General features: G+C 41.4%; 1 protein-coding gene across 1 annotated transcript; it reads right to left on the bottom strand.

Moving 5' to 3' along the window:
* Positions 1 to 5,990: 5,990 nt before the first annotated feature.
* POLK (polymerase (DNA directed) kappa) lies at positions 5,991 to 39,261 on the bottom strand. Its single transcript, XM_015420365.1, has 14 exons — positions 39,127 to 39,261; positions 37,591 to 37,710; positions 35,894 to 36,046; positions 33,682 to 33,813; positions 32,257 to 32,410; positions 30,813 to 31,052; positions 21,649 to 21,773; positions 18,093 to 18,259; positions 16,707 to 16,739; positions 15,153 to 15,246; positions 10,316 to 10,487; positions 7,259 to 8,134; positions 6,194 to 6,245; positions 5,991 to 6,075 (listed from the first exon to the last, which is right to left on the bottom strand). The coding sequence occupies exons 1-14, from the start codon at positions 39,259 to 39,261 to the stop codon at positions 5,991 to 5,993; spliced, it is 2,538 nt and encodes an 845-aa protein (XP_015275851.1).
* Positions 39,262 to 53,300: the final 14,039 nt, after the last annotated feature.

The raw sequence follows: 53,300 nt of genomic DNA, 5'->3' as shown, positions 1-53,300 counted from the left end.
CTTCTCTGATATGACGAGACATGTAAGGAAGAAACTGAAAGGAAAAGTAGAAAGGGTCAAAACCATTGGGGAAGCTTGGAGACTATTTAAAAATACAATCCTAGAGGCTCAGAAAAAATATATACTGCAGGTTAGGAAAGGCACAAATAGGTATAGGAAAAAGCCTGCATGGTTAACTAACAAAGTAATGGAAGCTGTAAAAGGTAAGAAGGATTCCTTTAAGCGGTGGAAAGTTAGTCTCAGTGAGTTTGATAAAAGGGAACACAGGATGTGGCAAATAAAATGCAAGTCTGTGATCAGGCAGGTAAAAAAAGGAATATGAGGAGTGTCAAATATTGACTCAACGCCGTCTCGTAAGTAACAGTGAATCAGCTTTATTAGTTTGAAGAACACACAACAAACAGTGGAGCAGGGCTCCTTTTAAACTATCCCGGGATGGTGTAGCCATGCCCTAGAACAGTTAAAGACCAATGGCATTACAAAGATAACTTCCAATCAGATCAGTTCCCTCCTGAGCATTTCTCTGCACTCTGATTGGTTACATTCCTACATTAGCCAATAGGATTGTTCCAGCTTACAATCCTTCTTTTGCTCTTAAGCTTAACATGGCTTTTGATATAGCTAAAGACATAACAAGGACCATATAGCAAACATTGTAAAGACCAACAATAAAACTTTCTTCAAATACATTAGAAGTAGGAAACCAGCCAGGGAGGCAGTGGGGCCCTTGGATGACCAAGGAGTAAAAGGAGTACTGAAGGATGATAGGGAAATGGCTGAGAAACTAAATACATTTTTGGCCTCTGTCTTCACTGTGGAAGATGAGAAGTGCTTGCCCACTCCAGAACCACTGATTTCGGGAGCGGTGTTGAGAGACCTGAGTCGGATTGAGGTGACGAGAGAGGAGGTCCTACGACTGATAGACAAAAACTGATAAATCACCAGGCCCGGATAGCATACATCCGAGAGTTCTGACAGAACTCAGATGTGAACTTGTGGATCTCCTGACAAAAATATGTAATCTTTCCTTAAAATTTGCCTCCATTCCTGAGGACTGGAAGGTAGCTAACGTCACTCCCATCTTTAAAAAGGGTTCCAGAGTTACAGGCCAGTCAGTCTGACTTTGATACCAGGTAAGTTGGTGGAAACTATTATTATAGAAAGTATTAGGAACATAGATGAACAAAACTATTGAGAAAGACTCAGCATGGGTTCTGTAAGGGAAGATCTTGTCTCATTAACCTGTTAGTGTTCTTTGAGGGAGTGAACAAACATGTGGACAAGGGGGGCCCAATAGATGTTGTTTACCTTGACTTCCAGAAAGCTTTTGATAAAGTTCCTCATCAAAAGCTCCTAAGTAAGCTCAATAGTCACGGGATAAAAGGACAAGTCCTCTTGTGGATCAAAAACTGGCTAAATGGAAAATTTTCTCAGTTGAGGGTGGTAAGCAGTGGGGTACCACAGGGATCAGTACTCGGTCCAATGCTTTTTAACTTGTTTATTAATGATTTGGAGTTGGGAGTAAACAGTGAAATGCCTAAATTTGCAGATGACACAAAGTTGTTCAGGGTGGTGAGAACCAGGAAGGATTGTGAGGCACTCCAAAGGGATAGGTGTCAACGTGGCAAATGGGGTTCAATGTGGCCAAGTGCAAGGTGATGCACATTGGAGCAAAAAATCCTAACTATAAATACAAATTGATGGGGTCTGAACTGGCAGAGACTGACCAAGAGAGAGATCTTGGAGTCGTAGTAGATAACTCAATGAAAATGTCAAGACAGTGTGTGACTGCAATAAAAATGGCCAACGCTATGCTGGGGATTATTAGGAAGGGAATTGAAAACAAATCATCCAGTATCATAATGACCCTGTATAAATCAATGGTACGTCCTCATTTGGAGTACTGTGTACAGTTCTGGTCACCACACCTCAAAAAGGATATTATAGCATTGGAAAAAAGTGTAGAAAAGGGCGACTAGAATGATAAAACGGTTGGAACACTTTCCCTGTGAAGAAAGGTTGAAGCACTTGGGGCTCTTTAGCTTGGAGAAACAACGGCTGAGGGGTGACATGATCGAGGTTTATAAGAATATGCATGGGATAGAGCAGGTTGAGAAAGAAGTACTTTTCTCCCTTTCTCACAATACAAGAACTTGTGGGCACTCAATGAAATTGCTGAGCAGTCGGGTTAGAACAGATAAAAGGAAGTACTTCTTCACCCAAAGAGTGATTAACACATGGAATTCACTGCCACAGGAGGTGGCGGCTACAAGCATGGACAGCTTCAAGAGGGACCTGAATAAACATATGGAGCAGAGGTCCATCAGTGGCTATTAGCCACAAAGTATAGATAGGAACTCACAGGCTGGGGCAGGTGATGTACTGTATTCTTGTTGCTTGGGGGGGGGGCAACAGTGGGGAGGCTTCTAGTGTCCTGGCCCCACTGATGGATCATGGACCTCCTGATGGCACCTGGTATTTTTGGTCACTGTGTGACAGAGTGTTGGACTAGATGGGCCATTGGCCTGATCCAACATTGGCTTCTCTTATATTCTTATGCTAGAGCATCTGTTTCGCATGCATAGGTTCCCAAATTCAATCTCCAGCATCTCCAGCTGAAAGGAACAGGTAGGTGATGTGTCTGTCTCTGAGACACGGGAAACCTACTACAGTCAGAGTAGAAAATTCTACCCTTGATAGACCAGTGTTCTTGACTCCATGATAGACCAGCTGTCTGACTCCATATAAGTTAGTTGCATGTGTTCATATCAGATATCTTGAGTACAGACAGAATATAATCACAGACTGCTCCAGCTTTTTAAGTAGACCAGAACTCAGATATAAGTACACAAACAGTCCCGTGAGCTATTTTATTGTTGTGCTTTATTGTTGTGAGAGATGAAAACCAAGTGCTTAGGGATACTTATCCACCTGTAAACTAATATATTATTTATTTCTTTACATTTACATTATTTATAGTCTATCTTTTCCACAGAAACTCAAAGCAGGATTACACATAGTGAGCCAGTACAATTCCCAAAATGGGACATTCAGTAACCAATGCATTTGTATTTTAGAAGTCTGGAACCACCAGAAAGAACTGAAGCACAGCATAATTATTCACATGACACATTAAGTGGTACAGAAATTATACAAATACAATCCTACTTACAATAAGCTGTACACAGCAGTATAGATCAAGAGTCCCTAATCATTTATCCAAGCAACTTTGTAAAACCATTTTGTGCAGTGAAACCCCATAATTTGCACAAAAAACCCCTCTTGAATAGTTCAGGTTTGCATAGTTCACGGAGAGTGGGAGCTTTCCTGAACTCATCAGGCTGGCCATTCCACAAGATGGGAGCCACAATGGAGAAATTATACTTGATGGTTTTTCTCTTCCACCATTTATTCAGCACATTCAGTGAGAAAAGCAGGTTTACAATATCATTGTGAGATTGCCATTGCACAGGTGGAACTAGGGCACGGCCAAGTGTATCACACATTATATAAAACTGATCTTTTGCTGGTTTTGGGACTTGGCAAGTCCTGATGTTGGTGTAACTGCCACCTAACCCCATTTGCTGTGAACCTTGATTATAGCTTTCAAAGTAGATTTTTTCAGGGCAGGGCTGCTGAGGATTTGATAGACGCATCAAATTCACCATGTGACCACACTGAAATATGGTCAAATATTCCATGGAGCAAAGAATGTTACTGTGCTGATGGCAACTTATCTTTTTTAAGTTCCATTATGGTGTCACTTGTGAGGGCTGCTTGTCCCTAGACCTGTACCATCAAAGGCAAACCTAGCAGCACAGCAAATTGCAGGCATCTCCAAACTGGAAGGATTTACTTCCTCCCTACTTCTCACAATTCCCTTTAAAAACTACTGTTTACTATTAAGACGCTGTTACTTTGCTTTTTGTATTCTGATTTCATTTTTAAAAAAACTGTAAATGCATTTTGGTGTTTGATGATAAAAGACAGACAGAGAACCAGTGAATGATTCACATTTAGAGAACCTTTGCCTGACACTGCCAAAAGTTACAGTAAGTTATTTCAATTATTAAAAAGTTAATTTCATTGCTTTTACAACATTAACTAATTTGTTTTTATACCCAGCATAAATGTCAAGCCAATGCTGATAACTTTTCAGAGGCTGTACTAAACTTAATCCTTTAAAAAATTGACTCATATTTTGACCACACGGTAGACCTAATTTTTGTGAAAGGTCATATGGAAAACTCTAGGGTTGCTTGATCATTTTCGAAATGAACAGTGCTGATTTGCAAAATTAGTGTTTATTGCAAAAATAGGCAGAAATCCTCCCAACCGTCAAATAGTTTTCATGGCAATTAAATCTATCCTATGGAACTGGGATAGAGTTGCCAACTGCCTTGAGAAAAAAGTCTGGTCCCTTTAACAGAGGCTTAATGGGTTATTTAGTTGGTGATGCCATGTAAAAGCTTCAGCTGCCTATTAAAGGGAGAGGACATTTTTCTCCAGGCATGTTGGCAAACCTACACTGAGCTATTTACAGTGCAATTCTATGCAACTTTACGCCAGTCTAGTCCCATTGATTTCTGGGACTGGAGTAACTTTGCATAGGATTGTACTGTTATTCTGTCTTTGCCTCAGTAAGCAGCCTGTCAGAGCTCTCTCAGCTCCACCTACCTCACAGGGTGTCTGTTGTGGGGAGGGGAAGGGAAAGGAGTTTGTAAGCCGCTCTGAGACTCCCTTGGGTAGTGAAGGGCGGGGTGCAAATCCAATCTCTTCTTCTTCATCATCATCTTCTTTATAGAACTACAAAAACTAAAATAAGGGGTTTTTTACTGATGCAGAAAGTTGAACTGTTAATAATGTATATATAGCTTTCAAAGCTTCTGCATATTTGCATTACACTGAGTTTCTTTTAGCAATTTCAGAAATTGCATGTGATACACATATATTGGAAATAGATTACATTTTAGATAGACAGACAGACATAGTTGTCTTTTTATTTTTCAAAGGTAATGCCATCACTGGGTTTTTTTGTTGGGTATTTTTTTGCTTGTTTTTTGCACATCTCTGTACAATAGCCTTTGGTGCCTTTTGACAACAATTTACACCCAGCACCACCTAATCCAAGTAAGGCTGTGGCTCCTAGCATGCAGAAGGTCCTGGGTTCAATCCCTGGCGTCTTCAGTTAAAAGGATCAAGTAGTAGGTCATGTGAAAAACCTCTGCCTGAGACCCTGGAGAGCTGCCGCCGTTCTGAGTAGACAGTTCTGACTTTGATGGACCAAGGGCCTGATTCAGTATAAGACAGCTTCATGTGTTCATGTCTTCAAGTCTACAATATATCCTGTATTACATTTTAAAACACTATAAAATGAAGACTAGGGCCTTTCTCTATGATGGCCTGCCACATTTTTCTTTTCCCATAACCCCCACTGGCTCCCCCTCTTTTTTTGTTCTGAATAGTCAGCTTGATGGAAAGTTCTGGAGAAGTAAAAAAATTCCCCACTGTTCTTTGACACTTGTCAATGAAAAAGTAGTACACAGGTGTTGTTTTTGGAATTTTTAATGGACTAATGTGGCTCCCTCCAATCTTAATCTATTACCTAGTATATACATAAAAATTACTTTGGAAAATATATTAGACTGTGAATATATTACACATAACATATTAAAACACAATTTATGTAAACAAATATATACGATTTATGTTTAGAGAGTGAAAAAGTAACACATTTTCTTTATGTATGGTAAAATCCTTCATTTTAAAAATACTGAGAATTACTCTCCAATCTCATAAGATTCATTATTTGAAGGTTAGCTATAAAAAGATTTCATGATTTCTCACTAGTATAGCCATACAGGAGTGAACTGGACAACACCAGTATTAAGTGATAAGTGAATCTACCCAATATAGTGAAGTCAGTGACATACTTTTCATCCAGTTTATCATGATATAACAGTAACCAAGATGTCCTTAATAAAATATACTCATCTAAAAAATGTTTCTATAGTACATTTAGAATTGTTTGACTTGGCTTTCTTGGATGTGGACTGGGGAGCCATTGTTCCAGACCTAAAAAGAAAGAAATACACGTGTCACTAAGTAAATAAAACAATTTTAATAGCAGTACAGTTAATAGAGACAAATTCTAAAGACTGAAATAAAAGTTCACTTGGCAATGAGCACTTACCGTTTTGTTCCTGTTGTGGAATTTGTACCATATTGTTCTCTGTCCAAGTTTCCTAAGGAAACAAATATTTTAGCTGAAAACCAGAAGATATACTGTGGGAATTATATATAACAAGTGTGTGGAGGGGGGCTGAGATAAGGGCAAAGGGGGAAGAAGCCTTCCTCCCCCCCCCTTCATATCTACTGCTCTCTCCTTCCTCCTCCTCCTGCCACATTACTTCCCTTACTCACTTCTTCTGCCCTGCAACAGCACCCGCACAACCCCCCTCCTTCTATCTCATTTTGTGCCTCTAGGGGAAGTGAGACATCTCTTTTGAGTGATAATGTCTGGGTTTTCTGAAAATACAGAAAACACAGCTGGTCTCAGGCAAGGGTCAATGACAGGTATTAGCAGGAAAGATGAATAGAAAGAAGAAATGCAGCCTTTGCAACTGATTCTGAGAAGAGGTTGCTGAGTCCACTCAAGCCACTTTTGCCACCAAACCAGTTGTGGCGCCTGACATCTCACGGCACCCAGCCAAACTAGGCCCTAAACCATTCTCCAAAGGGGCTTATGCTAGGGCTGAGGACTAACTCTCCCCTATAGGGCCCAGGGCCAACCTGGTGAGCCCAGTGTTTCTACCTATGCACTGCTCTCTACTGCTGTGGGGATACTTCCAAGCAGTCCTAAGAAATATATTACTAGTACCCTTTTTGTATTGTCTGTAACTGGGCTGGTGATATACCGAATAAACTGAACTGAACAGCCCTAAGAATAGGAGAATTCATTATAATAAGTCTTAATGAAGCACACTTTAGGTCCAGATGACAAGTAACCTATGAGCCAGGGTGTCTAGTTCAAATCTTACCTCGGCAACAAACTTGCAATGTGGGTAATAAAATTAGCTTACGGTATGGTTCTTCAAGACTCCTGAAGCAGCTTTTTTCCCTGAATAAAAATCACACCTTTTCCTTCACAAAATAAAAAAACAAACAACTCTTCCTCCTGAAAGTTTACTTGCCATGCTGCATCTGAGGTGCTCAAAACATACTTTTAAAATACTTCTATATGACTGATAAAACTCACCCATGCTTTTTGAACTTTCTGTCAGCTCCTTGATAATGCCTTTATTTAAACAAACATCCACATGTTTGTTAAACAATGCAAGATCCTTTGTATTCTGTTCTAGGTTGCAGACTGGACAAACTAAAGACTTGGTTTCAGTAGTGGTGGAAAAACGTGGCAATTTGATTTCTGTACGGCTGGACTGCTCATAATTTTCTTCTTTTCCCACTGATAATAATTTAGAAGAAACACCTTGTTGTGTTGGCATACCAAATATAAAGTCATCAGGACAGTTATATCTACTTTGACTACTGTACTTATTGTCTTTCAGCTGAGGGAAGCCATCTATGCTGCTACTGAAAGAGTTGTTGACTTTATCTGTTCGCTGTACTTCTACATGTGGCTCACTTGTTTTATCTTTCTGACATTTGTTTGTTTGGCTTTCCAGAGACAAATCAGTCTTGTTCTCCCATAATTTGCTGCCATTTGTAATTTCTGCATTATCTTTTTCCACTGTTTCACTGAGACAACTGTCAATGTGCCTGTTAAATGCTTCTAAACTGCTATCTCGATGCTCTTTGAAGCAAACAGGACAAATGAAGATCTGATGGTCATTATCTTTCGGTTGTTCAATTGATGTTGCTGACTTTACATCCTGTGGACTCTGTTTGCTTGAAGACTCATTTATAGAAGTTTCTTTATTAGCCTGCTGTATTGTAGCTCGCTTTTTATTGAAGAAACTTTCTCTTTCAGATGCTTTAGGAAAAATTTCCTCACCAGATTTCCTTGGCGAAAGCCTAGAACTAGAGTCTTGTTTTCCTGGCTCTAAGAAATGAACAATGCTCTTTTGTTGATATTTCTTTTCCTCTTCATTTAGAAAACCGGATACTCGTACACCTGAATATGATAAACAAGTCATAGAAATTTGATCTGTAACAGAGTTGAGTTTAAAAGCCTTGTCAAAATCAACATTTACATGCATGTAATTCGGCTTTTGCAAATAGTCCATTTTAATAAGAATTACTGGAATGGACTTTGCAAGCCTAAAAACTGCATGCTATTCTAATCTTCCTAGGAATGACAGAGTTTGTACAGAGATACACAGTGCCATAAGTTTCATACAAAAAGGTTAGTTGCTAGAGGGAACATATATCATAGAATACTTAGTCACTGAACAATGATCTCTTGGAAGCTTTGATCTTTAAATGTTAAATGGTATTTAAAGAAGGATGGCATCATACTCAAAATGCAGGTCTCCGTACCAAGGGCAATCTCCTAAACAGGGACAGGCATGAACTTGGAAAATGCGGTTCATATCAGTTCGGGGTTAATAGCTAACCAAACCAGTGGTTTCTGGCTCCACGAACCCTGTTGAAAGGAACTGCAGTCCCTTTCCATGAGGTTTGCAGACTGCCCCCCAAAAACAGCTGAGCCACGGGGAGCAGCCTGTTTCCTGCCACTCCGCTGTTTCGGGCTGTCTTGTGCAGTGCCTTTAAAGTTTGAAGAGTGTGGGCGGGAAGCACCTCCCCTCACTCAGCTGTTTTTGGCCTGTCTTCTGCCATCCCTTTAAAGTGTAAAGGGTCTGCACAAGATAGCCCAAAACATCTGAGCAGCGGGGAGCGTTCCCTACTGCACAACTGTTTTTGTGGTTTTCACAGAGAACAGAAATCAGGGGTTTAAAGGGACTCGGAGTCCCTTTAAACCCCTCTATCAATGGACCACCACAAACTGCCTTGAAGTTTGTGATGGCAGACCAGTCAAGAACTTCGGTTTGCAAACCACAGGGCAAAATTAATGACAAATTTTGCTTCGTGGTTCAATTTGTGCCTATTCCTACTCCTAAAGCAGATACATACTTCATTACTATTTAAAAAATTAATTGCACTAGCCCCCCCATGACCTCCCCACCCTCCTCTGCTACCTACGGGAGACCTGCTCAAGGAGCCACAACCCCCACTCACCAGGAAGCAAGGTGGGACCCAACCGACGTTGGAGAGGAGGGGATGCTCAGCCAGCAACAGCAGCCGAGAGCCCCAACGGGCTGGAAAGGGGCCTGGGCGAGGTGAAGGTGGTGGGAAGCCTGGGAACAGTGGCAACTGCAGTCATGCCGGGCCACAGGCCCGGTGCGAGAGCACAAGCACACCCCCGAGCTCCGCATCTCCAGGCGGGTGGGGGCAGCGACAGGCCAGGCAGTAAGGAGGCAGAGCGGAGGGTGGATGTTGGAGCACTGCCCTGAGAAGAGGCGCAGCATCTTTCCTTACATAGGGGGGCGGGGCCAGAAGGGGCAGGAGTGGGTGAAGGGAATAAAAGGAGGCAGCAGCGATGGGTGGAGGAGGACACAAGGAATAGAGAGGCCACACTGAGAGAGACGGATTGCCTAAAGCCTGGTGTGGTCGGATAGCAGGGGTTGGTGACGTAACCTCCCCTGTACTGGTCAAGTTGGTGACCCTAGTTGCCTCCAGGGGAAGCTTGCAGCGACGGCGGAGAGCGCTACTGACCCCAAGTCCAGCGAGAGTGATGAGGGGTCAACCAGCTTGTGTGACAATGATTTATACTTGTTACTACTGGAAAATTTCGGAAAGATGGGCTTACTGGCAAGTCATGGCATACAGAAAGATTATCTATGACTGAAGACCATGAACAACAGACAAGTAACATCTTCATCTTGAACACTGGGCCTGTTGCAGATGCTGCCTGGATGCTTTCATTTTTACCTACAGAGATATTTCGTTTTTGTAAATGCAAGCTGGAAGAAATCCAAATTCTCCCTGGAATTCCCTGAACTTAATAGCAACTGACAGCTATCCCTATTCATGCCTAATGGGACACCATATCTCTCCCAGAAAACTGGGTAGTTGCAAAGAAGTTGCAAAAGTGAAGAGCTAAGAATTCTTATATTTCAATAAAATATTCTAACAATTCATATTCCTGTACAACAATTTTTCCAGTTAGAAAAGCAGCTTGTGAGCAAATGTAGGGACAGTGTGTTTATTAAGAATGTCTCTTCTCAGAAACATCAACTATTACTTTAATGCACACATAATACAAGCAGTTAAAATAATTTTAAAATGATATTACCCATCAATCTGAGGTGTAAAGTCTGTGGGGCCACACCTTCCATTTCTATTTTCAGTAATTCTTTAGCAACAGCAAATATTTCTTCTCCAGTAGAAACTGCCGATAGTACTGTACTAGCTCTTGTTTTCACTTCAAAGTTTACATTCTTCAATTTTAAAGTAACAGTTCTAGCCTATTAAAGAGAATAAACTTCCTTAAACATACTGTTAAGGTCTTTTTCTGTGGTGTTACAGAATTTAGAAATCATAACGTGGCTTAAAAATAAGACATGCAACCCTTTTACAGTAAGTATAAATTTCACATGGTTATACTTTCCAGCATTTTATTTCTGTTACACTTTAAAACTCTATGGATGTCAGCATTTGGTAATTAGACTATACACAGATGCATTGCAGCACATTCCTGATAAGTGTACAGACCATGTCTATCATAACTGTGGGGATTTTGCTAGATAGTTAAAATAAATACAACAGCATGTCTGATAGGTAGTTATACTTGGGTACTAATGTCACAAAATAAACAAAATCACTGCACTAATATATATAAAAATATGTTAAGCAAGACCAGGATGTATATTGTTTACAACACTGCCGCTAGTACTGACTACCCTTTCAGAAGGGACAACTGTAGTTTAAATCAAGTATAAAAAGAAATTATCACACCAAGTAATCTAATTTCCCCCCCCCCCCCAATTTATATTTTCTCACTTGAACTCAAGGTGGATTACACAGAGCAGGTCAGTACAACAGACAGGATGAGACATTCAGTAGCTAATGCAACAGGAATTAGGATTGTTGAACCAACCAGAAGTCTAAAAACAGAACTGAAGCAAAGCATAAGTATTAACATGACACACTAAATGAAGCAAATTTCCACAGCAGGATCCGCGTTTCAGCAGGTTATACACAGTACTATAGACCACAGTCCCTAATAATTTATCCAAGTAACTTTCTGAAACATAAGAACATAAGAGGAGCCAATGTTGAATCAGGCCAATGGCCCATCCAGTCCAACACTCTGTCACACAGTGGCCAAAAATACCACGTGCCATCAGGAGGTCCAGCAGTGGGGCCAGGACACTAGAAGCCCTCCCACTGTTGACCCCCCCCAAGCACCAAGAAGTCAGAGCATCACTTGCCCAAGAGGGAGAGTTCCTATCTAATTCCCTCCTGAAGCCATCCATGCTTGTAGCCACCACCACCTCTTGTGGCAGTGAATTCCATGTGTTAATCACTCTTTGGGTGAAGTACTTTCTTTTATCTGTTCTAACCCGACTGCTCAGCAATTTAATAGAGTGCCCACGAGTTCTTGTATTGTGAGAAAGAGAGAAAAGTACCTCTTTCTCGACCTGTTCTATCCCATGCATAATCTTACAAACCTCGATCATGTCATCCCTCAGCTGTTGTTTCTTCAAGCTAAAAAGCCCCAAGCGCTTTAATCTTTCTTCATAGGGAAAGTGTTCCAACCCTTTTATCATTCGAGTTGCCCTTTTCTGCACTTTTTCCAAAGCTATAATATCCTTTTTGAGGTGTGGTGACCAGAACTGAGGTTGCACCATTGATTTATATAGGGGCATTATGATATTGGCTGATCTGTTTTCAATACCCTTCCTACTAATCCCCAGCATAGCATTGACCTTTTTTACTGCAGTTGCACACTGTCTCGACAATTTCAGTGAGTTATCTACTACGACTTCAAGATCTCTCTCTTGGTCAGTCTCTGCCAGTTCGGACCCCTTCAAAGTGTATTTATAGTTAGGATTTTTGGCTCCAATGTGCATCACCTTGCACTTGGCCACATTGAATCTCATTTGCCACGCTGACGCCCACTCACCCATCCTTGACAGATCCCTTTGGAGTGCCTCACAATCCTCCCTGCTTTTCACCACCCTGAACAACTTTGTATCATCCGCAAATTTAGCCACTTCACTGCTTACTCCCAACTCCAAATCATTAATGAACAAGTTAAAAAGCATCGGACCGAGTACTGATCCCTGCGGTACCCCACTGCTTACCACCCTCCACGGAGAAAATTGTCGGTGTGTAAGCTTCAGCATAATGATCATAAGAATCTGACAGCTGACAGCTGCACTGAACTGGATTCAGCCGGTTTGGACTTGGCAGAGGCAAGCCAAGTCACCATGAGTCAGCACTGATCTGATTGGCTGACCAATGTATATATGTAGTTGTGTATTACTGTATGTTCTCTCTTGGAAGGTGTCTGGTGTCTGGCGGAGCAGTTTGTTGGCGAGCTGTATATATTGTAAATAAATTTCCTGTATATAGTAACCACTGGACTGTCTCAGGGTGATTGACTATAGGAAAGCCTCTGGTGAATGGAATGACTGCTGGTGAGTGCAAGTGTGACTGAGGTGCTGGTTCAACTTCTTCAAACGCGCTGCGCAACAAAAATTTCCCATTTATACTCACAGTGTGACTCTATTGCCTGCATTAAAAAAGCCTTCAAATAATTAGGTTTTGCATAGTCTGAAGAAAGCCCAGAGAGGGAACCTTCCTGACCTCCTTAGGCAGGCCATTCTATAAGGTGGGAGCCATAATGGAGAAGGCACGTGTATGGGCAGTTGTTGATTTTGCTCATTTGCTGGTTGGCGCCTGCAGAAGACCCTGCTTCAGTGATAATTATAGATTTTATGCTGATATCATGAACAAGCTTCTATTCTCCAGAGGTATAAAATTTGACTTGCTGCTGTTCCTTGTGTACTCCCTCCCTCCTTCCTTGGGACGTGGAGTGTAATGGAAAGTTTCCTAATTTTAGAAGCCTTCAGTCAAACCCTTGTTGGTCTGTGAGGTGCTACCGGACTTGAATCTACTGCAGACCAACACAGCTACCCTCTAAAACAGTCAAACTCCAAGTCACCTTGACATCCTGGCACCTGGACACACTGAAGTTTGTTTCTTCTCCATAAACTGGGATTTTAAATCATAATTTAATCTCAATTTGTAGGAAGGAAGCAAATTTCAATTTGCCCAAATGGCCTTAATTCAGAAGCCATGGCAAATCGGGGTTTGATTCAAGGTTTCCAAAAGTAAACTAGCCAGATGGCTACTACATGAACTTTTTGTTCCGTGTAGTATAGGGCAAAAGTAGTTCATTATGCTTCTCTAATTGTCTAAATAATATGCCAGCTGCACATTAATATAGGGATCAGCAATGTAGGCCGTCTGGAAGACACAGAATCTGAAGAACCCAAATAAGGGGGTTTTAACAGAGAATCTGAGGAACACAAGTAACCTGTTTTTATCAGACCAAGTGAAAAACCTTGCAGCATGGTGAGGGGGCTGTGTTCTTCCTGCTCCTGCATTTATTTACTTACTTAAAATATTTATACCCTGTTTTTCCCTCCTAGGACAGGGCCCAAGGCTGCTTTTACATAAAATTAGAATTATATTTGGGCTCTGCTGCTTTGCTTTACTTGAGCATCATCATTCAAGCAAAGACATTATGATTTATACATATCTGCACCCAAGAAATCCACTGGAAAAATATAGTGTTCAAAAATGTAGATACTTTTTGAATGCTGGATCTAGTTTCCTGACCAGGGCGGGGGAGAAAGACAGAACACAGAGGGCTCTCACAAAGCACATATATATGAGCATACAGGTTCACTTCCTATAATGAACACAATTCAGGGAGTTTAAAAGCCCTGAACTGCACAATTCTCACACAACTGTTCATTTTCCCATCGAAATACCAAAGGTTACTTAGAATTGGCTTCTTCATGAACCACTACATGCACATATGCATGAAGATGAATCAAGAAGTACACTCTTTGTCATGTTCTACTATTGAAACTTTTCTTCCAGCAATCCGTAAAAACCCTCAGTAGCGGCTACAAATATTTGAACCAAAGATAAACATTATTTATTCTGTGGCTTGATAATTATTACTTGCCCCAAAATATTCAGAGATAGGATGGCCCAGAGAATCTGAGTAACTAATAGAAACTATTTTCAGACAGTGACTGTGTTGGGCTGCAATCGACCGAAGGGAACGAAGGGAACTTTAACTCTCCAAAGCTCATATCCTCCAAAACCTTGTTGGTCTCTAAAGTGCTACTGGACTGTTCTAATAGCACCTAGAATTCTAGATATCACCCGGACTGTCCCCGATTTCCCTACCATACAGATGAAACAATACAGCTGAATTTCCACGTATACAGTATATTTATTAAACTAGTGTCTGCTCCAAGCTGCAACCAATATGAATTAGATAGGGAAGAATGGCACATCTTTTAAATGTGTGATCATTATATATATTCTTTACCAGCATAAAACCAAAGGCAATCCATTACTGCTTAATTCTTTTGCTAATTAGCAGCTTTTACTAAAAACTACTCTATGCAAAATTACTTGAGTTGTTTTTGAAAGTCACAAAATAATCCTGTTACTAAGGAACAACAGAAAACAGCCCACACTCAAAATACTTTGCCTAGAGTGGGCAGAGGTAAATGACCAAGGGGGTGGGGAGATGGATACAGAAGGCCAGATACTACTGACAATAGAGTTACTAGGCCCAGCTTAATGACCAACAGGAAACTGGGAGGTAGTGGTGGTGTAGGGGAAGCCAGCAATGCTGTGATGTCACTTCCAGGGAAAAATGGGAAGTGATGTCACACCCCCTAGGAAATGCCAGAAGCTCTATGGTCCCTGGTGATTCCTAGAGAGACATGACACCATTTCTGAGTTCTCCAGACGTAATGTCACACCAAGTGAATTTTTTTTCTCCTGCCAGCTGCTGGAGTACAGGCAAGCAAGGCCCACTGGGGACAACCCTGACAGGCATATAGAATTTCGTATTTTATCCTAGAGTTACTTACTTTAAGTCCTTCCCTTTGCAAATCCTCAGCAAGGTCGCTGCAAAGGTCTTGACACAACCTGTACTGTTCTGCAGCACTTATTTCATTAAATGTCCTAGATGTCCAAATAAAAAATAGCATTATATTTCATATTGTAGAATTTCAGCACTACTGACCTCAAATGTCACAGGTAAACATGACATTTTTCTACTATGCTATGGTCTGTAATCTACATAGAATCAATCTAGAAAATATACTGGACATGATGACTATATAACTATTTCAGTGTGGCTTTTTGAATTCAGTACCCTCTCAATATGTAATACAGAATAATTAAAGAAAAAACCAAAATATAGTTCCTTTACATGCTGCTGCTGTATAACATAAATAGGAAGCAATGCCTGAGAACTAATATATAGCCAAACAATACTAAAGACCGAAAAAGACTGTGTGTTGATTTTTGTCTACAGTTTATTTTTCTCATCAAGCACAAGAGATCTAATAAGCAAAACAGAAACAGTACAAAAAAGCATGAGGCATGTCAACTGATGCAGAAAATGGAGTTATAGAAATAAAAAACAGTGCAGTAAGAGTAAGGCATAGCTACAGTTCTGTCCTTTATATAAGCCGTCCATTTCTTTTTAAGTTCTTTTCATAGGCCTTCCTGAACCTTCCATTATACTGTTGCCCTATAACCTTTACAAAAATGCCCTCCTGAGCAACTCATTTACATAGTTTACACAGGGAGGGGCTGCGGCTCAGTGGTAGAGCATCTGCTTGGCATGCAGAGGGTCCCAAGGTTCAATCCCCAGCATCTTTAAATGAAAGGATCAGTTAGTAGGTGCTGTGAAAGACCTCAGCCTGAGACCCTGGAGAGCTGCTGCCAGTCTCAGTAGACAATACTGACCTTGATGGATTCAGTATAAGGCAGCTTCATGTGTGCATGTGAGTTTGTGAAATGATGGAAGTGTGTGTGTGGGGGAGGGGGCTATCTGGCCCCCTCAGGCAGGCCATTGTATAAGAAGGAAGCTGCAACAAAGAAAACCTTCTATGGGCAGCTATCAATTTTCTCCATTTGCAGAGTGGCAGCTCTAGAAGACTTTGTTAGTAGAAGTATCTTTGTATTTTTGAAAGATGGCTGGTCTTTTTTTTAATACATTTTCTTGGAACAGTAATATGTATTCCTGTGACATCACTAACCATGAAGAAGGATTTTTTTTAGTATCACATTTGTATTTCTAATTGAACTAGGCCTAATTATGCAAGAAAGCCCAAGTTCACTCTTATTCTGAAATAGTTTAAGCCTTTATAAAGCAAAGTCCTCATGGGATGCCTGTTTGCAGTGAATGCTGTATGAAGTCAGGAGTGGGCAATTGCCTCTTCCCATTTAATGAAGGAAGATGTCACTGGAAAGAGGCAAGCCAAGCCATAGGCTGAACATAGTCAAGCAGCTTCCCACTTCATATGACCAAAATGTTTGCTACATGTAGTGTTGCATTAGCGTTTCCATCAGTAAAAAAACCTTTACAGGAATTTTACTTATCAGTTCTAGTGGATATAAATATGAGTACATACCTTTCGGTGCTCATACTTTTTCTTTCTCCATCCCTTTAAAAAGGAAACATAGAATGTACAATCAAGCACTGATTTTTTAAAATCAAACCTGTTTTTACCATCTTCAATAGTATATATTTTCTTGGTGAATTATAATATTTAATATTTTATGTACTATTCATTATAAAAGGCCATTATAAAAATAAATGTAAAACATCCTTAATATTTATCAGAATTTTCACAGATAAATGGTTCAAATAAAAAAGCAAATGCATCGTTACCCTTTATAACATTGCAACCTAAGGAACATACATTTACAAACTAGTGTGGCATAGCAGTTAGAATGTTTGACTTGGTCAAATTCCATCTTTGCCATGTAACTCAGTGAATGCCTCTGGGCCAGTCACTCTCTCCCAGCCTAACCTACCTCATGTATGCCACCCATGACACCAATGGGGGAAAGGTGGGATAGAAAATAAATGAATACATCTATTTTAGAGTAGTTGTCTATAAAAGCACAGGAAAATGTATAAAACTTATCAGAACTTGGTTCGGTTAAATAAATGTTTTTAAAGATATAAAACAAATATAGTCAGTTTTACATTTAAGAAGGGATGAACAAGCCCCCTACCACCTCCTTTCCTTCCCCCACTTCCTTATTTCATTTCCCTAACTACACTTCCTGCCACTGCAGTCCCTCTCCCCCCCCCACTCCTTATCCCAGTCCTTCCTTCCCCAGGCCTTACAATCATCAGTGCTACAGTCCTTCCTGAACCTCCCCCCCCCCACTGCTGCTCTTCCTTACACCCCACCACCTCCTTTCCCCTGGCCACTGCCAATACCACCTCTGTACTTCCTCTGCCCCAAACCGTCCCTCTGCTGATGCCATTTCAGCAATGTTCATTGGAGCTGCTAGGCAACACCCCAAATTGCACCTGTTGTTTTTTTTACAGTTACAATGTCTGTGTAACTGTACACATTGCCACAGTGGTTTTTTTGTTTACTCACTTTTTTCATTCTCTGCTTTTTTTCCCTGCAGAGACCTGGGCTTGCAGAATTATCTCCTGCATTCCTGGGTGCCCACCTGTGCAAATTTTTTGATCTGCATGGGGGAGCTAGGTTTGTACTTAGTTATATCAAGCAGATACTGGGTTAAATAAACCTGAGATTTTTTGTGACGGTACTCATTGGTATTCGTACCTTTATTCGAGGCTCTCCCAAGTCTTGAGCAAGGAATTGATGGAAAATGGCACGACCTTATATACTAGCAGCTCCCCCCCCCCACAAAAAAGCACTGAAATAAACTGCTGATTTAATCAGTATAAGACAGTTTTGTATGTTCCCTATAAATATAAAATGTAACATACTAACAGAACCAGAGAACTTAACCAGTTACACATAAAATACCTTTCCAAGTGTGTGGAACCCAAACCAAGTGATATTTCCAGAAAACTGCGCCACGATGTTTCAGAAAAGAGAAGAGAAATTAATGCCCTCTGCTGGTAAAGGTCCATACAAGTCACAATTCCCAGCGCTTTAAGCATTTTTTCTGTTACTTTTCCTATGCCGGGCACCTGAAAGAGTGTTAATATGAATCAGTAAAATTGAAAGCTTCCATTAAATCAACCGTAGTAAAATACTTCCTGGGGAAATGAAAATATTTATTAATTCCACTTGGTCTCAATGATCAACTGAGTAACTATGTTCTTGGAACTAGAACCATTTGTTAAAAGGATTTCACAAAGAGCGAGCATAAATAGCTGCATGGCATTGCTGAGTGCTGCCCATAGCTAGTAAACCTAATATATTTTTCTGCAATGACACTGAGCTAATTCTAAAATCTTGAGCCACAAAATAATATGCATAAATAAAGAGGTTTAACACCATCAAACCTCATTTAAGGGCTGGAAGCCCAGCAGGAACTCATTTACATAATAGACCACACCCAGCAGCAGAAACTCATTAACATATAGGCCACACCCCATGCCTTCCCTTGGCTTGCCTGGGCCCCCTGGGGCCATGAGGCCCAGTAAATGCTGTATCGATTTGACTGATTGCCATCTGTTCTTCAAGAAGGCATGTATCAAGGCCCTCAAAGTCCAGCCCCTATCTGAGGGTAGGAAGGCCCTCACCCTACAGAGTTCAGAGAGGCTCCAATGAACTGAACATGATGGGAAGGGTCTAACTGATATTTCTCCCAATTAACCATTAATCTAATTGGGTACAAGTAGAGAGGACTATTCTTATACGTGTCCTCAAGAGTTCTTGGGATGGTGATACAGTAAGCTAATCATCTAGATAAGGGAAGATGGTACAGCCACAACCACCACTATGCACTTCATGAAAACTCCAAGTGGTGGCAAAGCCAAAGGGGAGAGCAGTGTATTGAAAATCCTCTGCCACCTGTCTGAAATGGAAGTACTTTCTGTGTGAGCGGTGAATACCAATATGAAAGTTTGTGTCCTTAAGATATGGGACAGCAAACCAGGGATCAGGAGTAAGAAACAACAGAAAAACCCTTCTATACTTTGAAACCTTCAGAAACTTAATTCTCTCAAGTCAAGTATCGGCCTAGGGTGCGCCATCTTCTTTGTCAATCAGAAAAAAATCTGGCATGGAAACCACACGATTGCAGGCCTGTGGAAACTTTTTCCACTGTCCCTTTTCAAAGGAGAGAAGAGGGTTGATTCCTCAAAGGGAAGGCCCTCAACCTGACAGTGTCTCCAACAGGAGGGCAGCCGTATGCTGCCAGGTGTGTCTTCCCAGGACCACTGCAGAGGCCATGGACCTGGCTGACACGTCAGCCACATGTCTGCCCACATCTATCCCCTGCTTGGAAAGTCTGAGCTCTTCTGATTGGATCAATTTGGCCAATGATATAGGTTCTTCAGGAAGGGCATCTAAGTACTATGACAGATTTTCCCAAAGGAAGAGCTGATAGCCACCCATAATCACTTGATAATTCACCACTTGGAAGTTGAAAGCCACAGACTAATAACATTTATGTCATAAGGAATCTAGGTGACAGCTTTCTCTGTCTCCAGGAAAGGAGTGTTGGCCAAGTCTATGATGCACCTGCATGTCCTCTGTCACTAGTGAGGAGGGAGGTGGATGAGTAGTTAGGAAATCTCAAAACTCTTGCTTGATCTTATATAAATGTTTGATCCTGTGGGAAGCGGCTGCAGTAGAGGCCAGCTTCTGCCAGACTGGAGCCATCAGGCTTGCAAGGACCTCTAAAATAGGAAAAGCCACTGTACCAGGAGAATCAGAGTACAGGCAATTCAAAATTTTATCCTTTAGCCTGTTATCTGACATGACGACGTCGATACCCAGAGCCTTGGCCATTCTCAACATCTGTTCATCATAGAAGTGAAGGTCCTCACTTGGGAAAACTGAGGTTGAATCCCCTATTCTGTCATCTGAAGATGGTTTGGACCCACTCTCAGAACTGTAATGAGATATCACAGCCACATCCTCGTCTGGCTCATGGTATGGAGACATCAACAGTAAAAAAGTGGAACTGGCTTCTGCCTGCCTAAGGTTGTCAAGGTCCTGCCTGGACCCCAACACAGGGAGGGGTTGAGGCCGCTGGAAATGGAGATTGGTCCAATGTTGCAAATACACTGGAGACATATAATAGGAGTGGCACTGTGGTGGACAAGCCTGCTGCCAAGAAACAGGCAGTGTTGTGTCAGGCTGCCCTAGCTGACCTCCCGGGATGCCAGGTAAGTCCCTCTCAGAAGCTGAGGAGGAACAATCAGGAGAGCCAAAATGTGGAGAGGGAGTGCACGTGGGCATCAAAATGACACCCTGCTTTTTGGAAGATCACCTTGGAGAGGGTGAAGGAAGCTTGCCGTGCTTGGAGCCAATCTTCTCGTGTCTTGATTTTTTGTGTTTCTTAGATGGTGGTTCCAAAACAGGTTGGAACTGAGGAGGTCACTGATAGGGACCAAGGACTACTTGACTCCGAGGCTGGTGTGATGGATGCAGCTCTTTTTGGTGGATTGGGAGCCTCTTTAGTAGTTGGGACTGCCAGGACCAATTGGACAGAAGATGGACCAGAACAAGACTCCGGTACCGGAACTGACACGGTTGACGGGCTTGAGGAGGGAGGTTCTGAGCTAGAAACCGACTTGGATAGGACTGAAGCCAACGAAGCCTTCTCCCATAACACGGCTTTTAGTCCGGATGACCTATCGGAATGCAGCTTGGGCATGGCACAATTGCCTACATTATGGGACTCCCCAAGACACATGCCTAAGACAGAGCTCGTGTTCATCACTATAAGTCATCTTGGTCTCACACTTTGTGCATTTCTTGAAGAGCACCTTGGTCGCCTTAATTTGGCACCACAAGTGGTAGACACTGGAAAGACTACAGGGTAGGCCAAGAGCCACCTCATTATGCAAAGATACCCACTGGGAACAACTGGTCCGAAGAGAAAAGACAAGAAAAATGCCTCACTCTGCCAAGAAAAGAAGAGGAAGGACGCAGCTCGCTAGAATGCTCCTATTCATGCAGAGGCAAAAAAAAAAAAAAGAACTGAGGGAAGGGGGCACCTGCCTCTGGAGCATTTTGATGACTTGGGCAGAAAAAACAGTTGCATTGGCACCAGGAGGGGAGGGGCGTCCCCGTGGTAGCTTTAAGCTGGAAAAGTTTATTCCACGGCCAGCCTGTGCAAGATGAAAGATGAATAACAACAACAACAACACAGAAAGGGCTATCGGAGGGAAGCCAAGTATTTAACCACTACCAATGCATTTTTTAAGTATGCAAGCTTTGTTTCACGCACCATATACTTTTTCATTTAAATGTAATGTAATTTTCTTAGGTAGTGACAGCTAGATATAGGTATGCAAGATAAGAAAGTAGGGAGATGAAAATTTGGAAAGAGGGTACGAACACCAGATAAATAAGTAATGCTAAAAACATCATATATAGTAAATTTTCAAGCATTCCTCACCTTTCTAATGGGTGAATCTTTGATGAACTTCATCACAGCTTCCCTTTCGGGGGGGATACTGAACTGACCATTAGGCTTATTTTGATCACTGGACATTTTTGCCAACATCGTATTTGGAGCAATGCCTAAGCAGAAAAAACAAAGCCCTCTTTGAGTTCCATATACAATGATTTCAAAAGTAAAGATCTGGAGTTATTGTCAAAGAAATGGATTCTTTGGTCCTCGAGAGACATTCTTACAAGTTTTTTTACACACATTCTCTGTACAAGTCAGCAATAAAATCGCAGAAAAGTGACCACTATGAATACACTGTTAAATGAGGTAATATAGTTGCAGATGAAAACTGCAACTATGCAGATCTGTACAAGGTATTCTGCAACTTTGGTTAAAAAAAGTACTTTTTGTGGAGAGATAATGAAAAGTAGCATTGTACAGAAAAGTCATGTTTAAATCTAAATAAATGATCTAGATAACCTTCAGCCAGGTACTTTCTTCCAGCACAATCCACGGGGCTGTTATGAAGATAAACAGAGGTTTGAGGGCCATGTATGCAACTCTGGGCTCTCCTCTGGGAGAGACAAACACTGCAATCCTAAACCTCCTGACACCCATGGTCTCAGAAGAATGCAACTCTGTTTAGGATTTCACTGTTAAACATACTTAGGAATTATGGTTCTAGAATACCATTACAATAACGTAAAACAACTGGATGTACTTTGTGAATCATGGTCAATAGTTTGTTTTTGAACACAAAAATTACATTTTTCTCTAAAAACCCTGAGAATCTGAAAGCTGCTCATTTAAGTTACCTGCAGGTACAGAGAGACAAGGTATTTTGTATTTCATCCAGTTCCAAGAAAGAAATTTTGGACTTCGGTAAAGAGAGGTGCCTGTTTCCCCCACCCACATTTTCCAGTCATCGTGATACCCAATCTCTTCTGATGTTTTCCCAGTACACTACTCCATTTGTAGCAAATAACTGGATAAAGAAGTGAAAGCCTATTTCAGGGATTTTAAGTCAATCAAGATTAAGCAATAGTAATTCCTTCACCATTTAACCAGGTATAATAAACTCTTAAAATAGCACGAATGCTCATGGGATTATTTATCTCCTTTCCTGCAAGATACATCTCTTTTACAATATGAATAACTATCTCTAAGATGGCTCCTAAGTACTTTACTTGTCACACAGCAGCTGCTGCTATAAATGCTCCCATTGTTCCAAATGTTGACTTGCAGATCTTATCTTTCACTAACAGAAAATCCTGTGATGGAATCTGGGATTTGCTCTTCCCTGATCTAGTTCACTCTTTCATATGTCCATTATTTTTCCATTTACTTGACTTTCAAGCAGTTTTCCTGTAATGAACTTTAATATGTGCTATTAAGCTCTTCCCAAAGAGGTTAATGTTGTATATACAAAAAGATATTTGTAAAAAAAGAAAGAAGATAAGAAGAAGAGATTGGATTTATACTCCACCCTTCACTCAGAGTCTCACAGTGGCTTAGAAACTCCTTTCCCTTCCCCTCCCCACAACAGACACCCTGTGAGGTAGGCAGGGCTAAGAGAGCTCTTTCTAGAACTGTCCTTGAGAGAACAGCTCTGACAGAACTATGGTTTGCCCAAGGTCATCCAGCAGTTGCATGCGGAGGAGTGGGGAATCAAACCCAGTTCTCCCAGATTAGCATCCGTGCACTTAACCACTATACCAGAAAAGGGAAAACATTCTTTTGTCCATAAAACCGTAAGTGCTAAGTTTTGCAGAAGGATTAAGATGCTGAAGTGCAGACTGGAAGACCAGTAGTTCGGCAGTTCAAGACCCTAGTGCCGTGTAACGGAGTGAGCTCCCATCTCTGGTCCCAGCTCCTGCCAACCTAGCAGTTCAAAAGCAAGAAACTGTAAGTAGATAAATAGGTACCGCTTCAGTGGGAAGGCAACAGCATTCTGTGCACCTTGGCGTCTAGTCATGCTGGCCACATGACCATGGAGATGTCTTCGGACAGCGCTGGCTCTTTGGCTTGGAGATGAGCACCACCCCCTAGAGTCGGATTTGACTGGCTTTTGAGCAAGGGAAACCTTTACCTTTAATGAAGTAACATAGATGGTGCCCACAAATCCAGGTTTAACATTGATGGTACCCATGTAGCTACTTTCTTCCCCCTCTCACAACTGTCCTGATTGCCACTTATTAAAACAGGTTGATTAAGTGCAACTTTGTTCTTTGGCCTCGGCCTCCACACCCTGTTGTTGGCCCTCTAGAGGAACTGGTTGGCCACTGTGTGAGACAGGATGCTGGACTAGATGGACCATTGGTCTGATCCAGGAGGGTTCTTCTTATGTTCTTATGAGTGGACTGGTCACCTTATGCAGAACTATGATTTGGAAACTTACAAAGCTAGGATTTTGACAAAAAGTCTTTTCCTCTCAAACATGCAGCACTGATATTGGAGAGAAGTCAGTTACAGGTAAATTATATTATGAATTGCACATGCACACAAAAGCTTATACCCAGAATTAACCTTTTATGGTCTTAAAGGTGCCACTGAACTCAAACCCACCTGAAGGTAAATTAACTGGGTTTTAAAGGAATTATTCTTTGTGTGCCTCACAATGTTGGGTATAGACTAACAAGCTGACCTACTTGGAGATGGGTACAAGTGCTTTCAGGAGAAAAGAGCTGATGCTGTTCTACCAAAAGATGCATCTGCTCTGCCTCTGATATCAAGGGCATAGTGCCTAATGAAGGTTGAAGCCTGGGCCAAAGTGGCTGTTCTGCAGAACACAGGAAGAGAAATCCTACTGATAAAAGCAAAGGATATAGAGCAAAGCTCTGGTGGCATAAGCTCTGATTGTTGTAAAAAGAAGCTTTTGGGACAGTTCATAACAAAGCTTGATGGCTGAAACACTGTGCAGACATTTTGTCACTCTTCTCTGGACATGAGTAGCACATGAAAAGGTTATGGTTTTGTCTGAAGAAGCCAGTTCAGTCTAACAGTGCTCTCATAGTATCCAAAGAATGTTAAAGCCCTTTCCACTTCTGAGGTTGGAGCTGGCAAGAACACAGTCAGAGAGGACCCCTTTGAATGCTTGTGCTTTTTTTTCTTCGCTTGCATTTAAATATGAGTCTTCTTGCCAGCTTTTAGCAATGTACAGGCAGTACCAATAGAATGGGAGAATGACAGAAGGAGTATCCCTTTGAACCAAAGTCTGTACTGAGGGAGAAGATATGAGGGCCATCATAGGGGCATATGTTATCTCCAGAGAGGTGATCAGAGCCCTCTGCCAGTGACAAGTCTGGAGTCAGAAACAGCTATTTTTTTTCTCACTTGTGTCATAAGTGAGTCTACAAATGCAAGAATCTACTTTATTTTGCTGGCTTAAGTACAAAAGGCAGCAATTGCTGCCATCAGTAGGGAGCTTCCCATTATGCTGATAACAGTATTCAAATGTTTTTTCAAAGTCATGCCAAAGCACCAGTGTGAGAAAAACGTGGACTATATATAGAACTATGTACAAAGCTACCTATATGTAACTATAAACACTGACTCTAAGACTAAATAAACTATGAATAAAACCTTCAACCTGCCCTCCCTCCTCAGGCATGTGCAGACGTAGCTGTGCTTCTGAAGGCAGGGCCTTTCGTATCTAAAAGTTAGCTCTAGATGTTTCCAAATTGCAGTTCTGCACAGGTGCAGAGTCCATCAGTGTGATGTACAGAGAGCATACAAGTAGTAACCAATAGATTCCCAACATTTTACTAAAGGTGCCACATAACAGACATATGTATTTATTCAGGATATATCTTGGGTAACCCTGCATCACCCCAATTCATTGTTATCAACTGCAACAAACTGTGGATAGAAATCAAGCCACAGACGTAACAACTTTGATATCAAGGGCATGTTGGGAGCGGTGGCGCAGGCGGTTAAACGCCTGCACTGTAACATCACCGGAGCAGCCACTATGGCTGTTCGAGTACCACCGCGGTCGAGGTGAGCTCTCGACCTTCGTCCTAGCTCCCGCCTACCCAGCGGTTTCGAAAGCAACCTAATTGCAAGTAGATAAATGGGTACCCACCCTTAGAGGGGTGGGGGGCACCCTGTGTGGCTGGCTGAAGACGGCGGCGGCGATGGCGGCGACAATGACGGCGGTGGCAACCTGGCATGGACGGCATTGGTGGCGTGGCGGCGGCGAGCGAGCGCGATCGGAGGCGCGCGATTGAGCGATCCCTGGCGGCAGAAAGAAACACATTGAACGCTGTCGTGAAGAAGAAAGGAGCGTGCGCAGATGCCGAGCACCAGCTCAGCGGAGCCGGAAGTGACATTGCCGGGCCGTAAGCAGGCGGAGCTGCGCGCCTTAGGAGGAAGATCGCCACCACTACCGAACGCCGGGAGAAAAACACCCCCGCCAAGTCCAGAGACCCGACCGAGCCGAGCCGACGAAGAAACAACCAACAACCACCACAGGGGGGAGCCGGTAGGCTGTCCCATCCCCTTACACTCTGTGGCCCTAGTTAGGGAAAAATGGTGATTAGCACCAGAAACCTGTAAGCCGCTCAGAGAACCCTAACCAAGGGATTAGAGCAGGATATCAAGCCGAACGTTAAATAAAAATAAATAAAATAAATAAACTTTTGTTAATGAATAGTGACAATGGCTTATTATTTCTCATGGACACTAGAGAGGCGAGGTCTGCCAACAGGAAATAAGGGGGCCTTTATTATTACTATTTTTTGCCATCAAGTCACAGCTGACATGGCGTCCCCATAAGGTTTTCAAGGCAAGAGGCGTTCGGAGGTGGTTTGCCATTGCCTGCCTCCACCTCAGAACCCTTGGAGATCTCCCATCCAAATACTAGCCAGGGCTGACCCTGCTTAGTTCCAAGATCTGACAAGATTGGGCTAGTCTGGGCTATCCAGGTCAGGGCCCATTTATTTCTATAGAAGAAGAAGAAGAGATTGGATGTATACCCCGCCCTTCACTTGGAGTCTCAGAGCGGCTTACAACTCCTTTCCCTTCCCCTCCCCACAACAGACACCCTGTGAGGTGGGTGGGGCTGAGAGAACTCTGACATAAACTGCTCTTTTTCAAGGACAGCTGTGCCAGAGCTTGTGACTGACCCAAGGTCACATCAGCAGGTGCAAGTGGAGGAGTGGGGAATCAAACCCGGTTCTCCCAGATTAGAGTCCGCACACTTAACCACTACACCAAACTGGCAGCCAAAACTCACAGGATTATTTCAGGAGCTGGCTTGCCAGCCTGCCTTCCATTTTCTGGGTGTCAGGGTGAGTTCTGCTGCCTCCAATACCAGCAGTAGGGATATTAACCGGAAGGGAGGACTGCAATGCAGCAGTGGAGCTGCCAGTGGGACTGATGTTGGCCAAGTAAGTCTGGCTAGATTCAAGTCTAGTAAGTGCTCCCCACCCCGAGATCCTTTCTGCTTAAAAGAGCAACCTTTACAAAAATGAGGGGAATAGTAAAAAGGAGGCTGAAGGAGAAACACAAGACAGTAAAATCCCTAGAGGATGCTTGGAAGCTATTTAAAACCAACAGCCCAAATAGAATGCATTCCACATGTTAGGAAAGGCACTGCCAGGTCTAAAAGAAGGCCTGCATGCTTAACAACGCAAGACAAGGAAGCTATAAAAGGTAAAGAGGAAGTACTGCCCCAATGAATTGAACAGGAGGGACTGCAGGATCTGGTAAAAGATATGTAAGTCAATAATTAGGCATAAAAAAGAGATTTTGAGGAGTGGGATGCTAAAGGAATCAAGATAAACAATAAATATTTTTAAAAATATATCCAGAGCAGAAAACCAGCCAGAGAGGCAATGGGACCTTTGGATGACAAAGAAATATAGGGATTGCTAAAGGAAATCAGGGAGTTGGCAGAGAAACTCAATGACTTTTTTGCTTCTGTGTTCACTGTGGAAAGTACGGGCCATGTACCCATGCCACAACCACTATTTTCAGGAAGGGAGTCTGAAGAACTGAGCCAAATTGAGGTGACTGGAGATGTTCTGGACCTACTGGGGAAATCAAAAACCATTAGGTCTCCATGTCCTGATGGCATACACTGAGTTCTTAAGGAACTCGAATGGGAGATAGTTGATGTATTAACCCATATATGTAACTTGTCACTAAATTAAGCTGCTGTACCAGAAGACTGGAGAGCAGCAAATGTGACAACAATTTTTAAAAAGGGATCCACTGAGGAACCAGGAAAATTACAGGCCAGTCAGCCTAATGTCTGTCCCAGGCAAATTAGCAGAAACTGTAATCATAGATAGAAGTGTTAGGCACATAGAGGAACAAAGCCTGCTGAGGCAAAGTCAGCATGGCTTCTGCAAAGGGAAGTCCTGCTTCACCAACCTTTAAGAGTTCTTTGAGAAAGTGAACAAGCATGTAGACAACTTTGACCTGGTAGACGTTATATACCTGGACTTTCAAAGGCTTTTGACAAGGTACCTCACCAAAGTTACCTGAGTAAATTTAGCAGTCATAGGGTAAGAGCAGAGATTCTCTTATGGATTAAAAAGTGCTTAAATGACAGGAAGCGGAGAGTAGGAATCAGATTAGCATCTGTAGTGAGATAAGAATCCTATTTCCCTATTTAGCCCTAGGGGGTCCATTGTTCTAAACTTGTGAACGAACTCAAGTTCAGCATGAATGAACTCAAGTTCAGCAATCGCACATTGTAATTTCCCTTTGAAGTTTCTTTGTTTGAGAACTGCCGCTCTTAGGTCAGCAATGAAATTGACCTGGAAGATTAAATGTTCTTCCACTGGTTTTTGAGTGTTGCAGCCACTACAGATGGTTTCGGCAAAGGGAAGTCCTGCCTCAACAAAAGGCTTTTGACAAGGTACCTCACTAAAGACTCCCGAGTAAACTTAGCAGTGATGGGATAAGAGGATGGGTTCTGTTATGGAATAAAAATTTGTTAAATGACAGGAAGCAAAGAGTAGGAATAAATGGACAGTTCTCACAATGGAGGGAAGTAAGCAGTGGGTCCCACAAGGATTAGTATTGGGGCTGGTACTATTTAATTTATTCATCAATTATCTGGAACTAGGGGTGATTAGTATAGTGGCCAAGTTTGCAGATGACACAAAATTATTCAGGATGGTGAAAGCCAAGGCCAACTGTGAAGAGCTCCTCCATAAACTGGGTGAGTGGGTGACAATGTGGCAACTGAAGTTCAGTGTTGGTAAGTGTAAGGTGATGCACCTTGGGATAAAAAACCCCAGCTTCAAGTATAGGTTAATGGGGTCTGAACTTGCTGATTCTGAGAGGGAAAAAGATCTAGGGGTTGTAGTGGATATCAACCCAGTGTGCTGTAGCAGTGAAAAACATTGAGGCTTTGAAATATCATTAACACGATGGCTTGACGTTAGTATTTTGATATGCTCTGCAGACTTTCACAAGAATTGTTTTTTCTGAAGATTGTTAGTATATGTAGATGTTTTAGATATTGTAACAAATATGTGATAATAATGATTACTATTTTATTCTTATAGACTTGTTAACTGTATACAACTTCACTCTACAAATGTTAAAAATGATTCTTGCAGGTAATTTTATTTTGTTATAAAATAAATATAAAATTTATACAATCTATAAAATTATAAAATCATAAAATTGATTAAACTTACATGTATTTTATTGATATTTTGAGGTTATACATCGGTTCTATTCATAAGAAGACTCATGAAATGAATACTTTCTCCGGAAATTTCGTCAGTCTATTGTTTTGGACCTTTGTTTCTGTTATATAGTACATTTGTACCTTACATTGATTCATACTGCATTGTTATTGTCATATATTACACTATTTGGACACAATTCATGAGTAATTGTTTACTTTAGCGTCTATACACAACTTTGCGTTTTCCCTTTTTTACTGTAGCAGTGAAAAGGGCAAACTCTATGTTAGGGATTATTAGGAAAGAGATTGAAAATACAATGGACAATATTATAATGCCCCTCTATAGATCTATGGTGCGGCTTCATTTGGAATATTGGCCACTGTATCTCAAAAAAGACATCGCAGAGCTGGAAAAAGCACAGAGGAGGGCAACCAAGATGATTTCAAGCAGGGAGCACATTTCCTTTAAGGAAAAGCTGAAGAGCCTGGGACTTTTCAGTTCAGAAAAGAGAAGACAAAGGGGAGACATGATAGAGGTTTATAAAATTATAAACGGAGTTCAGAGAGTTGACAAAGATAATTTTTTGTCACTCTCCCAAAAAACTAGACCTTGAGGACATCCATTGAAACTGATGGGCAGTAGATTCAGGATGGACAAAAGGAAATACTTCTTTACACAGAGAGTGATTAAAATGTGGAATTCACTGCCAGAGGATGTAGTGATGGCCACAGAAATAAGCAGCTTTCAAAGGGGATTAATTGAATTCATACTAGCCATGGTGACTGAGGAGAACCTCCACATTCAGATGCACTAAACCTCTGAATCCCAGAGCCAGGAGGCAATATCAAGGGAAGGTCTCAGCCTCTATGCCCTGTTGTTGGCCCTCTAGAAGAGCTGGTTGGCCACTGTGTGAGACAGGATGCTGGACTAGATAGACCATTGGTCTGATCCAGCAGGGCTCTTTTTATGTTCTTACACATCAAGTGGGGGCTAGCTGGCATGATCCTGATTCTCCAACTATTGCAGGATCTGAACATCTGCATAGGGTCTTAAAAGTCATGGTTTAAACCAATAGCAAATTGTAAATGTTGTTCTACCTATTAGTTTAGATGAATGTGGAATAACCCACTTTATTGAAAAATGAACTGCTAAATCCAGAAAGCAGTGCTTTTCACTCTTTATGACCCATGTCTGTTAAATAGATGAAAATGGGGAAAAAATCCAGCTTTAACACTGAAACGTAGAGCCATGTGATGAACAGGGTCCATTTAATGGTGTTATTGAAAGTAGACCTGGCTTAACCAGAAGGCATCGGTAATGTGCCTGAAGATGCACTAAACTACATTTTTGTAGTTAAAATCCATAACCGAGATAAGCAATTTTAGCAAACTACAGTCTATGTTTGGTAATTTTCATTCCTTTACATCAAAAGAATGCAATGAACTTGCTTCTAAACTCTGAGGTGTATGTGTATATTCTGAAATACAAAAATATTACTATTAATATAAATGTACTTACCAGCACTGGCCGTCAGCCCTGTTCTTTCTTCAATCCTAAAGCGAATTTCCTTCACAACTTCTTCTGCTGATATCCCAAAAACAACGGAATTTATTTGACTTGTTGATTGCTGGTGGTCATCTGGGTGCAGCACAGAAAGATCCACAGTCTGCTTATGCACTGGATCATCATCAAACAAGACTGGTGAAGAAGTGTGTGCATCCCTGCTCCACTGTGACTTGTCACATGTAACTGGATTGCCTGGTCATAGCAAAGGGAAACCAGCTATCAGAACTTGTAAAACAAATCTATCTAATTGCTGAATTCTCTTACACATTTAGTAACAAGACGTATTCTTCACTCTGTTTGCCAAGCACCTGAATTATTTTATATACATATATAAAACTGCAGAATCAGTTTCCAGTTATTGCTGCTGCATTAAACACACACACACTGCCTGATGGAGAAAGCAGTGAGGTCTGTTAGTGTCATAAGGAGTGTGGTTCTCAATGCATACTTCATCTAGATGGAGCCGTTGCTCAATAATGGAAAAGATAGGGTATAAAAATTTTAATATAAATAATTAGATGCATGCTTACAATAAAAGGGCATGAATCAAAGGGCCTACATAACTATATAGAAAGATTAATATTTCGTTAGGCTAAAAGTGGTAGAACTTGCGTCTCCAGTAGTCAGCCAGAGCTTCAGATGAGCCTTGAACGATAGTCTTGCCATATCTACTCACCAAAAAGCCCAAGACTGCTCATTAACTAACTGGAATAGTAGACAATATGCAAGATAAATACATAGGACTGAGCTCCTGTTCAGTTACTTAGTGGAAATAACAGATTGCAAAAGCCTTTGGGCAACTTAATGAATTGTGCACTGGATAGGAGTGACACCCTGGTAGTCAGTTGCTTGGCAGAGAGCAAGAATGCAATGAGGTAATCGGCTGTCATCATCAGCACCTTTCAGAGTCAGTCGTCCAGCAAACAAGAACAGGCATGAAACTCCCTCCACTGAAAAATTAAATATGGGCATTTTTACACAGAGGAAACTGCCAAACATTAGAATTCTGAGCTGTGGCATCTGTCTGCTGATTCCATTAACAGATGCAGTGAACAACTGATATTCTTTTTTGCAAATGATACATTTAAAACTAATCAAAGTCGAACCTGTGAGCAAACAACTATTCTGTTAAAAATGGCTGAAACACCACCCTTTTTGAAAAGATTAATTCCATTATGGTTAATCGGAATTGAAATACTAAGAAAGAAACTACGTTGGAATTTCCAAAAGGGTTTCAACTAAGTTGCTCTGAAGCAACATTACAAGCAAACAACTAATAATTAAAAATATATTTTAAAATACTGCTGTCTTTGTATAATTTCCTGGCTTACAGGATGACACAATGAAAGCAAGGTAAAATGTTCTTTTGATCTGGCACTTCCAAACAGTTGCTTACCATTTACAGCAAAGCTGTGTGGTTTGATGAAATATTTTCTTTTGTCTTCAGGCCAATTCTTTCTTCCTTCTAAGTACTCTGTTATGTTCAAGTATGCTTCATCAAGACCCATGGGCATAAAGTGAGGATCATATTCAGCTAGTATTTCCCTAACCTTGATAAATATAAATACAAAACAAAAGATGTGCTGCAGTGGCAGAAAATCTCCCAGCTTCTGAAGTATTATGTGGCCAGTCAACATTGTATCATTCAGTATTTTAAATTCCATTATGACTGATCAATAGTGCAATAATTTTTAAGGTTTAAATTATTCATTGCCATTCCAAATTTGTATTGCTTCTGGTTCACATTTAAACCAGGAAAATATACTAGAAATGAAGCCTCCTCTCTGTGAGTCTCAGATGTGATATTTGCATACTCTATTGAAGTCTCATTATGGAATAAAGCTAAATATAATAGTATTGCAATCTTCCAGTAACACTATTTTAAAAATGCAGCATTGCTGAGCATGTCAGCTAGCAGTGGCCACCTTGCCTGCTCTGGCCAAGTCACAATGCTGCAAACAGGTTGAGTTGCCTGTCTGGCCTGGTGAGGTCAGTGCCACCAAACAAGTCACCCGCCTGGGCAGGAGAGGTGGACACTACTGCCCAGAATGCACACTTCTTCCCTACACAGATACAGTTCTGAGAAGCTGGCAATCATGTGGAAGGCCAGCACACTTGTCCCTGCTCTCCCGCTACCAGTATGTAGAGGAGCCATATGCTCAAGACCAGATGCATCACGTTGTCAGGCCACAAATAAGTGAAATCACATGTTGTGAATGGTGAAGGTCTACTGTAACACAGCGCAGTATGCGTTCAGGGTCTTCTGAATTCTTCATTAAAACAAAGAAAACATACAGGTCCCTTTAAAAGCCCTTTTGTTCTCTATGCTGTGATAGTTTGGTCTAAGTATTTATTTGAATTCTTCTGTATTTTGTACTGTACTAATTTTTCTCTTTGAGGATATTGTTTACTAATGTGCACGTGACAAAGTCCTAAAAGGCAGAAAAATCGTAGAGCCACTTCTCTATGCATTGTGCCTCCCCCAGAATAGGGAAAAGGGGGGGAGAATTCCATTCATTCTGATTATTAGGAGGTGGTAATGGAGTAAGCAATAGCTGCCTCGTCTTGAAAGTTAATTTCAGTTAGGAAGGACCAAGTGAATTATATGAACCATTCTTTTAGCTCAGCCCTCTCCACTATATCTGTGATTGCAGGTAACTATATGCTTTATTCAAAATCAGGTAACTATATGCTTTATTCAAAATCAAAGTATTTTGCGGAAATATGAAACATGACAAGAATTAGTCTGCAATGCAGGAAATACATGACAAATTAAAATCATCTGATAAAATAAATGCTTCCTATGGAATACCTCACTTACCTCTTTACTTACTTCTTGATATTTCTTAAAATTTAATGGCACTATTGTAAGATGTGGACAGAGTTTCTTAGCAATAAATCCAGGCATGGCTGCACGGACCCCAAACCTCCTAGCATGATAATTTGAAGTGGACTTAAAGAGACAGAAAAACAATTTAAAATCAAACTTAGCACTTCTTGGAGTTTTAACAATAAAATATTTCTAAAGATGTGCATTTATGTCCATAATCCAGTGCACACTTAGGCTTGCTCCTTAACCTCGATCAAAATAGGGACACACACTGACATGGGTGGGGCTAAGGGACCTAGTGGCATGTTCTGGGGAATAATGCTGGGGCAACAGGCTCCAGACTCAACGTGCCACAAGCAGAAAGCAGGAACTACAGCTGTATAAAAGCAGATTGCTCCAGAGAACAAAAGCAGTGAGGCAAGTTAAATACGTATTTTGTGTGTGTGTGTATGTATATATGTGTACATATGTGTGTGTACACACACATGCACGCACTATATTAGATGTAGGCCATTTAGAATGCATTAGTCACCTTTAAAGTGGACTAATTTATTAATAGTAATTAAAGTTACTATTCCAAGGTCAGCTACTACTCTCATAAATCAGAATAAAGAAGCAAGATCTGCAGAACAAGAGCATATCTCCCACACATGAATTGTTCTGGACCTCTGTAACCACAGCCTCCTGCCTCCATGAGTAACAGAAACAGAACAATATAGTTTGTTTCCTTCTGCACAACAACCCACATCTTGTTTTCTCTCCATCTTTCACAGCAGTTCACAAGGGCAGATTGATTTTCCCCTCCACCCCCAAAAAATATCTATGCCTTTTTTGTTACAGGCAACATCTCCTTGCCCATTGTGCTTCCTCCTTAGTTTGTGCCAAAAATTCACCAGAGTTTAGCTCAGGAGTTCATTTTCAGCACTGGAACTGAGCACTGGAATATGGAAAGAAAATACTGAGATTGTGTAGAATGCCCAGAGTTACAAAGAGGAGGATTAAGGGTTCAGAATTCCAGGGACCCCTGGTAGGGCCCAGGTAGTTGGACAAGGTGTGACTGGGGGATAGTAGCAGCATAGCTGTTCTGATCAAGCTTTTTGTGTGTGTTCTTCTAAATGTGAGGGGGCCCCAGAGGGAATATTTGTCTGGGAACCCACGGTAACTCTTGGCAGCCCACACTGCACCTTTCTCTCAGCAGTGAATAACTGCCATCTCTTGCCTCTGAATACAGACTTAAGCAAGGTTTTCAAGAATAAGAACTGAGCCCACAAGTGTTTTGCTACATTAATTTTGTTTTAAAGCAGCTGGTTTCCTCTCTTCAATACTTCTTTGTCCTTTCAGAGTGAATATAACTTTTCAAAAGCCAACTTTAGCATATTGGAAGAAGGCATTTTAATTTTAATGTTAATTTTGATACTTTATGAATAAATTGAGCATATCAATGTGCATGCACATGTAAGAATCAGCAGATTCATTTAAAACAATGTCTTTATGCCAGTTTCTTTGCATGCCTCTGTATGAATTTACATAATTCAATGATCAGCAACTGTAGCATTCGGCCATCACCATAACATACAACATCAAAATACTTTGGGGGACAGCTTCTATGTGATACCTCATGTCAACTTAAACTTTGGGTTGTCACAAGCACACATAAAGCAAAAGAAAATTAAAATCAAGTAAAGCCATTGCTTTATTATCAAGATGTTTAGCGGATGAGCGATCCCAGATGAAATGGGACAGTTGGAAGGTATGATGCTCAGGTAGGATGCCAAGCACAGAACTGAGCATGGCGACTGCCCCATATCATATATAGTAGACTGCTGACCTACAGATATAGCCTGTACAAATGCAAAAAGACAATGGTAATTGTGGCTGATCTGGAAAGTGCCCACTGCCCAGTCAGGTACCTCCAGATCTGTGATATGTCAATCCTACACCATCCAGGAATTTATTACATAGAGTCAGCATTTCAGGAAGTCAAGCAGTCTAGTTTGCCCACAGACCATGATTATATAGTATTCTGTTCAGAATGTGACAATTAAAATCTGTTTGCCACCTGACTGTTTTTCCTCTGAAAGATGTTATAAAATGATCTACAGAAATAAATCACTTAGAAACAACAGGGGAAAATTATATACTCTCCTAAAGAAAGGATGGTTTGTGCACCTGGTTTTTGAAGAAACATCACTTTCCACCTTACCAACATACTCAATGATCCCACTGCTATAGGTTTGTCCCTTAGTTCAGGATTGTCTCTCATTTCTACTGCTGCATAAAAGGCATCCATGTCAATGTGTACGGTAGTGCAGCTGAGATCACGGCTCTGCTCCAGTTCTATGGCAAGTTTATCCATCTGTGCATACATAAATGTACAAAATTGTATAAATGCCACTATGTTACCACTATGGCAGACTATGGCAGATAGCAATATAACTTCATAAAGGAAGGTAATATCACATACAGAGATTAACAGAAAATGAGGATCGTGCCATGTATGAAAACGGTATCTAATTTAGACATGGTAACTAATTTAGACATGATAGCAAATACAGCTTTGGTATTTTAGAGACTATGTTAGGTTTTCTTCAGACAAACAAGCTACATGGTCTTCCCCATGCTATTTCATGTTATATCATTTGTGTGAAGTTGCCTTTACTCAGAACATATGAATATAAGATGAGCCATGCTAGATCAGATGAAAGACTCATCAAATCCAGTGTTTTGTCCATATAGCCCGCATTGCGGGGAGGGCGGGGTATAAATTGAAATAAATAAATAAATAAAGAAAGAAAGAAAGAAATAGTGGTCAACTAGCTGCCTCTAGGAAGCCCAGAAGCAGGATGACTGCTACAGCATCCCCCTGCATGTACTCCCCAGCAACTGATCCAAAGAGGCATACTGCCTCGGGTACTGGAGGGAGTAGATATCCATCATGAATAGTAGCCATTGATAGCCCTGTCCTCCATGAAATTGTCCACTCCTGTTTTAAAGCCTTCCAAGTTGGTTGGCTATCACCACGACCATTATTGCGGCACAAGAAAGAAGGATGTATATATGCAGAGGTTGAGGACAGACTCCCTTTGTTAATTTGGTTAACAATAATTGCCGCAATCCTGTGTGTGTGTGTGTAGAACAAAGTTCAGAAAAATTCCCACAAAGATTTAGTATAAGCCTCATCTGTGCAACCTCTGCAAAGCTACTAGATGTGTGCCAGATGTGCTCTGATATACAAGACAATTAATGACAAACAGATGCACTCTCGTGCTTTACCCAGAGGCACCTTGCTTTTCCCCAACCCATTTAAACTTTGTGCTGGCAACTATGAGAAAAGACATTTTAATTTTAATAACTGATTCTTACAGTGTACTTCCAGTCATTGACCTGGTAATGTTTAGAGTCAAGACATGTACCAATTCCTTTCTGCCCCCATCAGAACAAAGAAAACAACAGATTCAAATAGTTTCTGAGGATGTTGAAGGTTAGCAGACCTAGAAAAACCAGTTGAGGAACTCCTGAAGGTATGCTCATGGCATTTGGACAAGAGATTGATATAGCTGAGGGCAGCAATTACACAGAAACTTACTTTTGTTTACTTAACAGCAAATCCTTTGTCAAACCTTAACTTTACTGCATGTTTAAACATGAGGGTGATACCATTTTTTTAAAATAACTAATGAAATTTTGAAGAACACAGGGCTTTTATACTAAGGCTACAATTTTATAGTTGTTGCAAAACCCTTAATTAAAAAGGCACAGGCTTTCAAACACACTGGTATTTTTTCTGATTAAATCAAATTAATGAAGGCTGTACATAACTGAGGTGGGCAGCACTGGTGGAACTCTCCTTCCCCTTTCTCCCTGTATTGTCCACCTCGCCCAAAATGAGCTGGATATTACCTGCAGTTGTGCTTTCATAATCTGTTGGTCTGTAATTTTACTTTTTAGCTTCAGGATTTTTTCAATTCGTTTATTAACTTGTTGATCCTTCTTGAGTTCATGTTCATAAAATTTAGAACCCTGTCAAAGAGATTCAAATTGTTTAACATTTGTTATTGGCCACATTATTCCTAATTAGATTTTTTAAAAGATATATAGCATTAGAAAAGAAATTAGGGTATAATCTGACATTTATTTGCATGATAATATATTGGTGTTGGCGGGGCACCTTAAATTGGAGCCAGACTAACAGTTCTGCAGGCACAATGATTTCTGCCCACATAGCCTGATTCCTGACCCCAGCAGTCCAAAATGCCTCTCTGACAGGATTTTGGGAGGCATTTTGGGCTGCAATGGGAGGAGGGAAGGCAGGAAACTCATGTTCTGTGTGCACAAATTCTTGCACCCATGGAAACATCTAGTCCGGATCTAAGTGCTTGAGTCTCTGAAACAAAAACAAGTTTAAAATATTATAAATAAATCCTAACTCAAGTATTGCACCAGTGCAACATTAATGAATATGACATAATATGCTCTGTAACATTACTGTTCTGCTACAGACAGATATGCATAATTATTTTGGATGTGAACATTCTGGAATGTCTTATTGTTTCCAATGAATTTAAAACATAAATAAGCATGTTTGGGATTAGGGCACAAATTAGCTTTAATTTCTAATGACGAGTGCAGATCTCCAGGCTAACTTTAACTCACCATTTACCTCTACATATGTATTAATTTGCAGACATACACTATGCCTAAATGGAGCTGCCCTACCCTTGCAGGGAAATCATTCAGGAAAAAAACACAAGCCCACAAAACTGAAACCAGCCACAGGCCGCTCGTACTCAGTATGTTCATGCTGCTGGAGAACATACCCAGAAATAGAGGGCACTGGGCAGATGTTAGTCCTCAGTAGGCTTGGGCTAGGACTGTGGGTGAGTGAAGGGTGAGTGAGTGAAAAAACTGGCCTCTGAGAACAAGAGCATATATGTTCCAAGTCCAATTGCTGCTCCCAAAGATCCTTTAAAAAACAAGGCTACTGCCTTTTCATTTAAAATCATTGGGGAAGAGGGAGGAAATTGGCCTCTGAAAATGTCCTGCCAGCCTCTTCCCCATAAACATTATTGCTCCCTGTGGAAAATGACAGAACTCACTTCTTTAATGACACTTTGTATACACATATACAAATTTGCTCAGTCCTTAAGGAACCACATAATTTTCCTTCAGGCTAGAATGCTCCCCAGTTCTAAGCATCAGAAGCCTGTGCTAAAATTGTCTCTTGAAACTGTAAAATTCTGTGGGGAGCTCTAACTAGGTATGACTTTAACTTGTAGCCTTGTAATAATGACTAGCACACCTTGTCTTCTGAACTGAACAATGCAGCCACACAGTTTTGTTGTTATTTTTTTAAAAAAGAACACCCTATACTCTTTAGTGAGTGCAATCAATACCTGTGAATAGCTAAAGCATTAGAGAAAGCTAATACAAACAAACCTTGGAAGCTTCCATTATGACTTTGTTGATCTTCTCTTTATCCAATCCTTGCATTCCAGCTTTGTTATCATTGAGGCCCATTCTAAGCAAAAGCCCCTCTTGAGAAGGGGTACTACTTTTATTTGGACTTCCCATTGCTCAACCATGTGAATCGTTTTTAAAATCTTACCCTGAAAGAGAAAAACTTCATGGTTTTAATCAGTGTACGTTCAACAATATTATGCAATACTTTAACTTAAACACTGTTTATGTATTATTCATTATTTATTTGAATGCAGTTTAAATATAATCAGCCATTCTGAAAGAAAATCTGAAGTGGCATTAATTTTTTAAGATTTAAGCAGTCGGCAAAATTTTCTTACAAAAAGAAAATCACCTTTATCCACAGTATTTTGTTCCCTACAGAATGTGGAATTATATTCAGGGTTATTTTAGCATCAGAGAGACACTGCCTATTCATGTGAAAGCTTGAAAAAGTTTACCAGAAGAAAAAGGAAATGCTGTTTATAAATGTGAAAACAAGGTGTTATATTTTCAAGTGAAAGTCTTGTTCATACAGCTGCTTTTCTAATGACAAAGAAGTGAATTTTGCATTCCCACGTTTCAGAGACAAATGAAAAAGATACCAAAATGGCTAATTTCCAATAATAACATAATTGAGAATTATGCTTATGTTACAAATAGCATGCATCCCTGTAACAAACAAGTCTCAAGCACTCTGCATACCTTTGCACTTCACTGTATTGTAAAGGTAAAAGGATATGGTTATCTATAATAATCCTTCTTAGTCTTTCCACAAGACAAAGCAGAGTATGCACCCATCTTCATGGAACTGATAAAATTTCTCTTTTATGATAAAAGTAATCATAAGGAAATGTCCTTTCATTTTTGGAAGTGTCTGACACTTTTTTGTCACTTCATATGCTACAGAAGCGTACAAATTAGCTGATTCTGAAATCAGACAGCTTAGAAGAATAAGCCAGCAGTTCTGGAGATTTCCCCCACAAGCGTTTTTGATCTGCTAAATTCCTATGGCAGCAACAATCAATAAGACCTGAAATTGCTACATTAGCAAAAGTTGGGAGGTTCACATCATTACATTATTTACTAAGAGCTTTTATACTGGACAATCATTTATCAAATTCTTCATTTTGCCGAATTCAAAACATCTGCTATAGTCTTCGTGTAGATATATATAATTACTTCATCAGACTTGACAGCACTGTATTCTAGACTTCTGGTTTTTCTAGTCTCAATAGGCTTTCCATTGACCTTCAGATGGTTCAAACTGGATTTTAACCTAAAAGGGAAATTCCCACTCATTTCAGCAAAAGGTATTTACCAAAGTTGGTTTAATAAGCCCGTTTCTTTCCAAGTTTCTACTCTCAGACACTACAAGAGTCCAAGAGAGGCACGTGTCTGCCTGCAAATCACATAATCCTTCCAGACTACCAACAGAATCCTTCTAGACTACCAGGATCATGCTTTCCAGTCACTGCAGTTTTCCAATTTAGAAGAGCCCTGGTAAAACACAGGATTCTTGTCAGTTTCAATCTCCCACTGGTCTGCAAGAATAGTAATACTGACAAGGAGAATGGTGTGATTAGCTTGCATGTGCTCAGGAAATCAGCAGGCTTAGTTTGACTTAAGAACATAAGAAGAGCCCTGTTGGAACAGACCAATAGTCCATCTAGTCCAGCATCCTGCTTTACACAATGGCCACCCAGTTTCTTTGGACAGCCAGTAACAGGGTACAAAGGCAGAGGCCTTCCCCTGATGTTGCCTCCTGGATCTGGGATTCAGAGGATTAGTGCCTCTGAATGAGGACGTTCCCCTCAGTCACCATGGCTAGTAGCCATTGATAGACTTATCCTCCATTGATCTATCTAATCCCCTTTTAAAGCTGTTTATTCCTGTGGCCATCCCTACAACCTTTGGCAGCGAATTCAACATCTTAATCGCTCTCTGTGTAAAGTGGTATCTCCTTTTGTCCATCCTGAACATACTGCCCATCAGTTTCACTGGATGCCCTCAAGGTCTAGTATTTTGGGAGAGAGAGAAAAATGTATCTTTGTCAACTCTCTCTAACCCATGTATAATTTTATAAACCTCTATCATGGCCTCCCTTAGTTGTCTCTTTTCTAAACTGAAAAGTCCCAGACTCTTCAGTCTTTCCTTATAAGGAATATGCTCCAACCTACTAATCATCTTGGTTGCCCTACTCTGCACTTTTTTCAGTTCTGCAATATCCTTTTTGAGATACACTGACCAGAACTGTACACAGTATTCCGAATGAGGCCACACCATAGATATATCTAGTGTGATTTTAAATCGCTTCTAAGCATCCTCTAGGGATTTGACTCTCTTGTGTTTCCCCTTCAGCTTCCCTTTTACCACTCCATTTTTGTAAAGTTCCCTCAAATCAAATGTGAGACTTTTGGATTTTAGGGATAACTTTCCATTGACCTGAATGCTGAACTTAACAGCATCGTGGTCACTGTTCACAACTGGTGTAACAACCTCTACATCTCTCACTAAGTCTTGAGACCTGCTCAAAACTAAGTCCAAGATTACTACCCCTCTAGTAGGCTCTGTGACCACCTGTTTCAGTGCAGTCATTTATTATGTCTAGGAATCTCATTTCTACAGCATGACTCCAAGCACATGTTTACCCACTCAATGTGAGGGTAGTTGAAGTCTCCCAGTATAATAACATTATCTGCTTCAGTCACCTCCCTGATTTCCTTCTCCATCTCAAGATCAGCCTCAAGGGTTTGATCAGGTAGGTGATAGTACACACCCACTTTTAAGTAACCCTTAGGGCCCAGTATTTCCACCCATATTGCTCCCATTGGGGAGTTAATTCCCCTGATGCTTCTAACTTATTTGATTCTATGCCTTCTTTGATGTACAATGCAACACCACCACCAACCCGTCCCTCCCTGTCCTGCCTATAGAGCTTATATTCAGGAATGACTGTATCCCATAGATTTTCCCTATTCCACAATGTTTCTGAGATACCTACTATATCTAAGTTGTCATTGAACACCAAGCACTCTAGCTCCACCATCTTGGCTTGGAGACTTCTAGCAATGGAACATAGACACCTATAATGCGTTTCCTTCTCCAGTAACCCTCATCTCCCTCAGCCCCTTAGTCACCACACATGGCCCTCAGTCGCCATCATGCCCTCACTCCCAAGTTCTATTATATACCTATCAATATTACCCTGAGTGTTTATGCAATCATCCCTTTAGACTGATTTGTCCCAAACCAGAGGCTCCCAGCCTTCCTCCCAGCACCACTTTCTCATACATGCATTGAGACCCATTCAGTGCCTCTCTAGCTGGCCCTGGGCATGGAACCAGAAGCACTTCTGAAATTGCTACTTGCCCTTTAATTTTCTGCTTAGTAACCTAAATTTTTCCTCCAAGACCACATGACTGCATTTCCCAATGTCATTGGTGCCAACATGCACTGTGATTGCTAACTCCTACCCAGCACTCTCTGTCAGCCTATCTAGACAGTGCATGATGTCTACAACCTTGGCGCCAGACAGGCAAGTCACCATGCAGTCAAAATGCAGTCACAGACCCCTCTCTCTATATTCCTAATGATCGAGTCACCCACTACCAGAAGCCCAACTCCCCCCAGCCACTCAGGGGTATCCTCGGAATGAGAGGATAGCAATCCATTGCTGAAGGAAGGGGTCCCTTCTAAGGGATCACCTCCCTCCTCCTCAGACTGATGCCCTCCGACCTCAAGACTCTCACTCTCCACAACAGCAGAAGAGCTGCCAGCCAGGAGCGGGACTGTTGTGGTAAGTCTCCAAGGGTCTCTTCCCCAAACCTCTCTCTCTGCCTCAGCTTCTCCAGGTCGGCAACCCTAGCCTCAAGGGAACAAACCTGCTCCCTGAGAGCCATGTGCTCCATGCAGCAAGCACACACCTATGATTTCCACCCAGTGGGTAGATAATCGTATACGTGGCACTCTCTGCAAAACACTGGATAGCCCCCGCTTCATCCTGGCTTTCTACCTTCATAACTGGTTAGTGGCTTGAAGGTATCTAGAGTAATGAAGGGTCCTCAGGTCTGATTCCCAGGCTAAGAACCCTCTGAATCTCGCCCTTTGGCTCCTGCCTTTGCCTAGGAGAAGCCTTACAGTTCAGAGGCCCACAGCCCTCACCTCCCTGCAGCAACAGCAGAGGGTGGTGCCTGCAATCAGCCTCAGGCAAACTGATATTGTTCAATGAGCAACAGACCAGACAAAAGACCCAAATAGGCCCAGACAAAAAAACACTCTCCAGCAGGCTACAAGCACCCACTCACCCTCAAACTCTGTCCTCTCATAAAACAACCTCAGTTAATGCTTCCCAATAGTTTAGCAGTTTAGGAAAGGCAAAAACAAAAAACATTGACCTTCCCAGTAGCTCTCTCCTGGGTTCTTTCTCCCAGCCCAGCTGGCTCAGTTAAATGTCCATTTATTCTTTTGCATAGGGACTGACCTGTTTCTCCGACATAGAGAGTGGAATGCCACTGCTGACATTTGATGGCATATATAACATTAGAAGATGAACAAGTGAATGAACCTGAGATGGTATGGTTAGGTCGTTACCAATTCCATAGCCTATTTAAGCTAATAGTAGAATTTAATACCATTTGCCTCAACAAGTCAAAGAGTAAATACTTGAACTTTAATGGGCTGTGTTTCAGGTTGATAATGCAATTTGCATACCTTGGTTAGTATTTTTTTCCAACTGTGACAAATTACTGCATTCAGCATTTACAACAGCTTGAACATGATCCCTTTAGGCTCCCAGAAAAATAGGTTATGATATTGTTTGGCATACAGAAGTATTGTACAAATCTTAGCTTGCAGTTATAAGAAAAAATCGCTCAAGATGTTTTAGGAGTAAGAGGAGTATGTTAAAATATTCTTAAGCAGAACTGTGATTTACAAAGGAAAAGATAGCCAGATAGTTAGATTGTAACTGACTTTTCGTTTGTTTTTTTAAAAACAGTAGTAACTCCCAAAATTTTATTTATATTTTTATCCCACTCTTCCTCTGACAGCTAGATGTAGCAACCCTGAGAGGTAGGTTAGCTGAGATAGTGTAACTGGCTCAAGAGCACCTGAGATAGTGTAACTGGCTACCTGTGTCAGAACTAACATTTTGGCGGTAACCCAGAAGTTATACAGAGTTCGAATAAGCTCCCCCACCCAAGATTTCTCCCAATTACTCCACAACTCTCAGCCTGCATTTCTCTCCCTGCCTAAATGTCTATTGTTATGTTCTCTCTAACGCCAAGCTGATACAGACAAGTTCTCAAGGACATTCTTCAGTCTTCCCAGATGTCAGGAGTCTTAAGAAAACATGCTGTGCTGAAGCAAAGCAAAGCAGATCCACATATGCACACACACACCAATCCCCCCCCTTCAGTACCCGCCAATAGAAAGGAAAGCATACAAGAACAAATTCATGGCAAACAAAGCTCTGAGTTTGACATATATGGTTTTATGTTTTTATGGTTTTTAATTTGTACATCGCCTAGAACCCCACTATTGTGGGGATTAGGTGATTAATAACTATAATAAATAAATAAATCATAACTGAAACTGCTTGGTCACTGCTACTGGGGCTGATGGATGCGGTAAACTGAGGCAGCACCCTGCCATCACACCCTCCCATGCCATTTTCATAGATCAAAACAGCCTCAGGGAGTCCAAGTCCCACAGTGAGGCAAACAGGACCCCTGCAGCCGTTTCAGCTTGGGAAAGTAACATTCCCCCCTCAGGTTCAGGAATGTTAGTTCCCCAATATTACATGTGACTAAAAGTTGGGGCAGGGGACCTCTGACTTGATTCATATCACACATATATCTAGTTTGGCCCTCAAACTGGGGCACAGGGACCCCTAGAAGCCCATGAGAGTACTGCAAGGGATCCACAAGTCCTTTGAAAGGGCAGATTGTGAAAATGGAATCCTCTTGGTTTTCTAGGAATGGGGACAAGGACTCTTCACCTCAGGGGATGGTGATAGAATCAATTTCCCTCTCTTCTGGAGGACAGGAGCTTATACAAATATTTTCACCCACAGTCACCTAGCCTCCAGGACATAAGCCAGAATATGGATCGATAGGTAGTCTGCAACCAACAGCACAGCCCTAGGTACTTTAACTGGTTAAGCGGTGCCAAGAAGATATACTGTAGTTATGATAGGCATTTCTTTTTTTTATTTTTATTTTTTTTTATGATAGGCATTTCTGACATACAACTGAACTGATTTTCATGCTTTTTTCCAGCACAAAGGATTTCATCAGAGACAGATGCCACTCTGCATCCATAGACAATAATAGTTAGTGGCTGGTTTCAACTGAATACTAGACGTTAACAAGTGGGGAAATGGCAAAGATTTGTGAGAAGCATCTCATTTTCCTCTCCCACACTATTTTCTCTTTGCCTTTCCTGAAAGCCCCCATAGCCTCTTCCCTTTTCCTGCTTCCTTCTCTTGATCCTGATCTTCATCTGTCCCGTCTTCCGCTTCCCTCCTTCCTTCCCATGGGAGAACTATGGCCAAGTTGCACAGTGCTGGATCCCAGGCTGGGCCCAGTTGCATGTTGCTAGCTGCCAGGCCAAGTTCCACGGTGGGAAACTGGCAAAGATTTGCAGAGGACACCTCACTTTCCTCTGTATCCCACCTCCAACACTATTTCTTCTTTCCCTCCTCCTGGAAGTCCCCATATCCTCTGCCTGATTTCTTTTCTCCTCTCCACCCACCAGCCAAGCTACTCTTTATCTGCACTTTATCTTCAACCATATTTGCTTATAGCCAACTTTTCTCCCCAGTGAGGATCCAGAGCAGCTTACATTATACTCCTCTCCTCCATTTTATCCTCACAATAACCCTCTGAGGTAGGTTGGCTGAGAGTACACGACTGGCCCAAAGTCACCAAGAGAACTTTCACAGTAGAATAGGGATTCATACCTGGGTCTCCCACATCCCAATTTGGAACTCTACCCACTATACCATATTGCTATTGTGGGGTGGCTGCTGATACTAGCAAGCTAACAGGCCTTGGTGAGCCATGCAAGTTGCATGGTAGTAAGTTGCCTAGTGGTTGCCAGTAGGCTAACCCTGATACGAGTCCTCCCTCAGAGATCAACAGGCCTGGAAAGGGTCCTGACCACTTCCCCTGCTTTTTACAGACAAACCAAGGTTGAAGGCTGGCAATACTATTGTGGTTGCCTAGCAGTGGCCCCTGAAGGCATTTATTCTTAAAGCTACAGTCTGTTTCTATTACTTTGGATGGTTTTAACTGCCCAATGTATTTTTGTTTTTAGGATTCCAGATTTTTCTGCAAACCTGGGGCATTTTTCAGGTTTGTAGAAGGATATGTCTTGTCTGTTAATGGCTCCAATTTCTGGATTTAAGTATCCTCAAATCTGGCCACTGTGTATGACACTGGACTTTTTCTATAAACAGCTCTGAAAAATTTCCCAGGTCTTTCCCATACTCTGTCTAAACGTTGTTTAGCAGATAAAAAGTTTTTTTTTCCATCTCCAGTACAAAATTCTTTCCAATAAAGGAGGGGAATTGATCAAAACTTGGGTTACAGATTTTTGAGCTGCGGTCCTACATCACACTGAAATTATCCTTGAATAATGCTTTCCAGAACTTTTCAAAGCAGTAATTTAACAGTATCTCTATTTGCAATGTTTTAAAGATGGAAGTTTCACAGTGCAATTCTAAACAGGTCTACTCAACAGGGCTTACTCCTAGTAGGGTTGCCAGGTCCCCTCTGGCCACCAGTGGGGGATGGGGGGTAGGGTTGAGAAATTCCTAGAGATCTGGGGATGGAGCCTGGGAAGGACAGGGACCTCAGTGGAGTACAATGCCCTTCAAAGCATCCATTTTCTCCTGGGTAATTAACCTCTGTAGTCTGAAAATGAGCTGTAATTCTGGGGGATCCCCAGGTCCCACCTGGAGGCTGGCATCCCGGACTCCTAGGAAACTATTCTTAGGATTGCGCTGCCAGAATCTCAGATGAAACAACAAGGGAAATAAGGAAAACAGCTGTTCTTTACTTCCTTGTGGCAACCTTTAATCAACTCCTTTGTCCCTAATAATCTTTTCACTAGACATAGCCACTTTCTCATTTCCTTATGTCTAGCATTCTGATCTCTTAATCTATTGTTGTTCTCTCCTGTATTGTTGCCAGCTTGTCTGCATCCTCGTTAAGGTGTGGCCAACCACCAAAATCAGACAGAGTAATTTCAGTAAAGGCACAACAAAAGCTATGCTGAGGAGGACAGTTACTCTGTGTTATAGTACATTTCTGTTAACACAACATAAAACATTATTGGCTGTTTATATAGCTCAGTTTATCAAAAGTTAATAATTTATATACAGACTTGGATCCACCAGTCCACTTCCATTGACAGAAAGATTTCCACCAACAGAGTACAACATTCTCACCTACTGCTGCATTCCAAACTGCCCCTGAAATGTACCCTGTGGGGGTAATTTTGGGCTGCAGAGGTGGATGGGTGAGAAAATCACAATGTGCAATATTGTGTGGAAATTCTTTGTGGAATCCAAGCCATAATCTTCACCCATGATTTATAAATTTTATATGCAGTTGGTAGCATTCAAGTTCTCTTCGGTTAAAATAGGTGCTTTCCACGCAGGGACAGGCTTGTTCAGTGAACTTCTTGCTGCTGCAGCTGTTGATAAAGTGCAGCAGCAATGGGGCTTCCATGTGGTTGGTTTCCCAGTAGTTTTCCTGCCCCACAACTGTGGCAGCAGCCAATCCACCACCAGGGTTTTGCATATTTTTTAAATTGGCAGTTAATTCTAGTTATATTGACATATTATTACAACAATCTGTGTATCATTTTCTGTAATTTCCCAAGGCACAGCTCCAACCATGAACTAACCAGTTCCCTGCCTCGTGTAGTGAGAAGACAGGGACAGCCAGTTGGCATACTCAGCCTGCTAGGCTATCTTTAAAAGCAGCTTGAAGGGGCTGGTGAGGTCAGCATCTAGCTACCATCCACAGGCTAGGAGAGAGGGAGCCTATCGAAGCTCATAATTCTTAGGCCAGTAGGTGACGTACAGAGGCAGTGTTGAGAGGCAGGTGACTAGAGATGTGGGGCCTCAACACACTCCCTTACAAAGGGGTACAGATGCAGTTTTTAGCAACTCCAAGTATTATCCAAGATTCATTGAATGTAATAATTGATTTACCTTTGCTGGGGAAAAATGCAATTTGTGGGAATGGTTATCACCTTAGTTTCTAAAAAATTCTAGAATGTAATTTCCCCTTTAAAGGCTACAGACAAAGTATAATTGTGCCAGGTTTCAACTTTACAGGCTACAAAGTATAATTGTGCTAAGTTTCACCTCCATACTTTACCAAGAAGGCACCTATCTTTGTAATATCCCTCTCCTCTATAATTAAGATGAACTTATTCTTAGGGCTACTTTATCAAGCCATCAGTATTGATCTTAATATTTAGAGATATTTTGAACAGACAAGTATACAACCAGCGCCACAAATTACAGAAATACCTGCTAATTAAAAGCCTTCATCTTGTAGCATGATACAGCAATTACAGTATTGGACTAGGATCTGAGAGACCTAGCCTTGAATCCCCACTCTGCCATGGAAACCTGCTGGGTAACCTTGGGCCAGTCATTCTCTTTCAGCCTAACCTACTTTACAGGATTATTATGGTGAGGATAAGATGGAGGATGGGAGAACAGGGTTGTAAGCTGGTTAGGGCCTCCATTGAGAAGAAAAGCAGGATATAGGTAACTTAATAAATAAATAAATAACAATGCCAGTCTTACGAGGACCTGTGCCACTGCACAACTTTATTGTTATTATTTTTATTATTAATAATTGTTCAAATGTGTCTGACACTTCAAAGTGTACAAGAAAACAGGCCCTGACTTAAGGAGTTTATTCTAAAATTTGACATAAGGGGGATAACACAGGGAAAAATAAACACAAGCCTTGTGGCACTGTAAAGACGAACAGTCTTTATTCTAGCATAAGCATTCATGAATTCAGGCCACTTGTATCAGAGGAGGAGAGGGAGGTAGAGACAGAGATAACAGAGGAAGAATATGCATTCATTCCAGCCACACATGCTTAGTTTCAGTAGGAAAGAAGAGCTAATATAAATGATATTACTCCTATTGCATCACTAACATAAATAACATTGCTATTGCCCTGACCTGGATAGCCCAGGCAAGCCTGATCTTGTCAGGTCTCAGAAGCTAAGCAGGGCCAACCCTGGCAAGTACTTGGAAGGGAGATCTCCAAGGAATACCAGGGTTGGGGACGTAGAGGCAGGCAATAGTAAGCCACCTCTGTGAAATGTCCATACCCCACTAGGGGTTGCAAGAAGTCAACCATGACTTCCAGGCATACACACACACAGAGTACTCACTAAAATAAATAAATAACACTGCTATTGAGAATCAAATGTATACCACCCTCAGGAGTTCCACTAACTCCTGTAATTTGTATTTCAATCCAAGAAATGTTCCCTACTCCCAGCAAAGGAACAATAAACTAACTTGCCAACATTTCTCAGACGAAGCCATTGGAAATTTTTGACGCAGCTACCAAGGCACACAAAATTCACATACTCTCTTAGTTCTGTCCCCAAATAGAGATGTAAATGGGAAAAAAACCAGGAAAAAACCAGGGGGGGTCCATTTTTTTCCACCAAGGCCCTTTTTTCCATTGGAAAATTTGGAGATTTGGGGGATTACTGAAAAAAAAACTATGAAATATTTTCTCTTTTAGAATGAGTTAAAGGCTTTCAAAGACAGAATGGGCATGCTGTAGACATATACAGCTCTTAAATCTAAAATGCATTTCTACACCTAGAAGGATACCTAATCTTATGAGGGGAGTATGCAGGGCTTTCATTGTTTTTCAGCTACTGCATACCTTCTGTTGTCCTTCTGACCACACGTGGTTGATCTTTTCACCTCTCCTTCAAATCATTGGGACACATATAGCTACATATTGGATAATAAGTAGCTTATTGCCCTATCTTGCTGGAGAGCAAACAAACAAAACCCCGAAGTACATATGATAAGATAGCCCTAGGGTGCATCAGCTTGCAGGTCTCTCTCAAGTACTGGGTATAATTGTAATTCTGCTTATAGAAAATTAAAGCGTTTATAATTTTTTAAGTTCATAAATATGTCAAATGTTGCAATTTTATATGCTCAATAAGTTACAAATTATGCATTTTATGTTATTAAAGCAGTAAAATTAGTTTAGGTTTTATAGGACAATAAGTACTGCAATTTCCCCAAATTTCTGAGTTCCCCCCTCCAAAAAAAAACAAGGACAAAACATTGTGGGTTTCCTCCCCATGGCTTCAAAATTTCCAGAAATTTTATATCTCTAGTTATTCAATGCTCACCTCTTTCTAATTTGCCTGGGTTAAGAATCAGCCCTTTTCAGTTCTTTGGAATGGGCTTTCTGATAATGAGTCAGGCCCCTTTTCCCTATGAGTCTTCTAGAAGTCATGCATTCCAAAGGTCATTCTCTTGGAAAATTTCATATTTCTCTATTTTTGCAGAAGCATCAATGTATTTTGTCTAAACTATTAGTATTACAATAAATTTTAATCAATTTAATTGGTTATTAGCATTTTTTTTAAATTTGAAATGAGCCACCTTGCCCCATATGGAAAAGCAGGACTCAGATATTTTTAAATATTCATAGGAAGAAAAAAGGGAGTAAAGAGGTGGGATGCTATACGGGCAGAAAGATGGGCAACAAGGGAGCAGAAGGCCCACTGGAGCTTTGTATCATTGTAGCCCCCCGCAACCTACTCATTTTCCATACAAGTAAAATAATATTTCCTCCATTTGACTTGCACACACAAATCATTTTGCTTTACAGCTGCCAACCTGCAGTTGATTGTAGGTAAAGGCTTCCCTTGCTCGAAAGCCAGTTGAATCCGACTCTAGGGGGCGGTGCTTATCGTTTCCAAGCCAAAGAGCCAGCGCTGTCTGAAGACGTTTCTGTGGTCATGTGGCCAGCATGACTAAACGCCGAGGTGCACGGAACACTGTTACCTTCCCACCGAAGTGGTACCTATTTATCTACTTGCAATTTCTTGCTTTCAAACTGCTAGGTTGGCAGGAACTGGGGCCAGAGAGCTGAATTGTACACAACCCCAAAACAATCTTACCTGGCCTGTCAGGCCTTACCAAATATGAATTCAGGTATAACATTTTGCAACTAAGATAACATAATTTTCAAAAGTTGCTAAAGATACAGATATGTAATATGTTCTTGTGGATTTGCCTTTTTAAATAAAATAACTTGAACAAAGCCATATCCACATAGGTATTACTGGCCATCTGTAAAACCCCACTTTCAGGACCCAGATCATAGTCTGCAAAATATCCAGGGGTCTTGTTGTAGAAAAAGAGCTGCCGGAGCTCATTAGCATAACTCATTAGCTTAACTTATTTGCATGTGCCACGCCCCCTGACATCACCGGAAGTGACAGAAGGCCACACCCCCTGACATTACCGGAAGTGTGTCAGAAGGCCCGGCTACTTACCCTCCTGCTTCATCCTCATTCCCAAATGGAATGAGGATCGAAGCAGAGGGCGGGGTAAAGAAGGGGGCGGGGCTTCACCACGTGACCGCCCCGCCCCCTAGAGGTTCTCTTCCGGAGCTCCGTACCTGAGAGCTCCCCCCCGACTAGAGCCCTGAAAATATCATCACCCCCTGCCTCACTCCCTTCTGAAGTTGCCCATCCATACTGTACGCCAAAGCCTATAAGAAACTTCCAGCCTCTCACATCTGTACAACCAGAATAACGGCAAGATAATTACAGACAGAGGCAATTGCAAACCTCAGTGTCGTTCCTTCCATTTTTCAGTGCAATTTTAAAGAGACTTGCTCAGACATAAGGCTCACTGAGTTCAATGGGACTTGTTCTTAAGTAACTGAGAGTAGGAATTTTGGAGGAGTTCTGTAAAATGTTTTATTAGGATAAGCAAAAATATCCCATGCGTAAGTTTTCAAGAATGCTTAATTATGCTAATTTTTAAAGGGGAAGAGGAAAGAAAAAACATTTTCCATCATGATGAGAATTTGGCTAGTAGTCGTAAATAGGGGTTTTATGCCCCAAGGGGGGGGGGGCTAGAGATCTCTCAGAATTACAACTAACTTCCTTGCTACACAGATCAGTTCTCCTGGAGAAAGTGGCTCCTTTGGAGGGTGAACTTTATGGTATTGTATCCTTCTATGGCCCCTCCACAAACCCCACCTTTCCCAGACTCCACCCCCAAATCTCCAGGAAATTCCCAACGAGTTGGCGACCTATGGTATTATATGGAGGATGAACTCTATGATATTGTATCCTTCTATGGCCCCTCCTCAAACCCCACCTTTCCCAGGCTCCACCCCCAAATCTCTAGGAAATTCCCAACGAGTCGGCGACCTACGGTATTACATTATGGATTATTCTACTAAACAACTTACATCTATTACAGATAGGACTGCAGTCTTATAGGATTGGTGGAAACTGTCGCTCCCGTTCTTACCCTTTTTATAAGAACTCCTAAAATTCAGATTCCCCTGTATGGAAAAGGACCTCCGAACAGATAGCTCTTAACTAGAATTTCATCTATGAGGGACTTTTCCCCGTCCGTTATTCAGATCCAGGCAAAATCTCCCTCTCTTTATTCCCAAATGAGTGGGGGACAAAAGACGGACAGGGGATGCTTGAGAGAAAAAAATAAGAGCCCCTGTCTAAAGAGGACGCCCTAACAACAAGCGACAGAGCAGCCACAAGCTGTGCACACACCTCAGTCTCAGCTGCCTCGCCAGCCGCCCCGTAAGCGCAACAATTAAGCCACACCAAGATGGCGGCCACCCGAACTCTGAGAGAAGGAACGTTGACGTTTGTGAAACCCGCCCAAGACTACAGCTCCCAAATGCACTGGAACGACCCACTTTCCCAGAATGCAGTACGCTGCGAGTAACCTCTCCGCGGACTACATTTCCCATCCGTCCACGGAAGGTGTCTACTCTTGACTGGGAGGGGAGTGTGAGGAGGAATTGGTAAATAGTGGCGGTATGCGAGCTACTTGAATAAGATGGCGGCGGTAGTAGCGGTAT

This window comes from Gekko japonicus, unplaced genomic scaffold, assembly GCF_001447785.1.
Source record: "Gekko japonicus isolate JY-2015 unplaced genomic scaffold, Gekko_japonicus_V1.1 scaffold412, whole genome shotgun sequence".
Taxonomy (NCBI): Eukaryota; Metazoa; Chordata; class Lepidosauria; order Squamata; family Gekkonidae; genus Gekko; species Gekko japonicus.
Note: the sequence above shows the minus strand (reverse complement) of the source record. Positions and strands in the feature narration are given on the sequence as shown.

Bases quoted from the DNA above. Each gene is read 5' to 3' on its own strand.
- POLK (XM_015420365.1), bottom strand. From the start codon at position 39,261: ATGGGAAGTCCAAATAAAAGTAGTACCCCTTCTCAAGAGGGGCTTTTG. The intron at 37,711-39,126 runs GTTTGTTTGTAT...TCTCTTTGACAG, and splicing joins TCATAATGGAAGCTTCCAAG to GGTTCTAAATTTTATGAACA. The intron at 32,411-33,681 runs GTAAGTGAGGTA...ATATTTATCAAG, and splicing joins ATCAAGAAGTAAGTAAAGAG to GTTAGGGAAATACTAGCTGA.